The following is a 72,089-nucleotide window of genomic DNA, read 5'->3' as shown; positions in this document are numbered from 1 at the left end:
GCAAACCTCAGCCTGAAATATTTATCTATGGTACCTATTTTCCTGCATTTCATTGGTTTGTTGAAAAGAAATATATCCTCCTATATTTAAATGTTTAAATGTGGTTCTCAACATAAGTGGTTGAAACTGAAAGGTGTTTGTGAAAGGAAGCAACTTTTCAATTTACTTGATAAAGAAGAGCAGATCTGAATGTGCATATCCTGGCCATTTTAGCGGAGAGATAAATATTATAAGCTGGAGAAAGGATGATACTACCAGACATAGATGGGTGCTTGAAGCTGGATACAAAAGTATAGTCAGAGTGCTTGATGTGACAATACTGAAAGGAGCTAAAGTGGGAACCCATGGTGGCAAGTATGGTGACCTTAAGGCAGGGAGACATAGAGTCTCAGTGTGATTTCCGTGGGGCAAGATAGGGTGTTATTATACCAGTAATAGGGGGCTGTGGGTGTCTCTACTCAGAGGGCTCTGATCTGACTGTCGCTGTTAGGTTAAGAAAGGTTGAGGACCACTGTTGTAAGTGCTGCTCTTTAGATGGTCGAATTACTAAATTTGGAAAAGCTGCCTCTCATTGGAGCAAGAAAGAGCTTGCAGTTTGAACCGGCAATGCGAAATATGGAAACGGAGAAAGAACGGGCATGTTATTAATATATATTGTCAGAACTGAACTGACTGTTCATTTGCTACCAAATATATTCTAACCCCGATAGGAGGTATTCTCATGAGATAGTTAATGTTATTCACTTCACTTCTCAGCAGTGTTAATGTCATGGCTGACCATGGCTAATAATATAATAATAATAATAATAATAATAATAATAATAATAAAAATAATAATTTTATTTCTATAACGCCAACATATTCAGCAGTACTTTACATTTTAGAGAGAACTTGTACAGACAATAAAAGACATTACAGAATAACAATAATTACATAAAATCAATGGATACCAAGAGGAGTGAGGGCAAGCTTACAATCTAGGAGGAAATAGGGGAGACTTGTGGTGGACGGCTGTCCTTATTTCTCTACAGCTTTTGTGGATTGTGTGTCGTCCATCAACTTGATCAGCCTCAGCTTGGTTTCCCAATGCAAGATAGGGACAGTTAGACTCCAATCCCCTATGAAAGTGGTGGCCATTGACTCCTCTCCCTCACTAAAGGCGGGATTTGTTAAGTCTCAAAGGTCTTCTCCTTCAAAGTGGGCTCTGATCATACAGAGAGGATAAGTTGTTTTGTCTTGGAGAATTTTTCTGCCAGGTTGGTGTTGGGAATGCCCTGGTTACATTGCCACAACCCAATCATCAATTAGGTAACGGGGGAGATTGTTCAATGGGGACCTAAATGTGTCAACCATGGTTGAAAAGTTGAATTAACATCTGAACCTGTCAAATCTGTTTCTGCGTCGTCTGTCGGTCTAGAGGGTATTCTGGAGTGCCTAAAGGACTTCAAAGACGTGTTCTCTGAAAGCGAGGCTGAGTTCTTACCGCCACATAGACCCTTTAACTGTGCAATTGATGTGCTTCCAGGGGCTAAGTTATCGAAAGCCCATCTGTTTAATTTGCTCCCGAATGCTTAGCCATGAAGGAGTATATTGCTGAAAGTCTCCATAAGGGGCATATATGACCTTACATCTCTTCTGTGGGGGCAGGATTCTTTTTTGTTAAGAAAAAAGATGGTGGTTTACGTCCTTACCGCGAATATCGGGGACTAAACAAAATCACGAGGAGAAACACCTATCCTCTTCCCCTCATCCGAGATTTATGCAACCAATTGTCCGGGGCCAAATGGTTCTCCAAGTTAGACTTCCATGGAGCTTATAACCTGATAAGGGTCCAGGAGGGAGATGAGTGGAAAACAGCATTCCTCACATCAGAGGGACTCTTTAAAAACCTGGTCATGCCGTTTGGACTTACAAATGCTTCTTCTATTTTGCAAAATTTCATCAATGTGGTATTTGCTGACATCTAATAAGACGTTTTGTCATTGTGAATTTGGATAATATTTTGGTGTTCTCCCCGGACAGGCAGACTCTTCTGCTGTATTTACGGACTGTTCTCCAAAGACTCCGAGATAATCAGTTATTTGCCAAGTTGGAGAAGTGTTCGTTTTTCATGCAGGAGCTGTGCTTTTTGGGTCTGATTGTGTCCTGTGAGGGCTTCCGCATGGATACCAGGAAGGTGCAAGTGATCGCTGATTGGGTACAACCCCAATATCTTAAGGGGCTTCAGCGTTTCCTGGGATTTGCCAATTATTATCGCAAATTTATTAAAGGTTTTTCTCAAGTAGTAAAATCCCTTACTGATCTCACTTGCAAGGGAGCGGATGTGAAGGAGTGGTCAGAGACCACCAAGGAGTCCTTTTTGGTGTTAAATAAATGTTTTATGTCCGCTCCAGTTTTGGTTCAGCCAGATTCATCCAAACCCTTTATTGTGGAGGTGGATGCTTCTGAGGTGGGGGTGGGAGCAGTTTGTCTCAGGGACCTGTCACATTGACCAATCTCAAGCCCTGTGCTTTCTTCTCCAAGGAGTTCTCTCCCACCAAGCGAAATTATGATGCATTACCATTGGCTGAATTCGCCTTCAATGAAGTATGTCAGTCCACTAGCATGTCCCCATTCCTGGTCAATTATGGCTTTAGACCTCATTTTGGGGAATTCTCATAGTTGGATTCCAGTTTCCTGGGGACGGAGGGGTAGGATCTGTGGGCTGAGGTGCGGCATAATATTTCCAGGGCCCAGGGGAGGTATAAGAAAGAAAGGGAGCAGTGGGTCACATGTTTCAGGTTGGGGAGAAGGTATGGCTCTCTACTCGGAATATCAGTCTGAAGGTCCCTTCAGCCAAATTGGTCCTAAATTCATCGGGCTGCATGAGATTACTGAGATAATCAATCCGGTAGCCTATAGGTTGCATCTTCCAGCCTCATTCAAATTGTCCATTGTGTTTCATAGATCCCTGTTAAATCCATTGGGTTCTGTCAAAGAGAGTTCAGGGTCAGTGCCTCCTCCGGTGTTTTTGGAGGGTCATATTGAGTATAAGTTTGAACACATCATCGATTCTCAGCTGGTGTGCCTTTGTTTACAGTACCTGGTGCTGGAAGGGGTTTTGGAGGATCGCTTGTGGATTCCTGCTTGCTTGTTGCAGGCTGACCGTCTTTTCATGCCAGGCATCCGGGGAAACCTGTGGGTCCGGTGGCCCCCCGTTGAGAGGGGGATACTGTCATGATCCTGTGGTGAAGTTTGACCTGGAGCCTCGGGGGGTTAACTCTGTGTCCTCGTTTTGAGTATGGGGAGGGTTTTTATAGCCACTATGGACCTCCATCTTCGTCAGTTATACTTTAGCCCTCGGCTTAGTTAAGTGACCCCTGTGCATTTGTGCTAGTGCCGTGTGATTGCTTCTGTGTTTGATCTCTGGCTTTTGACGTGGTCCGTCCCCGTTGTATGTTTGCTTGCTGATTTGGTTATATTTGTATGACTCTCTGGTGCCTGACCTTCGCTTGTTCCCCGACTACTCTACTGTCTATCTCTCTGGTGTTTGCATTGATATCCTAGCTTCTGGACCCTAGTGTCACGTGGACCCATCCTGTGTGACACGACCCGCAGGCCGGTAACTAAGACAACAAGACACGGCACGTGTAACTGTCCTGTGTGACACGACCCGCAGGCCGGTAACTGAAACAGCAAGACACGGGAAAAGGGGCAACAGTTACAACGATGGGCCCTGCGATAGGGAACGGGGACATGGAGACCTCCTGCACTCCCCTGAGTCAGTGTCCCTCCACTCCTAACGATCCCTAGGCCGGTTCCGCACCGGGCGCCAATCAGGATAACTGTCACCCTAGCACACCCTACACCTATCCCTTGCTAGGGAGCTGGGTGGTGCAGGTACTGGCCCCACCGCTGTACTAATACACACCAGGGAAAAATACAAAACGGGGAAACACCACTTAGCTTTGCTCTGTTTCTCTTGCTCCCAGCAACAGAGTCCACCACTAGAATGCAGCTTTCCTCCTGACTAGCTGTCAACAAGCTCTGTCAGAGCTGCAAGGAAATCCTCTCTGACTCCTTCCACACCAGAACTCTGACTGAGCTGCCAGGAGCTCTCTCTCTAGCTCCTTCCTCCACCAAGGATGGTTGGAAATGACCACTATCACCAACAGTGATTGCAACACCTGACACTCTTTTATAGCAGAGCCAGAGCAATCACACCTGCTATATAATCACGTGCACTAAACTAAACTAACCAGTGTGCAATGACCCTAACGGCCACCGGGGGCAAAACTAGAACTGAAACCACCACAGTGCAATGACCCTAATGGCCACCGGGGGCAAAACTATCTTTAAGCACACAGCTTAAGGAAAAAAAGGTTACTAGTGCATTTATCTGTCATAATCCAACCTGAATCATGACACCTAGGCTCTGTTTAGGACTCTTCTCATACTCTGCACTCATTGGCACATCTGCCCATTCGGGTCGCCAGTCACTGTCAGCTCCAGCTCGTGTGCGGCCACACTCTCAGCGGCTGTTCCCTCCGAGAGATCCGTGGCTGGCTCCGCCCCCCAAAGTCACGTGCTGCAGATCCTTAATGCTGACTGTCGCGCCGGGATTCGCTTCTCCCCACACTCTGGGTAAGCCCCTGTATCACTCATCGGGACCCAGGCACTGTCTGGTATAACAGTCCTGGGAATCCTGACAGTGCTCATGTAATTCTGCATGAACCGGTCACCGATCAGCATGTATACGGACACAGAGCATACAAGGAGAAGCGGAGGGGAACTAGGACTGATGCTTGAGGAACCCTGGCAATAAGGGGAAAAGGAGAGGAAGAAGAGCAAGTAAAAGATACAGTGAAGGAGTGGTCATAGAAATAGGAGAAGAGCCAGGAGAGAAGAGTGTACTTGAGGCCAATAGAGTGGAGTACAGTGAGGAGTAGCTAGTGATTTGCAGCATCAAATGCTGCAGAGAGATCTAGCAGGATCAGCATGGAGTAATGACTATAAGATTTAGTTGTTAGTAGATCATTAGAGACTTCAGTGAGGTCAGTTTCAGTAGAGAGTAAAGAGTAGAAACTGGATTATGCAGGGTCAAGAAGAGAGTTATCTGAGGGATGGCAGATTATGCAGGAGTGGACCAAGCATTGCAGGAATTTAGTGATTAGGGGAAGATTAGAAACAGGTCTTTAGTAGGCTGCACAGTTTTGGTTGAGGAATAATCGAGAGAGAGGATGAATATTTTTGTTAGATGAGTAGTGACATCTAGATAAATGGGCTGGAGGCAATGTGAGGGAATAGGGTCTCTGGTGCAAGTAGTAGGGTGAGAAGAATAAAGGAGCCTGATCACTTCTTCCGTGACTGGTTCAAAGACAGAGAGTAAGCTAGATGCAGTGGGGGAGGACAGTGCATGGTATTAAGAGATTGGGAGAAAATTTCCTGTCGGATATGGTCAATTTTTTCTATGAAATAATTGGCCAGATCATTAGCACTGAGGTTGGTGGTCAGAGCCTGTACTCTTGGCTTGAGGAGGGAATAAAAAGTGTCAAAGAGACATTTAGGATTGTTGGATAGTGAGGTAATGAAGGTGTTGAAATATGTTTGTTTGGAGAAGTGAAGGGCACAGTTGTTCCAAGTATGTTTTAAGCATAAACTTATAATCAATGAAATCTGTGTCTAGATTGAATTTTCTCCACAAAAGTTCAGCGCACCTGGAGCAACACTGTAGGAAATGTGTTTTTAGCATGCGCCAGCGTTGTGGTCACCTGTGTCAAGTTGTTCTATGTGTAGGAGGAGCAGCTTCATTTAGGGTACATTGCAGTGTTTCACTATAATATTTCAGTGCAGATTCAGGACATGAAAGGGAGAAGATTGGGGCCAATGATGACTGCAAATTTTTCTGAAGTTTCTGGGTGTTAATAGTGCATATACCTCTATAAGTCTCTAAGTGTGGAAAGTGAGGATATCCTTGGGAGGTGACAGTTCTTGACAGAGAATGAAAGAATGAATGAATGAATGAAAGAAGGTTGAGGTGAGAGGGGGAGAGGGGAAAATCATGCACTGAGCAAAGCTGGTGGAAGATCAGGTCCAGTGTATGCGTATACTACTAATCATGTTCTTTGCTATTGCCTTATATTTCAGTCTGATTGATTCTTGGTTCTTTGAGCTATCAGATTCACTTATACCTTAAAAATGCACAAGGCATTACTTAAAGTTCCCTGGCTCCAATTCAAAAACTTAAACATGGTTCCTACTTAATAAATTCTTTGTATGATTTTTGGCTTCTTAACTGGCAGAGTGGTCCCAGAACAAGAACCCAGGAACTGATTGCTATAGGTTTTGGGTAATGTATATGGAAGCTTCCGACAGATGATGTTGGGGGTATAAGGATCCGGCGTGTCTGATTTTGGAATGCTGATCTTTTTGTACTTTAAAAGGTAAGTCACTACCTGACAAGTCTCATAGAGAACACTGGACTGTTTGGCAGAGTGAGTTATCCTGTGTATCAGCGAATTGAGTGGCATAACTTCTGGCTGAAAGGCTAGCCAAACCATTTTTCAGCTTATAGCTATTTTAAGTGTATGGCACGGTATTCGGCTTAACTAGAGATGAGCGACTTTGCCATTTTTCGGGTCGAGTTGGGTTTCATGGAACCCGAGTTTATTAAAAGTCGGGTCGAACGCAATCGGCCGATTATCGTGAAAAGTCGAAGTCCGACTGAAACACGAAACCCAATGCAAGTCAATGGGGAACCAAGGTCAGCAGGGAGTGGAGGACAGGAAACACACCTACAGTGCCCATTTTAATGCCAAAAACATCAATTCTTATTACTTAAGCTTGTCAACCTTAATTTACTTTATAATAATAGTTAAGCATTGAAAACTGGGGGTTATTTGGCTAAAGTTGTGGGGGGGTAGGGCTGGCTCCAGGTTTTCGTGGGTCCTGGGCCAAAGAGTGTCACTGGGCTCCTTTAACACATGCCACAATTCATGATCCTCTGATACGGCAGAGAAATAGCGGTATAGTACAATGAAAAATACTTTACTTCTTACATCTCATGACTGATATCCATTTTAAATTCTCCAATAGCTCCAAAAACGGACAGTATATTACTCCTTACTAGTGTTGAGCGATACCATCCGATACCCTAAAATATCAGATCGGATGGTATCGGCCCGATACGAAAAAAGTATCGGGTATCGCCGATTCCGATACCGGAAGTCCCATTCAAGTCTATGGGACTTCCGGTATCGGAATAAGAAAAACCCTTTTCTGTCCTTGTACAGCCTCTCGGGGGTGTGTACGGCCCTTCTGGGGGTCTGTGCGGACTGCCGGGAGTCTGTACCGGCCTGCCGGGGGTCTGTGCCGACTATCCAGGGGTCTGTGCGGACTGCCGGGGGTATGTGCAGGCTGCGGGGGTCTGTACCTGCCTGCCAGGAGGCTGTGCCGGCCTGCCGGTGGTCTGTGCCGACTGTCCGGGGGTCTGTGCAGGCTGCGGGGGTCTGTACCAGCCTGCCGGGGGGCTGTGCCGGCCTGCCGGTGGTCTGTGCCGACTGTCCGGGGGTCTGTGCAGGCTGCGGGGGTCTGTACCGGCCTGCCGGGGGGCTGTGCCGGCCTCCCGGTGGTCTGTGCTGACCGTCCGGGGGTCTGTGCAGGCTGTGGGTGTCTGTACCGGCCTGCCGGTGGTCTGCGTCGGCCTGCCCGTGGTCTGTGCCGACTGTCCGGGGGTCTGTGCAGGCTGCGGGGGTCTGTACCGGCCTGCCGGGGAGCTGTGCCGGCCTGCTGGTGGTCTGTGCCGACTGTCCGGGGGGTCTGTGCAGGCTGCGGGGGTCTGTGCAGGCATCGTCCGATGGGACTACAAGCCCCATCGGGCGATGCCTGCTACCATGACGGTGATTGACACATTAGCCAATGATGGGACAGTAGTAGTCCCATCATCCGGCTAATGTGTTGAATGTTAAAAAAAAAAAAAAAATACATACATGCTACATACATGCAACATACATACTACATACATGCTACATACATACTACATATATACCACATGCATGCAACATGCATACTACATTTATACCACATATATACTACATGCATGCAACATACAAATATACTACATATATACTACATGCAACATGCATACTACATATATACTACATGCATGCAATATACATACATACAACATATATACCACATGCATACTACATATATACTACATGCATGCAACATGCATACTACATATATACCACATGCATGCAACATGCATACTACATATATACTACATGCATACAACATATATGCAACATGCATGCTACATATATACCACATATATACTACATGCATGCAACATACATACTACATATATACTACATGCATACTACATATATACCACATGCATGCAACATACATATACAACATATATACTACATGCATGCAACATGCATACTACTTATATATCACATATATACTACATGCATGCAACATACATATATACTACATGCAACATACATACTACATATATACTACATGCAAGCAACATGCATACTACATATATACTACATATATACTACATGCATGCAACATACATACTACATATATACCACATATACAACATATACAGTGGGGCAAAAAAGTATTTAGTCAGTCAGCAATAGTGCAAGTTCCACCACTTAAAAAGATGAGAGGCGTCTGTAATTTACATCATAGGTAGACCTCAACTATGGGAGACAAACTGAGAAAAAAAAATCCAGAAAATCACATTGTCTGTTTTTTTTTCATTTTATTTGCATATTATGGTGGAAAATAAGTATTTGGTCAGAAACAAGCAATCAAGATTTCTGGCTCTCACAGACCTGTAACTTCTTCTTTAAGAGTCTCCTCTTTCCTCCACTCATTACCTGTAGTAATGGCACCTGTTTAAACTTGTTATCAGTATAAAAAGACACCTGTGCACACCCTCAAACAGTCTGACTCCAAACTCCACTATGGTGAAGACCAAAGAGCTGTCAAAGGACACCAGAAACAAAATTGTAGCCCTGCACCAGGCTGGGAAGACTGAATCTGCAATAGCCAACCAGCTTGGAGTGAAGAAATCAACTGTGGGAGCAATAATTAGAAAATGGAAGACATACAAGACCACTGATAATCTCCCTCGATCTGGTGCTCCACGCAAAATCCCACCCCGTGGGGTCAGAATGATCACAAGAACGGTGAGCAAAAATCCCAGAACCACGCGGGGGGACCTAGTGAATGAACTGCAGAGAGCTGGGACCAATGTAACAAGGCCTACCATAAGTAACACACTACGCCACCATGGACTCAGATCCTGCAGTGCCAGACGTGTCCCACTGCTTAAGCCTGTACATGTCCGGGCCCGTCTGAAGTTTGCTAGAGAGCATTTGGATGATCCAGAGGAGTTTTGGGAGAATGTCCTATGGTCTGATGAAACCAAACTGGAACTGTTTGGTCGAAACACAACTTGTCGTGTTTGGAGGAAAAAGAATACTGAGTTGCATCCATCAAACACCATACCTACTGTAAAGCATGGTGGTGGAAACATCATGCTTTGGGGCTGTTTCTCTGCAAAGGGGCCAGGACGACTGATCCGGGTACATGAAAGAATGAATGGGGCCATGTATCGTGAGATTTTGAGTGCAAACCTCCTTCCATCAGCAAGGGCATTGAATATGAAACGTGGCTGGGTCTTTCAACATGACAATGATCCAAAACACCGCCAGGGCAACGAAGGAGTGGCTTCGTAAGAAGCATTTCAAGGTCCTGGAGTGGCCTAGCCAGTCTCCAGATCTCAACCCTATAGAAAACCTTTGGAGGGAGTTGAAAGTCCGTGTTGCCAAGCGAAAAGCCAAAAACATCACTGCCCTAGAGGAGATCTGCATGGAGGAATGGGCCAACATACCAACAACAGTGTGTGGCAACCTTGTGAAGACTTACAGAAAACGTTTGACCTCTGTCATTGCCAACAAAGGATATATCACAAAGTATTGAGATGAAATTTTGTTTCTGACCAATTACTTATTTTCCACCATAATATGCAAATAAAATGAAAAAAAAACAGACAATGTGATTTTCTGGATTTTTTTTTCTCAGTTTGTCTCCCATAGTTGAGGTCTACCTATGATGTAAATTACAGACGCCTCTCATCTTTTTAAGTGGTGGAATTTGCACTATTGCTGACTGACTAAATACTTTTTTGCCCCACTGTATACTACATGCAAGCAACATGCATACTACATATATACCACATATATACTACATGCATGCAACATACATATATACTACATGCAACATACATACTACATACTACATATATACTACATGCAAGCAACATGCATACTACATATATACTACATATATACTACATGCATGCAACATACATACTACATACATACTACATATATACTACATATATACTACATGCAAGCAACATGCATACTACATATATACAACATATATACCACATGCATGCAACATACATATATACAACATATACTGTATACTACATGAATGCAACATGCATACTACATATATACCAGATATATACTACATGCATGCAACATACATATATACTACATGCAACATACATACTACATACATACTACATATACACCACATGCATACTACATATATACTACATATATACCACATGCATGCAACATGCATACTACATAAATACTACATATATACTACATGCATGCAACATACATACATACTACATATATACTACGTGCATGCAACATACATACTACATATACCACATGCATGCAACATGCATACTACATATATACTACATGCATGCAACATACATACATACTACATATATACCACATGCATGCAACATGCATACTACATATATACTACATGCATGCAACATACATATACTACATACAATACATTCATACAATACATACATATAGACATACAGTACATATAACATAGAGTACATACTCACCATCACTTGTCACTTTGATCCCCGAAGCCAGTGTCATCTGTGGAATAAATATTAAAATAACAAACCACCAATATACTTACCCCTGATCCGCAGAAGTCCACGAGTGTCCCACGACGATCTTGCGTGGAGAACAGCAGCATCAGCTGATGCTACCGTTCTCTACGGGCTCCAGGAATCCAATGACGGGAGGTAGGTATCCTTCCACACTGTATTCCTCCTCCACTGTAAAAAAAAGTCCCTAGTCTCACTTTATAGCATTGCTGTGTGAGAAATGTCCCACGCAGCTTTTGCCATAAAGTGAGACTAGGGACTTTTTTTTTTTACCATGGTGGAGGAATACAGTGCGGAAGGATACCTACCTCCCGTCATTGGATTCCTGGAGCCCGTAGAGAACGGTAGCATCAGCTGATGCTGCTGTTCTCCACGCAAGATCGTCGTGGGACACTCGTGGACTTCTGCGGATCAGGGGTAAGTATATTGGTGGTTTGTTATTTTAATATTTATTCCACAGATGACACTGGCTTCGGGGATCAAAGTGACAAGTGATGGTGAGTATGTACTCTATGTTATATGTACTGTATGTCTATATGTATGTATTGTATGAATGTACTGTATGTAGTATATATTTATTTTGCATGCATGTAGTATATATGTAGTATATATGTAGTATGCATGTTGCATGCATGTGGTATATATGTAGTATGTATGTTGCATGCATGTAGTATATATATATATATATATATATATGTAGTATGCATGTTGCATGCATGTGGTATATATGTAGTATGTATGTTGCATGCATGTAGTATGCATGTTGCATGCATGTAATATATATGTAGTATGTATGTATGTTGCATGCATGTGGTATATATGTAGTATGCATGTTGCATGCAGGTGGTATACACTCACTGGCCACTTTATTAGGTACACCTGTCCAACTGTGTGTTAAGACTTAATTTCTAATCAGCCAATCACATGGCGGCAACTCAGTGCATTTAGGCATGTAGACATGGTCAAGACAATCTCCTGCAGTTCAAGCCGAGCATCAGTATGGGGAAGAAAGGTGATTTGAGTGCCTTTGAACGTGGCAAGATTGTTGGTGCCAGAAGGGCTGGTCTGAGTATTTCAGAAACTGCTGATCTACTGGGATTTTCACGCACAACCATCTCTAGGGTTTACAGAGAATGGTCCGAAAAAGAAAAAAAATCCAGTGAGCGGCAGTTCTGTGGCCGGAAATGCCTTGTTGATGCCAGAGGTCAGAGGAGAATGGGCATACTGGTTCGAGCTGATAGAAAGGCAACAGTGACTCAAATTGCCACCCGTTACAACCAAGGTAGGCAGAAGAGCATCTCTGAACGCACAGTGCGTCGAACTTTGAGGCAGATGGGCTACAGCAGCAGAAGACCACACTGGGTACCACTCCTCTCAGCTAAGAACAGGCATCTGATGGCTACTTTCAGCAGGATAATGCGCCATGTCATAAAGCTCGAATCATCTCAGATTGGTTTCTTGAACATGACAATGAGTTCACTGTACTCAAATGGCCTCCTCAGTCACCAGATCTCAATCCAATAGAGCATCTTTGGGATGTGGTGGAACGGGAGATTCGCATCAGGGATGTGCAGCCGACAAATCTGCGCCAACTGTGTGATGCCATCATGTCAATATGGTCCAAAATCTCTGAGGAATGCTTCCAGCACCTTGTTGAATCTCTGCCACGAAGAATTGAGGCAGTTCTGAAGGCAAAAGGGGGTCCAACCCGTTACTAGCATGGTGTACCTAATAAAGTGGCCAGTGAGTGTATATGTAGTATGTATGTAGCATGCATGTAGTATATATGTAGTATGCATGTTGCATGCATGTGGTATATATGTAGTATGCATGTAATATATATGTGGTATGCATGTTGCATGCATGTAGTATATATGTTGTATGTATGTTGTATGCATGTAGTATACATGTGGTATATATGTAGTATGCATGTTGCATGCATGTAGCATATATGTTGTATATATGTATGTTGCATGCATGTGGTATATATGTAGTATGTATGTAGTATGTATGTTGCATGCATGTAGTATGTATGTAGTATGTATGTTGCATGTAGTATATATGTAGTATATATGTATGTTGCATGCATGTAGTATATATGTTGTATATATGTATGTTGCATGCATGTAGTATATATGTTGTATGTATGTTGCATGCATGTGGTATATATGTAGTATGCATGTAGTATATATGTGATATATATGTAGTATGCATGTTGCATGCATGTGGCATATATGTAGTATGTAAGTATGTTGCATGCATGTAGTATATATGTAGTATGCATGTTGCATGTAGTATATATGTAGTATATATGTAGTATGCATGTTGCATGCAGTATATATGTTGTATGTATGTTGCATGCATGTAGTATATATGTAGTATGCATGTTGCATGCATGTGGTATATATGAAGTATGTATGTATATTGCATGCATGTAGTATATATGTAGTATGCATGTTGCATGTAGTATATATGTAATATATATGTATGTTGCATGCATGTAGTATATATGTGGTATATATGTAGTATGTATGTATGTTGCATGCATGTGGTAAATATGTAGCATGTATGTTGCATGCATGTAGTATGTATGTTGCATGTATGTTGCATGTATGTTGCATGTATGTAGTATGTATGTGTTATGTTTTTTTTTACATTCAACACATTAGCCGGATGATGGGACTACTACTGTCCCATCATTGGCTAATGTGTCAATCACCGTCATGGTAGCAGTCATCGCCCGATGGGACTTGTAGTCCCATCGGACGATGCCTGCACAAACCCCCGCAGCCTGCACAGACCCCCCGGACAGTCGGCACAGACCACCAGCAGGCCGGCACAGCTCCCCGGCAGGCCGGTACAGACCCCCGCAGCCTGCACAGACCCCCGGACAGTCGGCACAGACCACCGGCAGGCCGACGCAGACCACCGGCAGGCCGGTACAGACCCCCACAGCCTGCACAGACCCCCGGACGGTCAGCACAGACCACCGGGAGGCCGGCACAGCCCCCCGGCAGGCCGGTACAGACCCCCGCAGCCTGCACAGACCCCCGGACAGTCGGCACAGACCACCAGCAGGCCGGCACAGCTCCCCGGCAGGCCGGTACAGACCCCCGGACAGTCGGCACAGACCACCGGCAGGCCGACGCAGACCACTGGCAGGCCGGCACAGACCCCCGGACGGTCAGCACACACCACCGGGAGGCCGGCACAGCCCCCCGGCAGGCCGGTACAGACCCCCGCAGCCTGCACAGACCCCCGGACAGTCGGCACAGACCACAGGCAGGCCGGCACAGACCCCCGGCCGGTACAGACCCCCTGTAGCCTGCACATATCCCCGGACAGTCGGCACAGACCACCGGCAGGCCGGCACAACCCCCCGGCAGGCCGGTATAGACCCCGGGCAGTCAGCACAACCCCCCGGCAGGCCGGTATAGACCCCGGGCAGTCGGCACAGACCCCCCGGAAGGCCCGAACTGACGGCGCATCATGATGCGCACAGACCGTGCATCATGATGACGTCATTTCGGCAGCCAATCAGAGCCACAACAGTGGCTCATTGCATTATGGGGACTTCCGATTCCGATATTGAAAAAATATCGGTACTCGGTATCGAAATTCCGATACAGCGAATATCGGCCGATACCCGATATTTACAGTATCGGAATGCTCAACACTACTCCTTACAATATTATGGCCACCGCAGAGTGCGCTATACAGAGTAACGAGGCCCATATATTTCTCCATACAGAATCATTGGTCCCATATAATGTTTGAAACAGTATATGATGAGCTCAACATAATGCTACAGGTTATGTTGGTCCCCATGGATGAAGCTCCACTGTCTTATGGGCCCAAATAATGCTCCATATATAATGGGCCCCATTTCTAATGCTCCAGGTTATATTGGGCCCTGTAAATGCTGCTCTATTGTCTCATGTCCACCTTTGGAATGCTAAAGTGTATGGTGGGCCTCATATATCATTCTCCACAGTATAGTGCTCCCCAAAAATTGCTGTCCCAACAGGGCCCCTCATAGTACGGCGGTGTGTCTGATGGCGGGCCCTCCCACCTGCAGAGACACTTTTGCGCACTATGAAGGGCCCTGTGCCAGTGCCGTTGCCCATGAGTATGCCCCCCCACCTGCTCAAGGAACCTGCACTTTCATCTGCACCTTCCTCTTTGTCACCATGTAAGGTGGTATATTGTGCAGGAAGGGGAACCTGAGTTTCATCAGGGTCAGATTCTGGCTGTGTAGAGTGTGAGAGGAATGTAGTGGTCTGGGTCAATGTACCAGCAGAATCATCTAGCAGTGGCTGGGCATCAGTGCACTTGTGGCGCCCCCAGGAGTACGGTCGCCACAGTGGCATTACCTTCCTCCTAGGGAGTGTGATGTCATGCTTGGGAGCAACGAAGGATCTCTCTAGCAGTTAAACCAACACACAACACATTTCCCACTCCACGCCAGCAGGGAGAGCTCTGACCCTGACTGCTGAGGAGCTGCTCTCTGTGGTCGGGAGGAGGTAAGTTAGGGCAGTCTGTGAAGGGAAGGGGAAGTGTGTGGATGAGAGAAGAGGAGCTGGAAGATGAGCAGAGTTAAGGCTCACTCCTAGCTGGAGTGCATGGTCCGGATTCCGGTCTCCGAATTTGTAGGGACACTGACCTTCCTGCAGCAGAAACCGGAGGAAGTAGCAGCTGTAAATGCTCTGTTCCCAACTAAGGCTCAGAGGCCCCAGCAGCGACGTGTGTGAGCCAGAAGGAAAAGGCTATGGCTGCCTGCCATACGAGAAAGTTCCAAAAGAGAGTCAACAGGGAGAACTTCAGTGAGCTCAGTACTGCAAGTACCTCAGATAAGCGTTAGAACAGAGGCCACACTATCTGTCTGCAGAGAGAGAATTCCAAATTTGCTTCCAGGCTGACCAACTCCTTCTCCATCTGTACTCTGGGTCCTGGACGGCACTTACCAAGTACAGGTAAAGGAACTGCACGACTGCGTCTGTCATCTTTCTCCTGCGCCTGGCGCACAGCTCTGCTACATCCTGCACTGCACACCATCTACCAACCCTTTCATCTGCCCTGCGACTACGGACCTACCTGTGCAGGGCTTCCACATCTTAGCTCCACCACAACATCTGTCCTAAAGAAGCGACACTGCTGCGCATGTCAATCTGATCAGAAACCACAGGTGGCGTCACGTATCATTCACCTATAAACGTTATTCAACCCTTTGCATGGATGCCCAGGACCACGGAACGGGTCATCACCACCAACGTGACACATCCCTCTGAGACACCAGCCTGGTACCGATTAACCTCACTGCCCTGGCTGGCCACCCACACTCCATGTCAGATTCATCTTGAACTGGAGAATTCACAATTTGACTTGATAACCCAGGCATGGTATGATAGAAAGAGCTACATGGACTAATGTGAAGTGTGGCCTGCTGCATCATTCACTTTTGGTGGGGGTGAAGGACACAAGGAAAGGGGTTCTTCCTGACAAGGAGCCAGCACTTGATGACTCAGTGCTTGCATTTTTTGAAATTTCAGAAGAGGAGGGCATATTTGCTGGAGTCTGTTTCGGCAATGTAAACCAAAACCAGTTCCTGATGCTCCGGCTTCAGAAGCGGTTAACTTACTCCCAGAAAAAGTTGCCTTCCAGGCGTTGCGGAGCCAGATGATGACGCAGGCTCAACACCTCCTGCCTTAGCTGCTATTGTGCTTTTGCCACTACCAGAAGATGCACCACCACCATCAGCACCAGCTGGCCCCCCAACGCCCACATCCGCGGCCTCTTCCACCAAACTTCAAAATTTTGCAGAAAATGAACCCAAAATAACAGCAGATATATGGTACTGTATCAGAAGCGTACAGCTCTATACAGTCAAATGATAATTGTCAATCTCCCTATATATTCCATCAGTCACACAGAGACGCTCACAAGCTCAGTATGGATTAGACAAGAATATAAAAAGATAAAAAGTAGAAAAAGTGTACAGTTTCATCAGATAGCAGGTATATATAGTATAGTTTAAACATTCTAAATCTCCGTAGATATTTCAGGAGGCAGACACAGACGCTCTCAGGCTCAGTATGGATTACAACACAATATAAAAAGCCGTAAAACGGTAATGGATCTGAAGAGTACAGCTGTACACAGTGTAGGGGTCATTGTTGTCAATCTCAGTATTTATTTCCACAGTCAGAAAATAACTCTCACTTGGTCAGTTTGGATTAGACCAGAATATAAAAAGCAGGAAATTTGTAATGTATCACAAGCGTACAGCTGTATACACTAGTGTTGTGGTAATTTTTAAATGTACATCTAATTTGCAGGAGTAACCCACAGACTGTCACACGCTCAGGATGGCTCACACCACAATATAGCAAGAAGATCCGTAAGAAATAATCACACATGTGGGCCAATGTTCCAGGTGTCAATGATACACTTAGAGTGGTGGGTGGAGGGGGACTTCCTGACAGAAAGGGTACAGTATCACCAGATACCAGGTATATATAGCATAGTTTAAACATTAAAAATGTACGTCTATATATCAGGAGTAGTGTTGCGTCACCCCGCTAGTGTTCGAGTTCGTTTTGGTTAGTTGAACAGGAGGCAAGTTCATTGAATGCTCGTCGAACGCCATTGAAAACAATGGCAGGCAAACACAAACACATATTAACACATAGAAAACAATTACAAAACAATTTAAATGGTGTACCAAAGCAGACAAAATGCTCAGAATACAAAAATAACGTATAGAAAGGGGCAACTACATATAGAAAAGAGGTGGAGGAGTAAAAGGAGGAGGAGGAGACACAGATATAGGCATGTCATGCCCTTATGAAGTCAAGAAAGGCTGGAATAAAAATGTAAAATACAAAAAAAAATAAAAATCTGAAATCAAAGACGATCATATACCGTCGGACTTCCCACCATAAATTATACCAAATGCCGATTGGGCGGCGTTATTCCCACGAACCTCCGAACAGCGTCCATGAAGGCAAAGTGTTTGGTTTCCGGGGGCAGTATGGTTGCAAAGTTGAACCTTAAAGGAATATCCAGAAGGGCACCACCAGGAGTGGAGCCTGCGGCTTAATTCGACTCCACCCGGGAAACCTCAACCATGCCAGCTACAGAAAAGATGGACAGATTGCAAGCTTTGTCGATTCAGTGGGTGGTGGTGGATGTCCGTTTTTAGTTCTGCTAGCGATTTGTCAGCTTAATTCCGTTACTGAATGAGACTCCGGCATGCCCCCGCTGTACGCGTCCAGCTTACTAGAGGGACACGCGAGGCTCTGGCACGTGAGAACGAGCAATAACAGGTCTGTCATGCCCTTACATGTCCGGGGCTGCATGCGCTCTACACTGAAAGGACCAGCGTGTGTCGCTTACAGGTGCAGATAACCCGCTGAACCCCGTTAGTGATGGGGATCTGGGATTCCAATTCTTCCCCGCAAACGAGGAATTCACAGTAAGTGCAGGTCAACTGGAATTCCGGAATTAGGCCTAACCGGCATTCCAGAAAAAATGAAAAAATTAAGTGTCCAAACCACAGGTGCTGTAGCTTGCTTAACAGCTGGGCTCCTATGCTGAGTAGCATGCAGTTCTTACATAAACAGGCGGCATAGCTTGGTTCACGGGTGGGCAACTCTGCTGAGTAGCAGACAGTGCTTACATAAACAGGCGGCACAGCTAGGTTCACAGGTGGGCTCCTCTGCTGAGCAGTAGACACCGGTACTAGTCCCAAAGTATTCACTGGGCTAAATTAAGTTAAAAAATGGTTCTTACATAAACAGGCGGCACAGCTTGGTTCACGGGTGGGCTCCTCTGCTGAGTAGCAGACACAGTTACTAGGTCCAAAGTATTAACTGTGCTAAATGCAGTCAAAAACTGATTCTTTCAGAAACAGGCGGCATAGCTAGGTTCACTGGTGGGCTCCTCTGCTGAGTAGCAGACAGTGCTACAAGGCCCTAAAGGATTTTCTGGACAAGATGCGGTAAAAAATTATTAGAAACATACATGGTGTAGCTCCTTGACAGGTGTACTACACCGCTTGCTACCACACACAGCTACTATGCCGTGAAACAGTCTATTAACATTGAAAACCATTATTAATGTGAAAATAAAGTTTCGCTTTTGGTGAACGAACCGTTCTCGAATGGAACCTCGAACAGCCGAATTTTAAAGCAAAATGTTCGAGTTCGACGAACTGCTCGAACAGCTGGAATTTTAACTTGGCGAACAGGTCGACTCGAACACCGCTCATCTCTAATCAGGAGGCAGACTCAGACGTTCTCAGGCGCAGTATGGATTCTACAAGATTATAGAAAGTTGAGAAAGGGTACAGTATCACCGGATAACAGGTAAATATGTAGCATAGTGTACACCTGAAAAACCTATGTCTATATATCAGGAGGCAGACTCAAAGGGTCTCAGGCCCAGTATGGATTTGATGTGATTGCACAAAGTTGAGAAAGGGTACAGTATCACCGGGTAACAGGTATATATAGCATAGTTTAAACATTAAAAACCTCTGTCTATATTTCAGGAGGCAGACTCAGAGGGTCTCTGGCCCAGTATGGATTTGACGTGATTGTATAAAGTTGAGAAAGGGTACAGTATTACCGGATAACAGGTATATATAGCATAGTTTACACATTAAAAACCTATGTCTGTATATCAGGAGGCAGACTCAGACGGTCTCAGGCCCAGTATGGATTCGACGTGATTGTAGAAAGTTGAGAAAGCATCACTGGATAGCAGGTATACATAGCATAGTTTAAACATTAAAAATCTGCGAGTATATTTCCGGAGTCCGAGAAAGACACTCACAGCCTCAGTATGGATTAGACAAGAATCTAAAAAGTAGAAAAAGGGTTATGTATTCGAAGCGTACACCAGTATACACTGTTGGGGTATTTTTCAATCTTCATATATATTTCAGTCTCAGTAAGACAGTCCAGACTCTCCGCAAGAGGAAGCGAGATGGATACAAGTACAAATGGCAAGTCAAGTGATTGAAGAAATTTTGGAATTACTAATCATGGGAAAAACTCCCGGGAGAATTCTCAGAGGCGATGCTGACCCTCAATTACTTTGACTGTGGAGACAGCGAATACAGTTCTTGTGAAGAAAGGTTTGCTGTATCGCAGTACCGTGGAACCCATCACCGTTACTCATCTCCATCAAATTGTGATCACAGGGAGAGATGTAGACATTTTCCTCACTGCCTATCATGATCTGTCAGGTAACTTTGGAGTGCAAAAGACACAAGCCACAGGCTATAGGCGATTCTATTGGATTGGCATGAGAGGACACATTTAAAAATGTGGGCAGGAATGTCACACGTCTGTGAGTTGGAAAACCGTGAAAGTTGATGATAAACCACCACTGCATCTCATTGTGAGTCGACGTCCAAAACAAATGGAAGCCATTGATCATCTGAAGATAGAGCCCAGCAGGACAGGGCATAGCTGCGTCTTAACCATCATCTATCATTTCACCAAATTTGTATTGGCAGTCCCAGTGAAGTATTTAACAGGCCAGACTACACAGTGGTGGAGCAGGGAGAGGTAAGTATTGCAAGTGCTGGTGCCCTGAACAAGCAGGGGGGGCCCACTCGTGGCCGGCGGTACTGGCACAGGACCCCTCATAGTACGCCGGTGTGTCTGACGGCGGGTGTGCACCCCCACCATCAGAGACACTTGATTGTACTATGAGGGACCCTGTGCCAGTGCCGTTGCCCAAGAGTGGGCCCACCCACCTGTCCAGGGCTACGGCACTCACACGGGTGCATGCACCAGGTGGTGACCCCGGCCCTGTGGGGAGAGGCAGCCCAGTTAGGGAGGTGGAAAAAATGGCATATGTTGATGTTGGACATTCAGCAGCTGCAAATGGAGTAATTGGAGAAGTCCGCGGAAGGGGAGGACAAAAGCGAGCCATTTTTCTGGTAACCTACATGTCAGCAGGGGAGGGTTGGACAAAATCCTTTGAAACCCATGCATGGTTCATTTTAATGAAGGTTAGATCATCAACATTTTGGGTCGAAAAAACGGGTCCTTTTTTTTGTCAGGATTAATCCAGCAGCACTGAAGACTCTTTCAGATAACACACTAGCAGCAGGGCAAGCGAGCTCCTGTAAGGCATATTGTGCCAATTCAGGCCAGGTGTCAAGTTTACTGGCCCAATAGTCAAAGGGGAATGACCGGTGAGGGAGAACATCAATATGGGAGGAGAAGTAGTTTGTTACCATAGTTGACAGCTGCTGTCTCCTGTCACTTTCAATTGATGCAGTATTACCAGTTGTGTGAGCGGTACTTTAAAAATCAGTTCACAACATGGTTATGAAACCCCTGTGTCCAACGCCACTTCTGCTGTTTGCACCACGAACACCTCTTCCATGTTGCCCCCTACGGCTCGTGGGAGAAACATCACCGCCGCTGTGTGCTGGGAATGCCTCAAACAAGCCGTTTACCAGAGTTGCTTGTTTGTTAGCCAAAATTAGCTCTAGGTTCTCCTGTGGCATGATGTTTTGGAATTTGCCTTTATAGCGTGGATCCAGGATGCTGGCCAACCAGTAGTCGTCATCGTTCATCATTTTGGCAATGCGGGGGTCCCTTTTTTGGATCTGCAATTCCTAATCACACATGTGGGCCAATGTTCCAGGTGTCAATGATGCAATGCGAGTGCTGGGTGGAGGAGCACTTTCTGGCAAATCAACATCCCTCCAGTCACGCACAAACCCTGTACCTGACCTTGCCACGCCAACATTTCGTCTTGCCCCCTGAGAAGCATCCTCCTCCCCAAAATAATCATCCCCATCATCCTCCTCTTCCTCTTCTTCCTCCACCTCGTCCACGAGACTTCCCTGAACAGACAATGGCTGACTGTCATCAAGGCTTCCCTCCTCCTCTTCCTCCTCGGCTGCAGACGCCTGCTCCTTAATGTGCGTCAAAGTTTGCATGAGCAGACGCATAAGTGGGATGCTCATGCTTATGATGGCGTCGTCTGCTCTTACCGGCTGTGTGCATTCCTCAAAACACTGAAGGACTTTACAGACGTCTTTCAGCTTCGACCACTGCACACCAGACAACTGCCTGACAGTCTATCCTCCCACAAATGAATTACAGCCGGCTTCTGTTCGCACAGCCTCTGAACCATGTGCAGGGTGGAGTTCCACCTTGTTGCAACGTCGATAATTAGGTGGTGCTTGGGAAGGTGGAGCAATCGCTGCAGCTTCTGCATACGACTGGAGTGTACGGGCGACCGGCCGATGTGCGAGCACAGTCTTCGCACCTTATGGGGCAGGGGTGTTAACTCTGGATAATTTTTGAGGAACCACTGCACCACCAGGTTCAAGGTGTGAGCCAGCCAAGGTATGTGTCTGAGTTTTGAAAGGGCTATGGCTGCCACAAAATTCCGGCCATTATCACTAACTACCTTGCCTGCCTCAAGATGTAGACTGCCCAGCCATGACTCAGTTTGTCGCTGCAAGTAGTCGGCCAGTACCTTCGCGGTGTGTCTGTTGTCGCCCAAACACATCATCTTCAACACAGCTTGCTGACGCTTACCACTAGCTGTTCGATAGTGGGACATCTCGTGTGCAACACTGGCAGCTGTGGATGGAGTGCTCGTGCGACTGCACTCTGTGGACAAGCTTTCGCTTCTGGAAGAGGAGGAGGGGGGTCGAACGCCTACAGCCAACTGTTTCCTATACCGTGGGCTAGGCAGCACTGTCCCACTGCCGCTGTCCCCTGTGGACCCTGCATCCATCACATTAACCCAATGCACAGTGATGGACACCTAACGTCCTGGCCATGCCTACTGGACCATGCATCTGTTGTGAGGTGCACCTTTCCACTCACTGATTGCTTGAGTGCATGGACAATGCGGTCTTTCACGTGCACGTGGAGGGCTGGGATGGCTTTTCGCGAAAGAAGTGCCGACTGGGTAGGTCATAGCGTGGTACTGCGTAGGCCATGAGCTCGCGGAAAGCTTTGCTTTCATCCAACCGGGAGGGCATCATCTCTAACAAGATTAGTTTGGCAATGTGGGCGTTCAAAGCCAGTGTACGCTGATGAGAGGATGAGTACTTTCTTGTCCTACTCAGAGTCTCTTGTAGGGTGAGCTGGACTTGAGAGCTGCATATGGTGCAACTAGCGGTGGACATGGCGGACTAAGTGAGGGTTGATGATGGTGATGGTGTTGGTGGTGTTGCTGATGGCCTAGATTCAGTCTTACATAGCAATAACATTGTGATTCCATGACTGCTTTACAGTGGGGGAAGCGATGTAGCGTTGCTGACTACCTTCATTCGGAGCAGGTGCACATGTGGTACGTGAGGTACGCTTGCAAGTGCATGGTGGTTAATTGTCTAAGCATGCAACTGGTATTCAAATTTCTCAGATTTTTCCCTCGGCTAAAGGTCTTTGCGCACTTCTTACAGATAACTTTTGCCTGTTCAATAGGATTTTGTTCAAAAAAGTGCCACACTGCACTCTTCCTACTATGGAAGACATTTTGAGACCTTGCACTCTGTGCTAATTTGACCGTCTGGCCAAGCTGTCCTGCAACTCTTTTCGTTTTTGTAACCCGTTTTTGGACTGCTACGGCCCTGCCAGATAACAGCTGTTGCGATGTCGCTGCCTGCTGCGGATCCTCCTCCTCCTCTTCTGAGCTATTGGCAGCGGCACCCTCTTCCCCCAATAGATGCCAATCTGGGTCAACAACTGGGTCATCCATCACCTCCTCTTCAATTTCATGTGCACCTTCCTCTGTGTCACCGTGTAAGAAGGGGCACCTGAGTTTCATCAGGGTCTGATTCTACCTCAGTACACTGTGAGGACAATGTAGTGCTCTGAGTGAATGTACCAGCAGAAAAATCTAGCAGTGGCTGTGCATCAGTGCACTCCATGTCAGATCTTGGACTTCACGATTTGACTTGATAACCCAGGCATGGTGTGTGAAAAGAGCTCCATGGAGTAATCTGTAGTGTGGCCTGCCGCATCCTTCACTTTTGGTCGGGGTGAAGGACACAAGGAAAGGTGTTGTTCCTGACCAGGAGCCTCCAATGACGACTCAGTGCTTTTATTTTTTGAAACTTCAGAAGAGGAGGCGAGAGAGCTGGAGGCTGTGTCAGCAATGTAAGCCAAAACTTGTTCCTGAAGCTCCGGCTTTAAAAGCGGTTTACCTACTCCCAGAAAAGGGAGCCTTTGAGGCCTTGTGTAGCCAGACGATGACGCAGGCTCAACACCTCCTGCCTTAGGTGCTATTGTGCTTTTTCCACTACCAACAGATGCACCACCAACACCACCATCAGGACCAGCTGGCAACCCCCGCCCACTTCCACGGCCTCTTCCACCATACTTCCTCATTTTTGTGAAAATGTACCCAAAATACCACCAGCTATATGGTACTGTAAAACAAGGTAGAAAGTGTATATAGTATTGGTGAGAATTTGAATCTCACTAGAGATTTGAGGACTCTGAACTAGTATCTCAGGCCCAGTAGGGATTACACCTCAATGTAACAGGCTGAAATTGGATGGTGTATGACAAGGTGGAGGGTGTATATAGTGTTGGTGAGAATTTGAATCTCACTAGAGATTTGAGGACGCTGAACTAGTATCTCAGGGCCAGTAGAGATTACACCTCAATGTAACAGGCTGAAATTGGATGGTGTATGACAAGGTGGAGGGTGTATATAGTATTGGTTAGAATTTTGATCTCACTAGAGATTTTAGGAGGCTGACAATGATGCTCTCAGTCCAAGTATGGACGCAGGCAGCCTAATAAGCAGGACTGCTGCACACAAAAGGGTGGAAAAATGAACGCTTGGTAACTGTGCAGAAAAGAGGAAGAAAAGTATTTTTGCTTTTAAAAAAGCAGTTTGCACATCAGTGTGCAAACAGCAATGCAGCTATCAGGGAGCCTTATAAGGCAGCCTAATAACCAACAGAGCTGATGCACAAATTTATAGCCTGCCCTGTCACTGCAAACAAACTGTTGTGTTGCAAGTGGAAATTGCTAACAGCAGAAGCAGTTTTTTGGTTCTTCTTCCCTGCCTAACGCTCTCCCTTATTCTGAATCAGCAGGAGCAACCTCTCCCTATTGCTATGATTGGCAGAAGTAAGCTGGCAGTCAGCGTGCATGCCCTTTTATAGCCCCTGTGACGCCACACAAAGCCAGCCAATCACTTGCATGCCCTTCTCAATGATGGTGGTGACCGATGCCTATGTCATGGTGTTGCCCACAGTGTGCGTCCTCCATCATTGGCTGAAAAAGGGCGCTGGATGCATCATTTGAAACGCGACTTTGGCGCTCTGGTCACCGACCTCATGGCCGACCTCACGCTATGGTCAGGTTTCGTTTCATGAAACCCGACTTCAGCGAAAGTCGCCAACTTTTGAATTTGACCGACCCGTTTCGCTCAACTCTAGGCTTAATTCCTTCAACCTCTCTTTTGCTTATATGTTGATGGTTTTTTTCTTGTGAGATGTGTGTCGACTCAACAAGGTGGTATAAATGTCTAGACCTGTGTCTGCATCAGTATAATACTGTACTTGTTGTAAATAGGTTTGATCATCTGTAGTAATGTTGTTGTTCGGTCACAAGATGTCAGATGAATGTCAGAGATGCTACAATTTGAATTGATGTGAAACACAGGAAGAGGAAGTGCATCCATCTTAAGATCAGTCTGCTGTTATTGAGCACAGGGAGAGGAAGTGCTTGTGGCGAATACAATGACTTCCTCTCGTGGAAGCATCCCACCGAGACCAAAACAGTGGCAGATTGGAACTGATCATGTCAGTGACCAGAACTTGTCCAAGTTTAATGTAGGTGTTCAGATGCAACGAGCAAAGATCACGAGGTGGAAACAGCCAGCGGTCGGTTTGATGCCGCGGCGAGGGCCTGCAACAAAATGTTGCGTTCAACGCAGGTTTCTGCAGCGTCAAAATGACACATGCGGACGCATACACATACATCTGCATGGACTGTGTACCCAATGTTAAAGAGGTGTGGCAGTGGGTGGAGCTTCAGAGGAACTCTGCAGCTCTGACATCCGCAAATCTGAAACCAGCCTAATGCAGTGAGCCAAGATAAAAGTCTTTTTTTTGACAATTTACAACATAAAGGCAAATGTTATCCTCATCATTGAAGCTGGCTCGTTCATAACAGTCCGTAACACTCTGTTGCCATGGGCCATCCCACTTTCAATCCTACAGATCTCTTTGAAAATAAAAACCTAAGTCAGGTTTTCTTAACCCCTTAATGACCGCCAATATTTTTTTTACTGACCTGAGATATGAGACTAGCATCCCCATACCAGTGAGAATCCAGCAGCTGTAAGCTGTACACTATAGCTGACAACTTGCTGTATTAGCCACGATCAGTGTTTGCACCGTCCAAATCTGTTTAACCCCTTAGATGCTGCTGTCAAATAGTGAGTACATCATATAAATGGTTAACAGAGTGTGGGGGCTTCCTCTTTATCCCCATTGGTGCCCTCAGATCATGATTGTGTGGTCCTGATGTTTAACATGGCAATTCATGACCAAATAGCGGCCTTAGAGTCTGACGGCTGTAGCAATCTGTTCAGAAGTTATCGACATTCAGATGGTAAACATACACTTTTTCATTCCTGTCATGGCATATTGCATTAATTCCTGAAAATCACCTGAAGGGTTAATAAACTACCTGACTGCAGTTTTCAATATGTCAGGGGGTGCTGTTTTTGAAATGGTATAACTTTTGGGGGTTTTCCAATATATGGGACCCCCAAAGTCACTTCAAACCTGGATAGGTCCCTAAAGAAATACATTTTGTAAATTTCCTTGAAAAAATGAAAAATTACTGCTACATTTTAAACATCCTAAAATGCTAACAAAATAAAAGAACATTTTACAAATGGTGCTGATATAAAGCAGACATGTGGGAAATGTTATTTTTTAATGTTTTGCTGTGGTAGGACAATCTGGAGTAAAGGGATAATCAGTCAAATTTTGAAAATTGCAAATTTTTTAACATTTTGCTCAAATTTCTAATATTTTTTTTAAATAAACACAAAACATATCAAACTGACTTTACCATTATCATAAAGTATAATGTGTAATAAAAAACAGTCTCAAAATCACTGGGATTTGATGAAGCGTTCCAGAGTTATTACCACATAAAGTGACACTGGTCAGATTTAAAAAATTTGGCTCCGTCACTAACGGGTTAAATCTGACTTGGTAAAATGTTTGACCAAATTCACTCTCTCTTTAATTTTGCATTGTAATCACAGTTGTGGCTGTAATTACAACGCTCTCCAGCAGATTCAGTATGCCTCTATGCACATCCTGGGGGACACATAACGACCATCGCATATTATTTCCCTCACTGCCTCACACTAAGTAAAATTATTATGGTGAGTGAACTGTGTAGGAGTCTGTTTTCTCGCCCATGACTTCGCAGTATCCTGGGGAACACACCCTGGTAAATGACTTAAATTCTGGTTGTAGTTGGGTGTCTAATGGCATAGATTTTCTAAAACAACGACCACCAATTTAGCCTATACTGTTTGTCATTTCCCATTACAAACCAGCTCCTATTTTACAGCAAGAAAGTTTTTCAATCCTTTCACTCAAAATTAAAAATGAGATTAAACCAGATTGCGAGGATGTGTCTCCACCCAGAAACGCCAATAAATCAATGATTGTAGGACTACCAGTCAAATCTATCAGTATAATTCATAAATCCCATTATATGCTTAAATATTTTAGAGCCTCGCTTTCCAATATAATTCATAACTTGTTAACAGATTCCACCCCCATCCCATACAATTCATAAATCCTAATGTGTCTGTCTGGTAGCCACGCTCCCTCACAGCTCACAAGGAGAATGTGATAAAAACAAGGCCGTATAATGGTTATGAAATTAATTCTGTAAAGTCCCCCGTCCCTCCACTCTCCTAATTTCAGTTTGATGAAGTAGAATGCAGAGCTGTCCCTTTTCTTGAAGTTAATGCATTCATTACTTATAATTACTTTCCTTGCTCGCTCTCCATTCCCCGTTCTCTGCTTCTATAATGATTGTGATTGGCCATAGAACAGTTTTATCTAAGTTAATTTGCTATTCTGAGTCAGATGATAGAGTATTCATTGTGTTACCTAGATTAGAGCTGCAAATGGCTCTATATATCATTGGGGGGTGATCCAGCTATGTACAATGACATTAAAATGATTTCCACTTAACTGGAAGCTATAACATAATAATGGTTGGACTAGGGATGATAGCATGCAACAGATATGATACCTATGCTACGTATTGTCCTTGGAATGTACAGTATGCCAGTACCTTATTATAGGAGTGTCAAGGGGGTAAAGAGATGTACATGTCCATGTAACTACAGTGCTACTCCATTTATTGCTGAGCTCAACTGTCAGCTGATATTAGAGGATTCCACAAATCAGTGGTCAAGTGGTCATGCTGGGTGTTGTATTCGTGCAACCGCTGAAGGTGCACTGGTTGGATACCATTGATCTAGAGAACACAAGTTATTTCACGACTGATTTAGATTACTTGAGTTATTTCAGTGCATCTTCAGTCCTAGTGCCAAGCCTAAGGACTCGAATGTAGGGAATTGAAGTAGAGTATCCCTTTAATGTCACCTCCCCTTTAAGGAGTTCTAATATTAATATATATTGTAAATGCTGTACAGATATTATTATGCTTAGGTACTGCTACACTACTGTGTATTACCGCCATTTTCATTGGTACTGCCACATTATATGTTACCATGTTGTATTGTATTGTATGCCGTATATTAATGCTTAGATTAGGGTAAGCCAGTGCATCCTTCGGGTTCAATAGTCGAGGGCACTGTTGGTATATAGTTCCATTTACATGGGTAAACGTTAGAGTTGAGCGAAACGGGTCGAAAAATTTCAAAAGTCGCCGACTTTTGGCAAAGTCGGGTTTCATGAAACGAAACCCGACCCTAGGATGAGGTCGGCCACGAGGTCGGCGACTTACGCACCAAAGTCGCATTTCAAAAGTTTGTTTTGCGCTCTTTTTCAGCCAATCAGGATCCACGGACACTGTGGGCAACGTGATGACATAGGCAGGGGTCACCACCATGTTTCAGAAGGGCATGCAAGTGATTGGCTTGCTTTGGTGGGCGTCACAGGGGGTATAAAAGGGTGTGCACGCCGACCGCCATCTTACTTCTGCCGATCTCAGTATAGGGAGAGGTTGCTGCTGATTCTGTAGGGAGAGCGTTAGGCAGGGAAGAAGACAAAAAAACTGCTTCTGCTGCTAGCGATTTGGCCTGCACAACACACCAGTCACTGTGTGTGCAGTGCAAGGGGAGGCTATATAGTGGTGTATCAGTGGTGTTGGTTGTTGGGCTGCCTTCTAAGGCTTCCTGACATTCCTGCATTGCTGTTTACCCACTGCTCCGCAAACTGCTTTTTTAAAAGCAATCCCAATTTTTTTTTTTGGTCCTGAGGAGAAAAAAAAACTGCTTCTGCTGCTAGCAATTTGGCCTGCACAACACACCAGTCACTGTGTGTGCAGTGCAAGGGGAGGCTATATTGTGGTGTATCAGTGGTGTTGGTTGTTGGGCTGCCTTTTAAGGCTTCCTGACAGGCTGGCATTGCTGTTTACCCACTGCTCCGCAAACTGCTTTTTAAAAGCAATCCAATCTCCCTTATCCTCTAGTCCCTTTTGTCACAGCTGTGCCATCGAGCCTGTGACATAGCGCTCAGATATCAGTGGGCCTCACACAATCCAAAACTGTCCACAAGTGTCTGCAGAAATTCAAAATCTCCCTTATCCTCTCGTCACTTTTGTCACAGCTGTGCCATCGAGCCTGTCACATAGCGCTCAGATATCAGTGGGCCTCACACAATCCAAAACTGTCCACAAGTGTCTGCAGAAATTCAAAATCTCCCTTATCCTCTCGTCACTTTTGTCACAGCTGTGCCATCGAGCCTGTGACATAGCGCTCAGATATTAGTGGGCCTCACACAATCCAAAACTGTCCACAAGTGTCTTCAGAAATTCAAAATCTCCCTTATCCTCTCGTCACTTTTGTCACAGCTGTGCCATCGAGCCTGTGACATAGCGCTCAGATATCAGTGGGCCTCACACAATCCAAAACTGTCCACAAGTGTCTGCAGAAATTCAAAATCTCCCTTACCCTCTCGTCACTTTTGTCACAGCTGTGCCATCGAGCCTGTCACATAGCGCTCAGATATCAGTGGGCCTCACACAATCCAAAACTGTCCACAAGTGTCTGCAGAAATTCAAAATCTCCCTTATCCTCTCGTCACTTTTGTCACAGCTGTGCCATCGAGCCTGTGACATAGCGCTCAGATATCAGTGGGCCTCACACAATCCAAAAGTGTCCAGTGTCTGCAGAAATTCAAAATCTCCATTATCCTCTCGTCAATTTTGTCACACCTGTGCCATCGAGCCTGTCACATAGCGCTCAGATATCAGTGGGCCTCACACAATCCAAAACTGTCCACAAGTGTCTGCAGAAATTCAAAATCTCCCTTATCCTCTTTTCACTTTTGTCACAGCTGTGCCATCGAGCCTGTCACATAGCGCTCAGATATCAGTGGGCCTCACACAATCCAAAACTGTCCACAAGTGTCTGCAGAAATTCAAAATCTCCCTTATCCTCTCGTCACTTTTGTCACAGCTGTGCCATCGAGCCTGTGACATAGCGCTCAGATATCAGTGGGCCTCACACAATCCAAAAGTGTCCAGTGTCTGCAGAAATTCAAAATCTCCCTTATCCTCTCGTCACTTTTGTCACAGCTGTGCCATCGAGCCTGTGACATAGCGCTCAGATATTAGTGGGCCTCACACAATCCAAAACTGTCCACAAGTGTCTGCAGAAATTCAAAATCTCCCTTATCCTCTTTTCACTTTTGTCACAGCTGTGCCATCGAGCCTGTGACATAGCGCTCAGATATCAGTGGGCCTCACACAATCCAAAACTGTCCACAAGTGTCTGCAGAAATTCAAAATCTCCCTTACCCTCTCGTCACTTTTGTCACAGCTGTGCCATCGAGCCTGTCACATAGCGCTCAGATATCAGTGGGCCTCACACAATCCAAAACTGTCCACAAGTGTCTGCAGAAATTCAAAATCTCCCTTATCCTCTCGTCACTTTTGTCACAGCTGTGCCATCGAGCCTGTGACATAGCGCTCAGATATCAGTGGGCCTCACACAATCCAAAAGTGTCCAGTGTCTGCAGAAATTCAAAATCTCCATTATCCTCTCGTCAATTTTGTCACACCTGTGCCATCGAGCCTGTCACATAGCGCTCAGATATCAGTGGGCCTCACACAATCCAAAACTGTCCACAAGTGTCTGCAGAAATTCAAAATCTCCCTTATCCTCTCGTCACTTTTGTCACAGCTGTGCCATCGAGCCTGTGACATAGCGCTCAGATATCAGTGGGCCTCACACAATCCAAAACTGTCCACAAGTGTCTGCAGAAATTCAAAATCTCCCTTATCCTCTCGTCACTTTTGTCACAGCTGTGCCATCGAGCCTGTCACATAGCGCTCAGATATCAGTGGGCCTCACACAATACAAAACTGTCCACAAGTGTCTGCAGAAATTCAAAATCTCCCTTATCCTCTCGTCACTTTTGTCACAGCTGTGCCATCGAGCATTTCACATAGCGCTCAGATATCAGTGGGCCTCACACAATCCAAAACTGTCCACAAGTGTCTGCAGAAATTCAAAATCTCCCTTATCCTCTCGTCACTTTTGTCACAGCTGTGCCATCGAGCCTGTCACATAGCGCTCAGATATCAGTGGGCCTCAAACAATCCAAAACTGTCCACAAGTGTCTGCAGAAATTCAAAATCTCCCTTATCCTCTCGTCACTTTTGTCACAGCTGTGCCATCGAGCCTGTGACATAGCGCTCAGATATCAGTGGGCCTCACACAATCCAAAACTGTCCACAAGTGTCTGCAGAAATTCAAAATCTCCCTTATCCTCTTGTCACTTTTGTCACAGCTGTGCCATCGAGCCTGTGAAATAGCGCTCAGATATCAGTGGGCCTCACACAATACAAAACTGTCCACAAGTGTCTGCAGAAATTCAAAATCTCCCTTATCCTCTCGTCACTTTTGTCACAGCTGTGCCATCGAGCCTGTCACATAGCGCTCAGATATCAGTGGGCCTCACACAATCCAAAACTGTCCACAAGTGTCTGCAGAAATTCAAAATCTCCCTTGTCCTCTCGTCACTTTTGTCACAGCTGTGCCATTGAGCCTGTGACATAGCGCTCAGATATCAGTGGGCCTCACACAATCCAAAACTGTCCACAAGTGTCTGCAGAAATTCAAAATCTCCCTTATCCTCTCGTCACTTTTGTCACAGCTGTGCCATCGAGCCTGTCACATAGCGCTCAGATATCAGTGGGCCTCACACAATCCAAAACTGTCCACAAGTGTCTGCAGAAATTCAAAATCTCCCTTATCCTCTCGTCACTTTTGTCACAGCTGTGCCATCGAGCCTGTGACATAGCGCTCAGATATCAGTGGGCCTCACACAATCCAAAACTGTCCACAAGTGTCTGCAGAAATTCAAAATCTCCCTTATCCTCTCGTCACTTTTGTCACAGCTGTGCCATCGAGCCTGTGACTTAGCGCTCAGATATCATTGGGCCTCACACAATCCAAAACTGTCCACAAGTGTCTGCAGAAATTCAAAATCTCCCTTATCCTCTCGTCACTTTTGTCACAGCTGTGCCATCGAGCCTGTGACATAGCGCTCAGATATCAGTGGGCCTCACACAATTCAAAAGTGTCCAGTGTCTGCAGAAATTCAAAATCTCCATTATCCTCTCGTCACTTTTGTCACAGCTGTGCCATCGAGCCTGTGACATAGCGCTCAGATATCAGTGGGCCTCACACAATCCAAAACTGTCCACAAGTGTCTGCAGAAATTCAAAATCTCCCTTATCCTCTCGTCACTTTTGTCACAGCTGTGCCATCGAGCCTGTGACATAGCGCTCAGATATCAGTGGGCCTCACACAATACAAAACTGTCCACAAGTGTCTGCAGAAATTCAAAATCTCCCTTATCCTCTCGTCACTTTTGTCACAGCTGTGCCATCGAGCCTGTGACATAGCGCTCAGATATCAGTGGGCCTCACACAATCCAAAACTGTCCACAAGTGTCTGCAGAAATTCAAAATCTCCCTTATCCTCTCGTCACTTTTGTCACAGCTGTGCCATTGAGCCTGTGACATAGCGCTCAGATATCAGTGGGCCTCACACAATCCAAAACTGTCCACAAGTGTCTGCAGAAATTCAAAATCTCCCTTATCCTCTAGTCACTTTTGTCACAGCTGTGCCATCGAGCCTGTCACATAGAGCTCAGATATCAGTGGGCCTCACACAATACAAAACTGTCCACAAGTGTCTGCAGAAATTCAAAATCTCCCTTATCCTCTCGTCACTTTTGTCACAGCTGTGCCATCGAGCCTGTCACATAGCGCTCAGATATCAGTGGGCCTCACACAATCCAAAACTGTCCACAAGTGTCTGCAGAAATTCAAAATCTCCCTTATCCTCTCGTCACTTTTGTCACAGCTGTGCCATCGAGCCTGTCACATAGCGCTCAGATATCATTGGGCCTCACACAATCCAAAACTGTCCACAAGTGTCTGCAGAAATTCAAAATCTCCCTTATCCTCTCGTCACTTTTGTCATAGCTGTGCCATCGAGCCTGTGACATAGCGCTCAGATATCAGTGGGCCTCACACAATCCAAAACTGTCCACAAGTGTCTGCAGAAATTCAAAATCTCCCTTATCCTCTCGTCACTTTTGTCACAGCTGTGCCATCGAGCCTGTGACATAGCGCTCAGATATCAGTGGGCCTTACACAATACAAAACTGTCCACAAGTGTCTGCAGAAATTCAAAATCTCCCTTATCCTCTCGTCACTTTTGTCACAGCTGTGCCATTGAGCCTGTGACAAAGCGCTCAGATATCAGTGGGCCTTACACAATCCAAAAGTGTCCACAAGTGTCTGCAGAAATTCAAAATCTCCCTTATCCTCTAGTCACTTTTGTCACAGCTGTGCCATAGAGCCTGTCACATAGCGCTCAGATATCAGTGGGCCTCACACAATCCAAAACTGTCCACAAGTGTCTGCAGAAATTCAAAATCTCCCTTATCCTCTCGTCACTTTTGTCACAGCTGTGCCATCGAGCCTGTGACATAGAGCTCAGATATCAGTGGGCCTCACACAATACAAAACTGTCCAAGTGTCTGCAGAAATTCAAAATCTCCCTTATCCTCTTGTCACTTTTGTCACAGCTGTGCCATCGAGCCTGTGACATAGCGCTCAGATATCAGTGGGCCTCACACAATACAAAACTGTCCACAAGTGTCTGCAGAAATTCAAAATCTCCCTTATCCTCTCGTCACTTTTGTCACAGCTGTGCCATTGAGCCTGTGACATAGCGCTCAGATATCAGTGGGCCTCACACAATCCAAAACTGTCCACAAGTGTCTGCAGAAATTCAAAATCTCCCTTATCCTCTCGTCACTTTTGTCACAGCTGTGCCATCGAGCCTGTCACATAGCGCTCAGATATCAGTGGGCCTCACACAATCCAAAACTGTCCACAAGTGTCTGCAGAAATTCAAAATCTCCCTTATCCTCTCGTCACTTTTGTCACAGCTGTGCCATCGAGCCTGTGACATAGCGCTCAGATATTAGTGGGCCTCACACAATCCAAAACTGTCCACAAGTGTCTACAGAAATTCAAAATCTCCCTTATCCTCTCTTCACTTTTGTCACAGCTGTGCCATCGAGCCTGTGACATAGCGCTCAGATATCAGTGGGCCTCACACAATCCAAAACTGTCCACAAGTGTCTGCAGAAATTCAAAATCTACCTTATCCTCTCGTCACTTTTGTCACAGCTGTGCCATCGAGCCTGTCACATAGCGCTCAGATATCAGTGGGCCTCACACAATCCAAAACTGTCCACAAGTGTCTGCAGAAATTCAAAATCTCCCTTATCCTATCGTCACTTTTGTCACAGCTGTGCCATTGAGCCTGTGACATAGCGCTCAGATATCAGTGGGCCTCACACAATCCAAAAGTGTCCAGTGTCTGCAGAAATTCAAAATCTCCCTTATCCTCTCGTCACTTTTGTCACAGCTGTGCCATCGAGCCTGTCACATAGCGCTCAGATATCAGTGGGCCTCACACAATCCAAAACTGTCCACAAGTGTCTGCAGAAATTCAAAATCTCCCTTATCCTCTCGTCACTTTTGTCACAGCTGTGCCATCGAGCCTGTGACATAGAGCTCAGATATCAGTGGGCCTCACACAATACAAAACTGTCCAAGTGTCTGCAGAAATTCAAAATCTCCCTTATCCTCTTGTCACTTTTGTCACAGCTGTGCCATCGAGCCTGTGACATAGCGCTCAGATATCAGTGGGCCTCACACAATACAAAACTGTCCACAAGTGTCTGCAGAAATTCAAAATCTCCCTTATCCTCTCGTCACTTTTGTCACAGCTGTGCCATTGAGCCTGTGACATAGCGCTCAGATATCAGTGGGCCTCACACAATCCAAAACTGTCCACAAGTGTCTGCAGAAATTCAAAATCTCCCTTATCCTCTCGTCACTTTTGTCACAGCTGTGCCATCGAGCCTGTCACATAGCGCTCAGATATCAGTGGGCCTCACACAATCCAAAACTGTCCACAAGTGTCTGCAGAAATTCAAAATCTCCCTTATCCTCTCGTCACTTTTGTCACAGCTGTGCCATCGAGCCTGTGACATAGCGCTCAGATATTAGTGGGCCTCACACAATCCAAAACTGTCCACAAGTGTCTACAGAAATTCAAAATCTCCCTTATCCTCTCTTCACTTTTGTCACAGCTGTGCCATCGAGCCTGTGACATAGCGCTCAGATATCAGTGGGCCTCACACAATCCAAAACTGTCCACAAGTGTCTGCAGAAATTCAAAATCTCCCTTATCCTCTCGTCACTTTTGTCACAGCTGTGCCATCGAGCCTGTCACATAGCGCTCAGATATCAGTGGGCCTCACACAATCCAAAACTGTCCACAAGTGTCTGCAGAAATTCAAAATCTCCCTTATCCTATCGTCACTTTTGTCACAGCTGTGCCATTGAGCCTGTGACATAGCGCTCAGATATCAGTGGGCCTCACACAATCCAAAAGTGTCCAGTGTCTGCAGAAATTCAAAATCTCCCTTATCCTCTCGTCACTTTTGTCACAGCTGTGCCATCGAGCCTGTCACATAGCGCTCAGATATCAGTGGGCCTCACACAATCCAAAACTGTCCACAAGTGTCTGCAGAAATTCAAAATCTCCCTTATCCTCTCGTCACTTTTGTCACAGCTGTGCCATCGAGCCTGTGACATAGCGCTCAGATATCAGTGGGCCTCACACAATACAAAACTGTCCACAAGTGTCTGCAGAAATTCAAAATCTCCCTTATCCTCTCGTCACTTTTGTCACAGCTGTGCCATCGAGCCTGTGACATAGCGCTCAGATATCAGTGGGCCTCACACAATCCAAAACTGTCCACAAGTGTCTGCAGAAATTCAAAATCTCCCTTATCCTCTCGTCACTTTTGTCACAGCTGTGCCATCGAGCCTGTCACATAGCGCTCAGATATCAGTGGGCCTCACACAATCCAAAACTGTCCACAAGTGTCTGCAGAAATTCAAAATCTCCCTTATCCTCTCGTCACTTTTGTCACAGCTGTGCCATCGAGCCTGTGACATAGCGCTCAGATATCAGTGGGCCTCACACAATACAAAACTGTCCACAAGTGTCTGCAGAAATTCAAAATCTCCCTTATCCTCTCGTCACTTTTGTCACAGCTGTGCCATCGAGCCTGTGACATAGCGCTCAGATATCAGTGGGCCTCACACAATCCAAAACTGTCCACAAGTGTCTGCAGAAATTCAAAATCTCCCTTATCCTCTCGTCACTTTTGTCACAGCTGTGCCATCGAGCCTGTCACATAGCGCTCAGATATCAGTGGGCCTCACACAATCCAAAACTGTCCACAAGTGTCTGCAGAAATTCAAAATCTCCCTTATCCTCTCGTCACTTTTGTCACAGCTGTGCCATCGAGCCTGTCACATAGCGCTCAGATATCAGTGGGCCTCACACAATACAAAACTGTCCACAAGTGTCTGCAGAAATTCAAAATCTCCCTTATCCTCTCGTCACTTTTGTCACAGCTGTGCCATCGAGCCTGTCACATAGCGCTCAGATATCAGTGGGCCTCACACAATCCAAAACTGTCCACAAGTGTCTGCAGAAATTCAAAATCTCCCTTATCCTCTCGTCACTTTTGTCACAGCTGTGCCATCGAGCCTGTGACATAGCGCTCAGATATCAGTGGGCCTCACACAATACAAAACTGTCCACAAGTGTCTGCAGAAATTCATAACCTCCCTTATCCTCTCGTCACTTTTGTCACAGCTGTGCCATCGAGCCTGTCACATAGCGCTCAGATATCAGTGGGCCTCACACAATCCAAAACTGTCCACAAGTGTCTGCAGAAATTCAAAATCTCCCTTATCCTCTCGTCACTTTTGTCACAGCTGTGCCATCGAGCCTGTGACATAGCGCTCAGATATCAGTGGGCCTCACACAATACAAAACTGTCCACAAGTGTCTGCAGAAATACAAAATCTCCCTTATCCTCTCGTCACTTTTGTCACAGCTGTGCCATCGAGCCTGTGACATAGCGCTCAGATATCAGTGTGCCTCACACAATCCAAAACTGTCCACAAATGTCTGCAGAAATTCAAAATCTCCCTTATCCTCTCGTCACTTTTGTCACAGCTGTGCCATCGAGCCTGTGACATAGCGCTCAGATATCAGTGGGCCTCACACAATACAAAACTGTCCACAAGTGTCTGCAGAAATTCAAAATCTCCCTTATCCTCTCGACACTTTTGTCACAGCTGTGCCATCGAGCCTGTGACATAGCGCTCAGATATCAGTGGGCCTCACACAATCCAACACTGTCCACAAGTGTCTGCAGAAATTCAAAATCTCCCTTATCCTCTCGTCACTTTTGTCACAGCTGTGCCATTGAGCCTGTGACATAGCGCTCAGATATCAGTGGGCCTCACACAATCCAAAACTGTCCACAAGTGTCTGCAGAAATTCAAAATCTCCCTTATCCTCTCGTCACTTTTGTCACAGCTGTGCCATCGAGCCTGTCACGTAGCGCTCAGATATCAGTGGGCCTCACACAATCCAAAACTGTCCACAAGTGTCTGCAGAAATTCAAAATCTCCCTTATCCTCTCCTCACTTTTGTCACAGCTGTGCCATCGAGCCTTTCACATAGCGCTCAGATATCAGTGGGCCTCACACAATCCAAAACTGTCCACAAGTGTGCAGAAATTCAAAATTTCCCTTATCCTCTCGTCACTTTTGTCACAGCTGTGCCATCGAGCCTGTGACATAGCGCTCAGATATCAGTGGGCCTCACACAATACAAAACTGTCCACAAGTGTCTGCAGAAATTCAAATTCTCCCTTATCCTCTCGTCACTTTTGTCACAGCTGTGCCATCGAGCCTGTGACATAGCGCTCAGATATCAGTGGGCCTCACACAATACAAAACTGTCCACAAGTGTCTGCAGAAATTCAAAATCTCCCTTATCCTCTCGTCACTTTTGTCACAGCTGTGCCATCGAGCCTGTCACATAGCGCTCAGATATCAGTGGGCCTCACACAATCCAAAACTGTCCACAAGTGTCTGCAGAAATTCAAAATCTCCCTTGTCCTCTCGTCACTTTTGTCACAGCTGTGCCATTGAGCCTGTGACATAGCGCTCAGATATCAGTGGGCCTCACACAATACAAAACTGTCCACAAGTGTCTGCAGAAATACAAAATCTCCCTTATCCTCTCGTCACTTTTGTCACAGCTGTGCCATCGAGCCTGTGACATAGCGCTCAGATATCAGTGTGCCTCACACAATCCAAAACTGTCCACAAATGTCTGCAGAAATTCAAAATCTCCCTTATCCTCTCGTCACTTTTGTCACAGCTGTGCCATCGAGCCTGTGACATAGCGCTCAGATATCAGTGGGCCTCACACAATACAAAACTGTCCACAAGTGTCTGCAGAAATTCAAAATCTCCCTTATCCTCTCGACACTTTTGTCACAGCTGTGCCATCGAGCCTGTGACATAGCGCTCAGATATCAGTGGGCCTCACACAATCCAACACTGTCCACAAGTGTCTGCAGAAATTCAAAATCTCCCTTATCCTCTCGTCACTTTTGTCACAGCTGTGCCATTGAGCCTGTGACATAGCGCTCAGATATCAGTGGGCCTCACACAATCCAAAACTGTCCACAAGTGTCTGCAGAAATTCAAAATCTCCCTTATCCTCTCGTCACTTTTGTCACAGCTGTGCCATCGAGCCTGTCACGTAGCGCTCAGATATCAGTGGGCCTCACACAATCCAAAACTGTCCACAAGTGTCTGCAGAAATTCAAAATCTCCCTTATCCTCTCCTCACTTTTGTCACAGCTGTGCCATCGAGCCTTTCACATAGCGCTCAGATATCAGTGGGCCTCACACAATCCAAAACTGTCCACAAGTGTCTGCAGAAATTCAAAATTTCCCTTATCCTCTCGTCACTTTTGTCACAGCTGTGCCATCGAGCCTGTGACATAGCGCTCAGATATCAGTGGGCCTCACACAATACAAAACTGTCCACAAGTGTCTGCAGAAATTCAAAATCTCCCTTATCCTCTCGTCACTTTTGTCACAGCTGTGCCATCGAGCCTGTGACATAGCGCTCAGATATCAGTGGGCCTCACACAATCCAAAACTGTCCACAAGTGTCTGCAGAAATTCAAAATCTCCCTTATCCTCTCGTCACTTTTGTCACAGCTGTGCCATCGAGCCTGTCACATAGCGCTCAGATATCAGTGGGCCTCACACAATCCAAAACTGTCCACAAGTGTCTGCAGAAATTCAAAATCTCCCTTATCCTCTCGTCACTTTTGTCACAGCTGTGCCATCGAGCCTGTGACATAGCGCTCAGATATCAGTGGGCCTCACACAATCCAAAAGTGTCCAGTGTCTGCAGAAATTCAAAATCTCCCTTATCCTCTCGTCACTTTTGTCACAGCTGTGCCATCGAGCCTGTCACATAGCGCTCAGATATCAGTGGGCCTCACACAATCCAAAACTGTCCACAAGTGTCTGCAGAAATTCAAAATCTCCCTTATCCTCTCATCACTTTTGTCACAGCTGTGCCATCGAGCCTGTGACATAGCGCTCAGATATCAGTGGGCCTCACACAATACAAAACTGTCCACAAGTGTCTGCAGAAATTCAAAATCTCCCTTATCCTCTCGTCACTTTTGTCACAGCTGTGCCATCGAGCCTGTGACATAGCGCTCAGATATCAGTGGGCCTCACACAATCCAAAACTGTCCACAAGTGTCTGCATAAATTCAAAATCTCCCCTGTCCTATAGACACCTTGTACCTTGTTTTACATTACTATATAGTTTGTTGGATTTTGTCTACATTTCTACCAAAAATGAGGAAGGCTGGTGGAAGAGGCCGTGGAATTGGGCGGGGGTTGGCAGCTGGTAATGATGGTGTTGGTGGTGGATCTGATGGTAGTGGCAAGAGCAAAATAGGACCGAATGCAGGAGGTGTTGAGCCTGCGTCATCGTCTGGCTACATAATGCCTCGAACGCTTAGTTTTCTTGGAGTTGGCAAACCGCTTTTAAAGCCAGAGCATCAGGAAAAAGTTTTGTCTTACATTGCTGACTCAGCCTCCAGCTCTATCGCCTCCTCTTCTTCAGTTGTAAAAAGTAAAAGCACTGAGTCGTCATTGGAGGCTCATGTTCATGAACCACACCTTTCCTTGTGTCCTTCACCCCAACCAAGATTGAAGGATGACACAGGCCATACTACTGATTACTCCATCGAGCTGTTTTCACATACCATGCCTGGATTATCAAGTGAAATGGTGAATTACCCAGGCCAAGATGAATCTGACATGGAGTGCACTGATGCACAGCCGCTGATGGATGATTCTGCTGGTACATTCACTCAGAGCACTACATTGTCCTCGCAGTGTACAGAGCCAGATTCTGACCCTGATGAGACTCAGGTGCCCCTTCCCGCACACCATACCACCATACACGGTGACACAGAGGAAGGTGCACATGACATAGAAGAGGAGGTGATGGATGACCCATTTGTTGACCCAGATTGGCATCCATTGGGGGAAGAGGGTGCTGCTTCCAATAGCTCAGATGAGGAGCATCCACAGCAGACATCGACATCGCAACAGCTGTTATCTGGCAGGCCCGGAGCACTCCAAAGACAGGTTCCAAACATGAAAAGAGTTGCTGGACAGCTTGTCCAGAGGGTCAAAAGATCACAGCGTGCTAGGCCGCAAAATGTCTGCCAAAGTAGGAAGAGTGCAGTGTGGCACTTTTTTGACCAAAATCCTCATGATCAGGCCAAGGTTATCTGTAAGACGTGCGCAAAGACCTTTAGCCGAGGGAAAAATCTGAAAAATTTGAATACCAGTTGCATGCTTAGACATTTAACCAGCATGCACTTGCAAGCGTGGACACAACACCAAACCTCAAGTGCCACATGTGCAACTGATCACAACGAAGGTAGTCAGCAACGCTACATTGTTTCCCCCACTGTAAGCCCACCGGTTAGCACAGCAGCAAATGTTGAGGTGTCGTTGCAAGGCCACAGCAGTCAGGGAATCCCACTGTTATATCAACGAAAGACTGATTCTAGGCCATCAGAAAGAACACCAACTCCATCACCATCATCAACCCTCTCTCAGTCCGCCCTGTCCACCGCTACTTCCACCATATGCAGCTCTCAAGTCCAGCTCACCCTCCCAGACACTATGAGTAGGTCAAGAAAGTACTCAGTCTCTCATCCGCGTACACTGGGTTTGAACGCCCACATTGCCAAACTAATCTCGTTTGAGATGATGCCCTTTCGGTTGGTGGAAAGCACAGCTTTCCGCGAACTCATGGCCTATGCAGTACCACGCTATGACCCACCCAGTCGCCACTTCTTCTCTCGCAAAGCCATCCCAGCCCTCCACCATCATGTGAAAGACCGCATTGTCCATACACTCAAGCAGTCAGTGAGCGGAAAGGTGCACCTCACAACTGATGCATGGCCAGGGCCGTTACGTGTCCATCACTGCGCACTGGGTTAATGTGGTGGATGCAGGGTCCACAGGGGACAGCGGTGGTGGGACAGTGCTGCCTAGCCCACGGTATAGGAAACAGTTGGCTGTAGGCGTTCGACCCTCCTCCTCCTCCTCCAGAAGCGAAAGCTCGTCCACAGAGCGCAGTCGTACGAGCACTCCATCTGCAGCTGCCACTGTTGCACATGATGTGTCCCCCTATCGAGCAGCTAGTGGAAAGCGTCAGCAGGCTGTGTTGCAGATGATGTGTTTGGGCAACAGACACACCACCGAGGTGCTGGCCGAGTACTTGAAGCGACAAACTGAGTCATGGCTGGGCAGTGTACATCTTGAGGCAGGCAAGGTAGTTAGTGATAACGGCCGTAATTTTGTGGCAGCCATAGCCCTTTCAAAACTCAGCCACATACCTTGCTTGGCTCACACCTTGAACCTGGTGGTGCAGTGCTTCCTCAAAAATTATCCGGAGTTAACAGCCCTGCTCCAGAAGGTGCGAAGTCTGTGCGCGCACATCCGCCGGTCGCCTGTACACTCCGTTCATATGCAGAAGCTGCAGCGATTGCTCCACCTTCCAAACCACCGCCTCATTATCGACATTGCAACAAGGTGGAACTCCACCCTGCACATGGTGGCGCGGCTGTGCGAGCAGAGGCAGGCCATAATGCATTTGTGGGAAGATACAAGGCCAGGCACTTTGAGAGCAGACATGGAGTTGACAGGTGTGCAGTGGTCGAAGCTGAAAGACCTCTGTAAAGTCCTTCAGTGTTTTGAGGAATGCACACGGCTGGTAAGCGCAGACGATGCCATCCTAAGCATGAGCATCCCACTTATGCGTCTGCTCATGCAAACTTTGACGCACCTTAAGGAGCAGGCGTCTGCAGCCAATGTTGATGAGGAGGAAGAGGAGGAGGGAATCCTTGATGACATTCAGCCATTGTCTGCTCAGGGACCTCTCCTGGATGAGGTGGAGGAAGAAGAGGAGGAGGAGGATGATGATGGGGATGATTACTTAGGGGAGGAGGATGCATCTCGTGGAGCAAGTGAAAATGTTGGCGTGGCAAGGTCTGGTACAGGGTTTGTGCGTGACTGGAGGGATGTGGATTTGCCAGAAAGTGCTCCTCCACCCAGCACTCGCAGTGCATCATTGACACCGGGAACATTGGCCCACATGTCAGATTATGCCTTGCGGATCCTAAAAAGGGACCCCCGCATTGCCAAAATGATGAACGATGACGACTACTGGTTGGCCAGCATCCTGGATCCACGCTATAAAGGCAAATTACAAAACATCATGCCACAGGAGAACCTTGACCTAATATTAGCTAATAAACAAGCAACTCTGGTAAATCGGTTGCTTGAGGCATTCCCAGCACACAGCAGCGGTGATGGTTCTCACACGAGCCGTACGGGCCGGGGGCAGCTTGGCAGAGGTGTTCGTGGTGCACACAGCAGAAGTGGCGTTGGAGACAGGGGTTTCATGACAATGTTGTGGACTGATTTTTCAAATACCGCTCACACAACTGGTAATACTGCATCGATGGAAAGTGACAGGAGACAGCAGTTGTCAACTATGGTTACAAACTACTTTTCCTCCCATATCGATGTTCTCCCACACAGGTCATTCCCCTTTGACTATTGGGCCGCTAAACTGGACACCTGGCCTGAATTGGCCCAATATGCCTTACAGGAGCTCGCTTGCCCAGCTGCAAGTGTGCTATCGGAAAGAGTCTTCAGTGCAGCTGGATCAATCCTGACAGAAAAAAGGACCCGTCACTCAACCCAAAATGTGGATGATCTAACCTTCATTAAAATGAACCACGCATGGGTTTCCAAGGATTTTGTCCCACCTTCCCCTGATGACACATAGGGTGACAGAAAAATGGTTTGCTTTGGTCCACCTCTTCCTGGGACTTCACCTATTTCGCCTTTTGCATCAGCTGAATGTCATACATCAACATATGCCACTTTCTAAAACTCCCTAACTGTGCTGCCTCCCCCCCCATGGCCGGGGTCACCACCTAGAGCACGACACCGTGAGAGTGCCGTTGCCCTGGACAGGTGGGTAGGCCGACTCTTGGGCATGGGCACTGGCACAGGGTCCCTCATAGTGCAATCAAGTGTCTTTGACGGTGGTGGTGCACACCCGCCGTCAGACACACCGCTGTACTATGAGGGGCCCAGTGCCAGTACCGACGCCCACGAGTGGGCCCCCCTTGCTTGGGCAGGGCCCCCGCATTTGCAATCTTTACCTCTCCCTGCTCCTCCGCTGTGTAATCTGGGCCGTCAAATCCATACTGTGCCTGACACCGTCTGAGCCTGCCTCCTGAGACATATATTTTGAATGTGTACGCTATCCATACATGTTATCTGGGGAAACGGTACCCTTTCTAACCTTTGTGCAATCACGTGCAAACCATACTGGGCCTAACACCGTCTGAGCCTGCCTCCTGAGACATATATTTTGAATGTGTACGCTATCCATACATGTTATCTGGGGATACGGTACCCTTTCTAACCTTTGTGCAATCACGTGCAATCCATACTGGGCCTAACACCGTCTGAGCCTGCCTCCTGAGACATATATTTTGCATGTGTACGCTATCCATACATGTTATCCGGGGAAACGGTACCCTTTCTAACCTTTGTGCAATCCATACTGGGCCTAACACCATCTGAGCCTGCCTCCTGAGACATATATTTTGAATGTGTACGCTATCCATACATGTTATCCGGGGATACGGTACCCTTTCTAACCTTTGTGCAATCACGTGCAATCCATACTGGGCCTAACACCGTCTGAGCCTGCCTCCTGAGACATATTTTGAATGTGTACGCTATCCATACATGTTATCTGGGGATACGGTACCCTTTCTATCCTTTGTGCAATCACGTGCAATCCATACTGGGTCTAACACCGTCTGAGCCTGCCTCCTGAGACATATATTTTGAATTTGTACGCTATCCATACATGTTATCTGGGGATACGGTACCCTTTCTAACCTTTGTGCAATCACGTGCAATCCATACTGGGCCTAACACGTCTGAGAATGATAGATGGGGCCCACCATACACTGGAACATTCCAAAGGTGGACATCAGACACTGGAGCAGCATTTACAGGGCCCATTATACACTAGAGCATTAGAAATGGGGCCCATTATGTTTGGAGCATTTTTTGGGCCCATAAGACAGTAGAGCTTCATCCATGGGGACCAACATATACTGTAGCATTATGTGGAGCTCATCATATACTGTTTCAAACATTATATGGGACCAATGATTCTGTATGGAGAAATAGATGGGCCTCGTCATGAGATGTAAAAAGTGAGGTATTTGTCATTGTACTATACCGCTATTTCTCTGCCGTATCGGAGCATGATGAGTTGTGGTATGTGTTAAAGGGGCGCTCTTTCGCCCAGGGCACATGAAAACCTGGAGCCAGCCCTCCCCCCCACAGTCTGTAGCCAAATAACCCCCATTTTTCAGTGCGTAACTTGTATTATGAAGTTAATTAAGGTTGACAAGCTTAAGTAAGAAGAATTGATGCTTTTGGCATTCAAATGGGCACTGTTGGTGTGTTTCCTGTCCTCCTCTCACTGCCGATTTTTATTCCCCATTGACTTACATTGGGTTTCGTGTTTCGGGACGACCCCGACTTTTCCCTATAATCGGACGATCTTGCTCGACCCGACTTTTGGAAAAGTCGGGTTTCACGAAACGAAACGCGACCCTAAAAAACCAAAAGTCGCTCAACTCTAGTAAGCGTAGTTCTGTTGTGGGCCACTAGATGGGGTAAACTAGTGGGCCTTGTTAGGTATAGCTGAAAAGTAGTTCACATAAGGGTTAACGGTAGGAGGAGCTGCTATGGGTTAAGTAAGTGTAGGCTACAAAATTTAGGCAGAAGGGCGAGCACGCCTGACAAGTCCACAAGGGCTCTAAGCCCAGGATGCTAAAGCAGCTACGCAACATTGTAGAAAAGAAGCAGAGCACGAGCACAGTCAGACGGGTGCTGGATTAGACCAGAGCTCCCGGGGAAATTGCAGTTTATGACAGCAGCAGAAATAGAAAGGAAGAAGTGGTCGAAAAGTCATGCAGGGTGCAGAGTATTCAGCGTGTGGCAGATCTTCAATAGGGCTGAAGCCTGCAAGTCCGAGGCGAAGCGGATGAACGGGTTCCCCTATGTTCTGAGGTCATACAGGAGTGATGCTGCAGTACCGCCAAGGGCACTACTACCCCGTAGTGCACGTGAGGATACAGAAAGTAAGAAAGGGAAAGTGCAGGAGGAATGCTGTGCAGACTGTAATGTAACTGATGTGTCCGGGACCGTTGAAGAAAGTAAAGTCGTTGATTTGGCATCAGAACTGGTATCTGTGTCCATTATTTCAACCCTGAGCACTGGAACTAAGTGTGCAGGAGCTGGGTCGCACTGCAGTGGAATCCCTGTCCATGGACCAGCACCCCAAACAGGTACACCAGTAGAAGCTGATGGTTTTTCTGTGGGAGGAGGTCAGGACAACAGAGCCCCGGTGTCCTCAGCTGCGACTACCATCCTGGCCCCCTCTTACACGCTCAAATCAGTGTATAACATGGTGGGGTGCTATGTTTTAGCAGACAGAACCTGGACCAATGTTATACTATGAGGCAGTGCAGATCTGTGAAATTACAGCATGCTGCAAGTGACTACGGAATTTGGATCACATGCACCCATACATCCGAGTGCAGTCCGACATCCTCGGACTCAGACAATGGAGAAGATGGAGACATTAAATTCTCTATCTTCTCCACACGTGTTCTCCGATTCTTGCAAATGAGAGAATAAGAGCACAATGAGATGATACTCGGCTCAAACTGTAACAGAGTGTTGTTAGTATAATCAACCCGATTCTCTCACATGGAAGAATCATCGCTCTTGTGACCCCGGCCTAGATATGGCTCTCAACTACTGACACTGTAAAAATATTGGACCACTGGATATGTGTATATATATATATATATATATTCGTATTTTCTAATCCATCAGGATATCAAGATAGTTTTCCCGAATTACAGATTAGCAGAAAAAGGGTTGCATTTCAGATGCTGCCATCCAACTAAAGGACCATGAGTTTCCATCAGTTTAGAGATTGATCAATTTCATGCAGCATATTGTAGTCACCAATCCTAATCTCATGTTAGGTCTGATCGCATGAAATAAAAACATAATTTTTTTCCTGGGCTCATACGTCCCTCAGTTCCACATGGAGAATAAGCTAGTTTAGGGCCCTTCTATATATTTTACATTAGGACCAAGTAATGGCAAGTTTCCAAAGGTAACAGTGACTTTTGTAGCAGAGGACAGCATGGACCTTGCCTCTGTCATAATAATGCTCCCCAAAGGTTCCTCTGAAGACAAACCCTTTGTACAGTAGGTGACTTTGTCATTTGTCACCATAGTCTATTTCTCATAGGCTAATTAAAATGAACCTATTGGATCTTTTTGATGATTTGTCCTGCATGTACAATGATAGCAGCACATAATACACTTAAAATAGAAGAGAGAAGGTGGGTCTCTGGGTTCGTTCCTCTAATGATTCTGATGTACTGCAATCCAAACTTAGCTTACCACTTGGGATGTAATATGTGCAGTGATAAATAAACAAGGGCCCCCCTTGCCAACGGAATTACCCTCATTTTTAAACTTTTAATCCCTTTTCTAGCTTATCTGCCTTTCACTTTATTCTTAAACATGTAGAAATAATAATTCATCTTCAAACAACAGTTCATCCTTGGGGACACATACGCAATTCTACCATAATTGAAACAGTCAAAATAGACTAATTGTCATAACATAATCCTCATTACAAATTTGGATTTAAGGTTTTTCTGTGTCTATGGCAATCTCAGGGGAAAATGAGGAATATCTGTAAATCCAGCAATCACCAAAGCCCTCTTCAGGATTAGGTCATGAGTAGTGTTGAGCATTCCGATACTGCCAATATCGGGTATTGGCCGATATTCACTGTATCGGAATTCTGATACTGAGTACCGATATTTTTACAATATCGGATACCGGAATCGGAAGTTCCCATAATGCAACGAGCCAGTGTTGAGGCTGTGATTGGCTGCTGAAATGATGTCATCATGATGCGCGGTTTGTGCGGGCCTGCTGGGTGTCTGTGCGAGCCTGCTGGGGGTCTGTGCAGGCCTGCCGGGGGTCTGTGCGGGCCTGCCAGGGCCTGTACGGGCCTCTTGGGGGTCTATGCGGGCCTCTCGGGGGTCTGTGCGGGCCTGCCGGGGCCTGTACGGGCCTCTCGGGGGTCTATGCGGGCCTGCCGGGGGTTGTGCGTATGTGCAGGCATCGTCCGATGGGACTACAAGTCCCATCGGGCAATGTCTGCTACAATGACAGTGATTGACACATTAGCCAATGATGGGACAGAAGTAGTCCCATCATCCGGCTAATGTGTTGAATGTAAAAAAACAAACAAAAAAAACATACTACATACTACATAGATACTACATACAACATACATACTACATTCATACAACATAAATACATACTATATACATACTTCATATATACTACATTCATACAACATACATACATGCTACATACATACTTCATATATACTACATTCATACAACATACATACATACTACATACATACAACATATATACTACATTAATACAACATACATACTATATACATACTTCATATATACTACATTCATACAACATAGATACATACATACTACATACTTACTACATTCATACAACATGCATACATACTACATATAAACTACATTCATACAACATACATACATACTACATAGATACTACATATATACTACATTCATACAAAATACATACATACTACATACATACTACATATATACTACATTCATACTACATACATACATACTACATACATACTACATATATACTACATTCATACTACATACATACATACTACATACATACTGCATATGTACTATATTCATACAACATACATACAACATGCTACATACATACAACATACATACTACATACATACTACATGCAATACATTCATACATTCATACAATACATACATATAGACATACAGTACATATAACATAGAGTACATACTCACCATCACTTGTCACTTTGATCCACGAAGCCAGTGTCATCTTTAAAAAAATATTAAAATAACAAACAACCGATATACTCCCTGATCCGCAGAAACCCACGAGTGTCCCACGACGATCTCCCGTGGAGTACAGCAGCATCAGCTGATGCCACCGCTCTCTAGGGTCCCCAGGAATACAATGGTGGGAGGTATCCTTCTGCACTGTATTCCTCCTCCACTGTAAAAAAAAAATAGTCCCTAGTCTCACTTTATAGCAAAAGCTGCATGGGAACTTTCTCATACAGCAATGCCAAAAGTGAGACTAGGGACTTTTTTTACAGTGGCGGAGGAATACAGTGCAGAAGGATACCTCCCATCATTGTATTCCTGGGGCCCCTAGAGAGCGGTGGCATCAGCTGATGCTGCTGTTCTCCACGGGAGATCGTCGTGGGACACTCATGGATTTCTGCGGATCAGGGAGTATATTGCTTGTTTGTTATTTTAAAATTTTTTAAAGATGACACTGGCTTCGGGGAGCAAAGTGACAAGTGATAGTGAGTATGTACTCTATGTTATATGTACTGTATGTATTGTATGAATGCATGAATGTATTGTATGTAGTATGTATGTAGTATGTATGTTGTATGTATGTAGCATGTTGTATGTATGTTGTATGAATGTAGTATATATGTAGTATGTATGTTGTATGAATGTAGTATGTATGTATGCATGTTGTATGAATGTAGTATATATGTAGTATGTATGTATGTTGTATGAATGTAGTATGTATGTATGTATGTATGTTGTATGAATGTAGTATATATGTAGTATGTATGTAGTATGTATGTATGTTGTATGAATGTAGTATGTATGTAGTATGTATGTATGTATGTAGTATATATGTAGTTAGTATGTAGTATGTATGTTGTATGAATGTAGTATATATGTAGTATGTATGTATGTTGTATGAATGTAGTATATATGTAGTATGTATGTAGTATGTATGTATGAATGTAGTATATATGTAGTATGTATGCAGAATGTAGTATGTATGTATGTTGTATATATGTAGTATATATGTAGTATGTATATAGTATGTATGTTGTTTTGATGTAGTATATATGTAGTATGTATGTATGTTGTATGAATGTAGTATATATGTAGTATGTATGTAGTATGTATGTATGTTGCATGAATGTAGTATATATGTAATATGTATGTTGTATGAATGTAGTATATATGTGGTATGTATGTAGTATGTAGTATGTATGTATGTTGTATGAAAGTAGTATGTATGTAGTATGTATGGTTTTTGTTTTTTTTTTACATTCAACACATTAGCCGGATGATGGGACTACAACTGTCCCATCATTGGCTAATGTGTCAATCACTGTCATTGTAGCAGGCATCGCCCGATGGGACTTGTAGTCCCATCGGACGATGCCTGTACACACACACAACCCCCGGCAGGCCCGCACAGACCCCCGGCAGGCCTGCACAGACCCCCGAGAGGCCCGTACAGGCCCTGGCAGGCCCGCATAGACCCCCGAGAGGCCCGTACAGGCCCCGGCAGGCCCGCACAGACCCCCGAGAGGCCCGTACAGACCCCGCCCGCACACACAGACACGCACAGTGTCCGCCCATGTACCGCCCACACTCTTTCCTCCTCCCGAACTGGATGTGCAAGGAAAGAAAGGGTTTTTTTAAATTCCGATATTTCTGTCCCATAGACTTGCATGGGACTTCCGGTATCGGAATCGGCGATACCCGATACTTTTTGGGTATCGGTCCGATCCAATCCGATCCGATATTTCTCAATATCGGATGGTATCGCTTAACACTAGTCATGAGGGTTAGAAATAGTTGATTCTGTCCCAAGATTTGCAAATCTAAAACACTATAGTTTTAGACTGGAGTATGTTCCCATGTTTTGCTTTTTATTGCAGTTTTTGCAAATCTAAAACACTTTAGTTGTAAATAGGGGTATGTGTCAATGTTCTGGTTTTTTATGTAGTTTTAGAAACCAAAGTCAGGAATGGTTCATATGTGTAAGATCCCTGTAAAAAAAGAGAACAGAAACTGCTTCTCTTCTTAATCCACTCGTGGATTTGGCTTCATAAACTGCATATTTTTATTCCCGCAAATGCATGCATATTTGATTTTCAATTATTGTTGTAATTCAGTTTCATGAAAAAATTTCACTGTTTGTCTTTTATGCACTGTGCATCGCTGCTACAGAATCGGTTAACCGAGAATCCATGAATCCGTCAATGAGCTCATTCCGATGATCAAATGGGAAAGTTTCTAACTCCTTTATGTGTTTTTGTGAGCTCCTCTCAGCTGATTTATGACCACAGACCTCATCAAAGTTTAAAGCTTAGGGAAACACAGAGCCTATAAAAGCAAAATGGTGCAAAATTTTTAAAAAAACCAAATTGCAAAATTGATTTTTTTAGTCACATACAGTGTCTTGCGAAAGTATTCGGCCCCCTGGAACTTTTCAAACTTTTCCCACATATCATGCTTCAAACATAAAGATACCAAATGTAAATTTTTGGTGAAGAATCAACGACAAGTGGGACACAATTGTGAAGTTGATTGAAATTTATTGGTTATTTTACATTTTTGTGGAAATTCAAAAACTGAAAAGTGGGACGTGCAATATTATTCGGCCCATTTACTCTCAGTGCAGCAAACTCACTCCAGAAGTTCATTGTGGATCTCTAAATGATCCAATGTTGTCCTAAATGACTAATGATGATAAATATAATCCACCTGTGTGTAATCAAGTCTCTGTATAAATGCACCTGCTCTGTGATAGTCTCAGGGTTCTGTTTGAAGCACAGAGAGCATCATGAAGACCAAGGAATACAACAGGCAGGTCCGTGATACTGTTGTGGAGAAGTTTAAAGCTGGATTTGGATACAAAATGATTTCCAAAACTTTAAACATCCCAAGGAGCACTGTGCAAGCGATCATATTGAAATGGAAGAAGTATCATACCACTGCAAATCTACCAAGACCCGGCCGTCCCTCTAAACTTTCATCTCAAACAAGGAGAAGACTTATCTGAGATGTAGCCAAGAGGCCCATGATCACTCTGGATGAACTGCAGAGATCTACAGCTGAGGTGGGACAGTCTGTCCATAGAAAAATAATCAGTCGTACACTGCACAAATTTGGCCTTTATGGAAGAGTGGCAAGAAGAAAGCCTTTTCTCAAAGATATACATAAAAAGTGTTGTTTAAAGTTTGCAACAAGCCACCTGGGAGACACACCAAACATGTGGAAGAAGGTGCTCTGGTCAGAAGAAACGAAAATCGAACTTTTTGGAAACAATGCCAAACGATATGTTTGGCGTAAAGGCAACACAGCTCATCACCCTGGACACACCATCCCCACTGTCAAACATGGTGGTGGCAGCATCATGGTTTGGGCCTGCTTTTCTTCAGCAGGGACAGGAAAGATGGTTAAAATTGATGGGAAGATGGATGGAGCCAAATACAGGACCATTCTTGAAGAAAACCTGTTGGAGTCTGCAAAAGACCTGAGCCTGGGACGGAGATTTATCTTCCAACAAGACAATAATCCCAAACATAAAGCAAAATCTACAATGGAATGGTTCACAAATAAACATATTCAGGTGTTAGAATGGCCAAGTCAAAGTCCAGTCCTGAATCCAATCGAGAATCTGTGGAAAGAGCTGAAAACTGCTGTTCACAAACGATCTCCATCCAACCTCAATGAGCTCGAGCTGTTTGCCAAGGAAGAATGGGCAAGAATTTCAGTCTCTTGATGTACAAAACTGCTCCAAAAGGTAGCGCAACAAAGTATTAAGATAAAGGAGCCGAATAATATTGCACGCCCCACTTTTCAGTTTTTGAATTTCCACAAAAATTTAAAATAACCAATAAATTTCGTTCAACTTCACAATTGTGTCCCACTTGTTGTTGATTCTTCACCAAAAATTTACATTTGGTTTCTTTGTTAGAAGCATGATATGTGGGAAAAGGTTGATAAGTTCCAGGGGGCCGAACACTTTCACAAGGCACTGTATACATGCAGTTAAGACACAAAAATTGTCCCCAAAGGTGGACAACCCCTCTGAGCACAGACACAGGAGGAAACATCTCACTCCAAATCCACAGCCAATCTAAAGCAAAATCTGCTTGTTTTACAAACCATTTTTGACATTCATTGCACCACAGATTTCACCCTGAAATCAACAGTGACAATGTATACCATTTTTAGAGCAAAATAACCATACTGTGTGTTACATTTTCTTTGCTGAAATGTATACTGGAGAACCACAATAAGGATGGCGCAAATAGTGGCAGACCACGCAGGGACTTGTTGCGAGGCCCCACATCTACAATGCCAGGGCCAGAGGAGCACAAATCAGCACCAGGGCAAAGGAGCGCTAATTCAACTGTATTCAGATCTTCAAGATGCAAATACAATTAAATCCATCCTGTGTTTTACCAGTTTGCCAAGCCAGCTGTCATTTTAACATCCAGTTTGGGTAAAACACTGAGATCCCTGGGCATGATGGGATCATTCGATAATGAGAAACCAGCGTTCATTTGCATCTCTAATTTTATTCTATTTCTGTATAATATTTAAAGGTTATTCTAAAGATATAACTTGAAGTTCCCTTCCCCTCATGCCAACCTGTAATCAGTCCTGCCCCCCAACTACCATGTGCCATTTATCATATTAGTGTCTTCTTATGTAGCCTTTAAGGCTAGTTCAGACTAGGGCATTATACATATATGTGCCATGGATCGCAGACAGAGAGCACATGCACCATTATAGGCATTGTGCCAGTGTACATGGCCAATTTTCCATAAGGACCAATGGATTGCACATAAAAAATTGCAGCATGCACTACTTTGATCCAATTTATGGACCAGATTAGTGCCTGGAAATAGTCGGCAGATCGCAGGAAGATATCCCGCAATCACAATAGAAAGGACTATAAAAACATTATTTAATAGTAACTATTAAAATATCAAACGGGACCAAATAAAAATAAACACACTAAGTCTACTTGTTTTGAGCACTAAGGCTTTTAATCATCCAAGGGCTGTGGAGATGTACTATTATACCTTGCCCAAAAAGTTACTCAAAGTGAACACAATAGAAAAATTTGAAATCTAGATAAAAATTTCCCAATGTCTCAAGAGTTGTAGAGTAGTGCATTCATTCATTGAAGAGGATGGTTGGACTACAATCCATAAAAGTTTAATAACCACAAGTGGTATTAAAAAAGTGGAATTTATTGATTTGTGAATCACCATTGTGATTATTAAACTTCTATGGATTGAAGTCCAACCATCCTCTTCAACGAATGAATGCACTGCTATACAACTCTTGAGACAGTAGCAATTTTTTATCAAACGGAAACACCTCCGGATGTCTAATTTGTATAGTGCCTTCTACCTGATCATTTTCACCAAGGAGCCAGCCCGTGCTGTCCGTCCGTGTACTGTACCCTTATTAGAATGAGCAATACTCGGACAGGGTGAGTTGATATGACACATTTTTTCTTTGCCTAGCTCCTGTACTCGTGGATGAGTCGTCCATGAAGCTGCACAAGGAACAAGTCACAATCGCAATTTGTGAATGTGACTGGTCCAAATTTCAGTATGGCCATGTGAACCTTATGATTAAATTTCTGTAGCTGAAATTCTAATTCAAACTGTTATATTCCGGCACAATTTATCCTTTCCAGTCCTTGCTATCACTTCAGCAGCATTAGAACTGATTACTACAATTCTTTACTTTCCCCAGGACTGCGAATTTGTTGTCAACCTTGAAAATCTGTACATTCTTGCAGTTTGCAAACCGGCCGCCTTGGCAACTATTAAATAGAGAGCGAGAATCCTAATTGACCTCTTAAGCTGTCACATTAAGCAGCATTACATTACAATACTCTATCAAAGAGGGACAACATACATAATGCTATTAAGTAACACAGTATGTGAAATATCAAGAAAATTAGAGAACAGAAAATCACTGAAATGAATAAGATTTATTACAATGTGCCGCTATATTCTCTATTTTTTTTTTCAATAGCTGCATCTAATTGTACATCACGTCATATACAAGTGTTATAATATATTCTTTCCCCACATGCCAAGCTGTCTATAAATACAGAGACAGGCTATATACATTTAATTCATGTGTTATGCTTAATGCACTGCATACCCCTAGGTGCTTTCCCACAATGCACCAGCACATTGGGTTATTAAGGGGGTGGGGGTTGGTAGTGGTTTAGTCAAGTCCAATTGAAAACTTGGCTGACAATTCAGGTGGAAACATTTCTTGGTCAACAGATAAAACACAAGTAATAAATTGAGTTGTAACTCCAACCAGATGGGGATCTGTCTATTTTGCTTTTAGCAGTCATCTATGTACGTGGCATGGAAATACTCTTTAATTTACAGTAAATGGCATTGATTGTAAGCTTTTGGTAATCATCAAGACATACAGACGTGTTAAATTAAATGTTAGGTTCCATGCTTTGGGTTGGAGTGGCTGTTACGTTAGGAGGAAGTTCCCATTTCTGTCCATGTTGGTCAAAACACTTCCAATTAAAAAATTGAGAATTTTTTTGTTATATCCACCGTGACATTAAATGTATACTCACCATATTTAATATCCTCCATTCTGTCAGATTGGATTCTGTTTTCTTCTTTCCGAAAAGAGGGATAGGGAGCACTACAGAAAGTCTAAACCATGCCTCCCATACATTTCCATTGGTTCTGATGGTCCAGCTTCAATGATGACAGTACTGTGTCCTTCCCAATGCAGAGAAAGGCAGGGGAGTAGTAGTTCAGACTTTCTACACTGCTCCTCATGTGTCTGCAGCTAGTAGCGGAACCTGAATGAAGAAATTAGTCCTGGTTGACTATACAGTATATAACAAATGTACAGTCATATTTAATGTTTCGGGTAGAGTGTTGCATTAACTTTCTATTGTCAACTTTTAGAAGAGAATTCCAAGAGAATACACAGAGTACAGAAGGCTATGTACCAAAACCAGTATGAAAATTCCACTTCTGATGCCTGTTCAGGGTCCCTCATTTGCCAGTGTCAGGAGAAGGACCTAACACCCAGACACTTGCCCTTGTTATTAACTGAAAGGATGTTCTTTGGGCTGCTTATCCTTACCTTTGTTATATAACATGCCAATACTTTTTGAGAAATTATTCTCTCCCCAAGTTCTCACCACCATAACAGATGCAAGAGTCTCCTCTGTGGTATTTCTACCCTCACGGTGCCTCCATACATGCCATGCGGGCTAGGTACACTGAATAATAGGTTCATATTGTGGCTGTCTACATTGTGCCAAAAGGTAACCAATTATTAATCACCGTTCAGCATTTTCCAAGATATGCAGAAGTTTCTACTACAGTCATGTACAATATCCCATTTGTAAGCCCAGCGTCAGCAAGGGTATTATTTAGGACATGTATAATGATTACATACAGAATGTGTTGTTGGAGTAACTGCCTGGCATCATTGTTAATGAACATAACAAGGGCTTTTTCAGACGTCTGCGATTGTTGGTCCCATCTATTGCAATGCATAGACTGGCCAAGTGTGTATATACTTCTATGAGGCTGTCACGCTTGTGGTCGGAAGACGTGCAACCAGACCGTGCATTGCGATCTGAGATTGGACTGATGAACGCAGAAATCTTAAAGAGCCCTTAGGGACACAGCTAGAGGAGGCAAGAGGGTTTTTCTTTCCACTACCCACCATTAGTCACACAGCAGGTGTGTAGGTATACTTCGGAAGTAGCAGTTTCAATAAGTTTTTTGTTTCTTTTGGAGGTCCACACGACTTTCTGTAGCATAATAAACACCAGTATTATTGCAGAAGCACTCCCATCAAAATGTTTATCCTCTAAGCCTATTGCAACCATCATAGTTTATAGCAATATGTACTTACAATTGCTCATTTTCCCTCCTGCCCAGTTAATTCTTCTCTTTTCCATTAGGTCTATGACATCACGTGATTAAAAACTGACTTGCTGAATCCTTCTATGCTGTATGTAAAAACATGAGGTCAATTTTTCCTTAAGGAGTCATACGTCACTGCAAAAGTCAATGGCAAGTGGAGGAGGAAATAGCTGGTCAGGATTTGAAGATGGGAATGATAAATGCAGGGAAAAGAGACTTCTTGTTTGTACATATAACAGAGAAAAGGGAAGAATTAGCTGGGTAGAAGGGAAAAATGAGCAATTGTAAGTACACAGTGCTATAGAATGATGATTGCACTATATTAACAGGATAAAAATGTTAATGGAAGGAGGAGGGCTTCTTAAATGGCACATTGCATTGGGTCAGGGCATTTAAACAGAGGACTGCGTCAGGAAGACGAACTTGAGCTGTGACTCTATAGATAAATGGTTATTAAATTAGCTCCATATTTTGCATTTATCCAGAGGAAAACCTGAGATCATTTTTGACTAGAGCAGGCCGCATGTTTCAGTCTAAAGACATAACAATATTTAGTTCCTGTGTTTTGAGTGAGAAGATTTATAACAGCGATTATCACCTCTGGAAAGATCATATAGCTCCAGTTACAGACTTCACCATCTGTGGTTATTGCTTAATTACTGGCAAGAAAATTCTAACTCCAGATCGGTGCCGTTTCCTGCAACATCCCAACTTGCAATGTGTGTACTTCATTTGCCTGAATGCTACAAGTATCAGGAACACAACGGGACCATTTCAGGAACATTTCCTACCATTATTATTCAAATGTTTTTATTAGAAAGCTGTAATGGTCTACAACACAAAGTCACAAAATATTGACATCAGCAGCTCTGGAAAACTCACTTTTTAAGTTGCTTTGATCGTACTTAAAGTAAAGGGACAGTTTTATGGTGATGGATTATTTAAATACCTGTCAAATGGATATATTCTTGATTTCAATACCTAAAGGGTTGATCCCATAAGAAGCCTTCTACTTTTAAAGAAAATCTGTCAGCAGTTTTTTTTGCTATGTAATATGAGAGCAGCATTATATAGTGACAGAAATCCTGATTCCAGCACTGTGTCACATACTAGGCTGCTTGGTGCAGCTTTGATAGAATCCATGTTTTCTTTGTTGTAGATGTAACAGTGGTCAAAATGTTGAGCTGTATATAACCCCACCCACACTCCTGATTGGCTGCTTCCTGTGTACACGATGAATTATCAGCAAGCTTGCAATCAGTGGTGGGGGCGGGGTTACCCAGACTAGCTGGACTGGCCAGCAAGGATAATCGGCTGATAAAACATTGATTGAATTGACACTACAGCACTCAGCCTAATAAGTGACACATCCCTGCAATCAGTCTCTCTTGCCTCATATTATGGTGCTCTCAGATTAAGGCCGGGGTCACACTTGCAAGAAACTCGCATGAGTCTCGCTCACGTCTCTATACTCAGCACTGCTGTCGGCACTCAGACCAGAGCGCTCAGCTGCACAAAAATGCATGCAGCCGCACACTCCGTAACCGAGTGCTGGCTACAGTGCTGGGTATTGAGACGTGAGACTCATGCGAGTTTCTTGCAAGTGTGACCCCGGCCTTAGTAGCAAAAACAGGGTGACAGATTCCCATTAAGACTAGAAAATTAATTGGTTCATTAAAGTTAATGGTCTCACCTCTGTGTATCCCACAACTGCCTGAGGTCTAAATCTCTGTTTTTGGCTAGACAACAGGTTGAGTTTATACCATCACAACTAAATGGAAGCTTAGGATGTGAAGCTGAATATGAACCAAGCACATTCACCATAATTACAAAGCATCTTGCCGATTCCTTTTGTAGATTCTCTAATGCCCAATTATTTAGTTTTAGATCATTCTTAATTTCTTGCAAATGTATTCAGAAAATACCTAAAAAATGTAATCCTTAAAGTTTGGTAGACCATCCATATAATATATTGAGATTTTCTAAAATGACAATATATATATATAAAAAAAAATTCATGACACATTTCATTTTTGGAAATCTGAAGATGATATGTACAAAATTGAGCAGGTTTTTCTGACAATAATTTGACAAAATGACATTTAAAGAGAAATGAGTCTCAATGTCAATCATAGAAGAACTTCTTCTCTATTTAACTGTAGCATAAAAAGAGAAAGTTTATTCTACAACACCAGATGAGATGAGATGGAACCACAGTTCTTCTTCACATAAAGTGGTCCCAGCGGACCACCCCACTCTTAGGTCACCCTCTGACAATAACATTTCTTGTAAGCCAATGTACACACCTGCCTTTAAACTTACACTGTGGGAAACTAATGGCTCACATCTTTTTTGGCTCACTGTGACTTTAGATCCATCTTTATACTGCTCAATATAACACAGAGTAATATGCTTTATTATTATTATATACTAGTAGACTTTCCCAGCTTTGTATTATTGGTCGTTTTAATTTAACTGTTTGTTGTACGTGTGTGGTTAAAACTTAAGTTTGTTACTGATACGAAGCCATGATATCTGAGTCAATATGCGCAGAAATTTTACCTCTTTCCAGAGGTGTACTGAACATATTTCAATTAATGGTTGTTTTTTTTTGCAAATATTTCATGAACATTAAGTTCCCGAGAACTGAAACCAATGCAAAACTTTGATTTACTGATTTACCTATGTGCCAAATCTAAGACAGATTGGTTAAGTAATTTTGCTGTAAATTAATAATTTCTTTTATGTTCTGTTTTTTGGCAAATATCTTGAAAACAGTATTTCTTAGTGATTCGCACGCCGTGTTTAAAACCTTATGAAGTGCCAAATTTACCTATGTGCCAAATTTGGGACAGATTGGTGCAATCAATTGGCTTTGCATAAGTAATAGAGAACAGAAATCAGACAACAGAAATCCATTTATACCAAAAAGTAACAACGTAGCGGGCATCACCTATATATTAATGGAGTGTTAACCAAATACTTTAAAAACATTCCATTAAAAAAATACTAATTCACTTATATATAGAGAAAGAGATTATGCAGGAAGTCCTACCATGGACATGGAGCTGTGCACCTGCACTAAAATATCTTCAGTATCCAGAATCCCAGGACCAAGAAATAATATTTTTGATGATAACATTTTGCTATTCCATAAACACTTGTTGATCAATTCTTCTAATTGGTGGGAGTCCTAATGGGGTATTTGAAATCTAATCTCAAGTGTATTTTGTTTGAAGCAGGTGACTAAGCATGACTGGTCCTCTCCTGTTAAAATAAATCTGAGACCAGATTACTGCCTGACAAACTTATTAAAGGAAAGTGATTTCCATAATTTGGCCAAATCTCTTCCAAATGAGGATAGCAGAACACCAACACCAACAGAGACCAACACATGAAGGCAAGTTGGCAACCTCAGGTCTACCATGATATTTGCAGTTTTTGAATGATCACCCAAGTTATTTTTTTTATTACTTTCCGCCTGATGTTTGACAAGTGGGTATGTCAAGCATTTACAGATATCCAAAATTCTTTACACTGAATTTCCCATAGCTATCAAAGCCCAAAGTATTACGTTTATGCTGTGAAAGTAGTACAATGTCTGTGAATAGATATATAAGATATACCGTATAAGATTTTCTAAAGCAGCAGATCAAGAGAACACTGCTGTGGTGTGGATCATTATTGGTTTTCTTCAGCAAGTTAGGGCATTAAAATTGTGAATGATTAATGTTCTTCATGGGGAGTAAAGCTAGTATCTTAAACTTTTTGAATCCTTAGCTCAACACAAGGGGCTCAACACCTAAAGAGTGCATGAATTAGATAAGGTGTGGTGTCATACCCCACCTCACCCCCGTCCTACCCCAGCTCCACCCATTTTTGCACAGCTGTGAGAAACTGTCTCAAACGCCAAAAGTCGCATAATTTTGGTACATTTCCAAGCACTTTTCAAAGCAATTTTTGCCATAATTCTGAAATGATTAATTGGAACCTATAGTGTCCTCCTCTTTTTTTAGGTGATCAGTGCCTTTGCAAACTTTTTTTTGCAGAATGATTGTGCATTCAGAGTGAGATGAGAATGATGGATAACTATTATGAACTCATAGAAACCTCTATAACATCAAACTGTCTATAAATGTAGCATTTTGACAGATGAAGCAGCCACTCATCATACAAGGAAAATAGTATAAACTTGCTACAATAATGGCATAGCAAGGCCGCTCTCTCAAGATAAAAAATGCTACATCCTTACATATGACATTACATAATAGAGAAGAGAGAAGGCAGGATGGCACTCACCGTTCATAAAAATCAAATCACTTTATTTCACATACACAGGGCATCGGCATGGGCACGGGAGCAATGTGCTGGAAGACGGACAACAGCCGTTTCGCGCTCAATGCGCTTCAACAGGTCCTATGCTCAGACTACAGGTAATGCGAATTTAAACACATGTGTGGATAATAACTCCTCCCCTTCACCTGAGCGTGTCTCCCAATAAAGACGCTTTTATGAAAAACAAAAAACACAAGAAGATAAAAAACATTTGCTTATACAGCAAAACATTGCGATTGAGAAATACGTAATATTAAATATTCAAAGAAATACGGCCATATCTACCTTTTCGTTTAACCCTAATGGACCAGTGGCTTTGGTGCGGAGAATCCATCTAGCCTCAATTTGCAAAAGACGCCTACCATGATTCCCTCCATATTGCGGTACAGGGACTCTTTCAATGCCAGCAAACTGCAGCACCTCCGCATTTCCACCATGGAATTTCCTCATGTGTTCTATAAGCCTGGGGACTCCTTTTCCTGTACTGATCGAATTAAAGTGTTCTCTAAACCTAATGTAGAGAGGCCGGATTGTTTTGCCAATGTAGAAAAAAACACATGGGCAAAATAGGACATAAACCACAAAGGCAGTTTTACACGAGATAAATTCTTTCACCTCATGATACACAGATCCCATTTTAACAGTTTTTCCACTCAGCTTGAAGGGGCACCAAAAACAATTCTTGCACTTATAGTTCCCTTTTTGCTGGTAAAAAATAGATATCAAAATAAACGGAATAATTGGCTGGAATCCAGTAGTCCAGTAGTCCTATTTTGCCCATGTGGTTTTTTCTACATTGGCAAAACAATCCGGCCTGTCAATCAGTTTTCCAAGCGATGCTACAGGTCGCTTGAAAAACGCTAGCATTTTACTCCTAGTGTTGGACAAGTGTGACCAACTTTTTACTATGATGCTGCCTATGCAGCATCAGTAGTAAAAAGACATAATGTTAAAAATAATTAAAAAAAATAAAAAATTGTGATATTCTCACCTTCCGGCGTCCCCCGCAGCGTTCCCAGGCCTCAGCGATGCTCCCGGCAAGTTCCGTTCCCTGCGATGCCTTGTGACAATGACCCCAGATGATGTAGCATCTCACGAGACCGCTACATCATCACAGGTCATTGTTGCAAGGCATCACTTAGGAACAGGAGTTGGCGGGAGCATCGCTGAGGCCTGGGAATGCTGCCGGGGATGCCGGAAGGTGAGAATATCACAATTTTTTATTTTAATTCTTTTTTTAACAGGGATATGGTACCCAGAGCATGGAGGACAGTATCCTCTCCTCCAGACCGTGGGTACCATCTGCACATTTTTCGTTTACTTTGCGCATGGAGGGCATAGCCACATGCAGAAAGTTAGCGGAACAATGCATTCCTATGTGTGCGGAATCCCCGTGATTCCGCAAAAAGAATGAGCATGCTGCTTATTTTTCTGTGATGTGATTCTGCCGTGGAAAAATACGCAGCATTAGCACAGCATGTGTGGAATGCCATTGAATACAATAGATTGCTTATTGTATGCGTTTTCGCGGCAAAAAAACGCATAAAATCCGCAATGTGTGCACATAGCCTGAAAGGCTCACTCATCTCTACTCACAATTGATCCCTGAAGTTCTTCCATGACGGATGGAAAAATATTATTTCATTAGCCTTCCCCACCATATCTTTCATTACAGTACAGCTTTTTAAAAAAAATCCATATGTGTTACTCTCTTGGGCCACAAGTGTTCAGTTCCCCGATAGCTCCAACACTGGGAGGAATAAGTATGACTTTAAACAGCTTCCATAAACATTCCTGCAATACACATATAAACTCTTCTGTTATACTGTTCTCACATTATTCAGTAATTTAGATCCAGACATGCAAACTAGATTTTTTTTTTTTTACAGAGTTCAAATTGAAGAAGACCATGTAGGCGGACTAAATTAATCGTAAATGAATTTCTCACAATATTAGTGTAGCAAGTATTTTCTAATCTCGTGAGTCACACCAGGAGGGAATATATGCCTTGAAATAAACATATAAAGTTAATGCAGTGACATTAACTATGTAACCTGTTTTTTTTTTTTGCGTAAATTAGTAATTTGTGTAAATAGATGAAGCTCAGTAATATATATCTTAAGGGCTGTGGCATCGTCTTCACCTGCCAACAGCCTGTAGAACCTATTTTCCTGCATGTGCAAAGTAGTGAAAAGATGTCTGACACCCTCCCTGTTATGTGTTTTTATAAAGCGTATTACTGTTGTGCACTGTTTTATGCTGAATTTAATGTAATGTCTCCCATTAGAACAGTAGTATTTAAGGCAGCCGGTAAAGGAAGAATTAACAGTCAAGCAGTCCTGCAGATGGGAGGAGTATATAGAAGTGAGAGGAGAGTTACGTGCTAGGTAGAGGAGTCAGCATTTAGTAGTGAAGTGTAGCCAGTCAAAGGCAGGGTGACAGACTAAGTCACATAATGAGAAGTGTTTAAAAGGAAGAAGCGGAAAAGGTATGGCAAGATTCAGAAACTGGATTCAATAGCATAGCTGTGGGTTAGTGTGTAACCCTGAGACAGCTCAAGCGAAGTAGGGCAGAAGAGTAGGCAAATTGTACACTAGAAACCAAAAGCAATAAACTCGAATTAAGTTGCTGTGCATGCAGGGTATAGGCATGTATTCACACTGGCTACTAAACACTAGTCAAAACCTCTGTCCTCAGATTTTATTCACACTTACATCATTAGACACATGGTAAAGTTTTAATACTTGAGGTTAGGAGCATCCCGAATAGGGTCACCATGACATGGTGGGATGGCTTTTACGTTTTTTTGATCAAAATTATGTTAAGCCAATACTTTATATTATTTTCATGCATTATTGGTAATTATTTACTTACTGCATGGTATTTTCTCATTTTGTTTTTGTCTTGCATTTTTTTAAATTGTAAACCAGTCCTGGGAGTCATAGAGTAAATACTGGACTTGCAACGTTGGGGCAAGGCAATCACTGGAGAGACAATGAAGTCAGATTGAAGGACTGGAGTTTTCAGGACAGTCATTCTGTATTGTTGAAATGTCATTTAGATGTGTAGCTCCACCATGTGTAACCAAAATGGCTGTACCTATGTCTAGGACAGATGAAGGTGTGAACACTAAGGACCTGTGCACACAATGGGTGCTCCTTCCATACATTCCAAGTCAGTCCTCTGAGGTGGGGGATGCAGTGCGTGCTGCTCACCGATCTGCACGCTGCTCTCTGCGCTGTTTCCCGCCGACGCCAGACTGCAGTCCTTCGCGCGCTTTTTCATTTTATCCCCATGCTGCTGCACGCCCTTTTCAGGTTCTCCCCGCCCCCTCCTGTCAGCAGGAAGCTATGTCTCCCTAGGGCTTCCCCCAGGCTTCAGGGGAAGGTCCGCCCCCCCTCAGGCTTCCCTGTCAGAACAGATGATACAGCCCTTTCAGTTCTGGACCCGGCACGCAGGTACCCGCGATCCGTTCTATCTCCTTCCAATAATCTTATAAATGTGCCCATGCCGTGTCCTGTGTAATGGCTGTGCCTGACCGTGCAGGAACATGGTCTGATCGTACCACAGCTTCTGGGAAGGTGAGGACGCAAAAGAGCATACAGGCAGGACAGCATGGGATCCTAGATGCTGGTTTCTGTGAGGTAAAACATTGCTTAAAAACAGTCAGTGAAATATTTTCCCTCACAAAAAGAATCAGCTTTGATTCCATGCTGTAATGTCTTTATACTTTTTTACTTCCTCAGGAGCTGTGGTATGATCAGACCATGTTCCTGCATGGTGAGACACCAATGATTATCTGCTTTCTGTCAATGCACAGCGGACACACAAAACTGCCAATCAGTGCTATGGGCGTGGTTATACGAAGCTCAGCATTTGAGCACTGTGAGATGTGCTGCAGAAAAAACAGGGATTGCATCAAAATGAAAGTAAGCAGTCCAGCAAGTTACACATCACTAGAAGCAGGGTCTTGCACCATACATTATGCTTCTCTCATATTATATAGTAAAAACCTAGTGACAGATTTCATTTAAGGGAAAACTCAAAAGCTGTCCATAAACTCGAGATTTAAATAAGTGGTGCCATTCAATAACCTGATGTCTGCCGGACTGTGAGTGGGTTTCTAACATTTCCCATTGGAGGAACAAAGATCCAAAGGGCTACTTTTATCCATTATTAACAGTAGTATTTGTAGCTGCTTAAAAGTGATGTCCGTTTTTTAAAATCTATTTTTGTAATCTGTAACCCAGATTGTCCAATTCCCTTGCAGTACCACCACAAGAGAGAACAAGCAAAATGCAGCTACCGCCTTGGGCGGCAAAGAGCTTTGGGTTTACAGAGAAATTGCAAAGCTGAAAAGAATAATAATCAAGTAAAGACAAAGCCATGTTTTGCTGATTCCCTCTTCTTAGCCTCACTAATTAAATGAATTGAGACCGGCTGACTTATTCCTGCTTATCCCAGCTAGTGGTACGAGTGACCCCCACTTCATTACAAGCACAGCGTTACGCCTGCACAGTGTTAAAGTTAACCTCTGTACCCCCCCTTCCCCATTCTTAATTATGCATTAAGGCTGGCAGTATTATCTCATGTCAAGGAGCCTTTATTACCTTTAATTCCTATTTTATAACTTTTTGTTTGATCTTTCCCAGGATTTAATCTGATAGAATTCAGCAGAATAAATTATCATTCCTCCCTATCATTTGACTGCGGCTTTTAATATATAATTTATCTACTGCTGTATATAATTTATGAGAGATTGATTACTCTTTCATCTCTATATCCTTTTTCTGTGTCAGGGGAGTCTCAATTTTAACACTTTCCATTTTGGATATTAGAGCTGATGTGTGTGGCGAGATCGGCATATTAATAGGTGACTGATGAAAACCTCTTTATGTTACACTAAGCTGACAGGTTTTCCAGCAAATGCCCAGTTTAAATGACAGAGTGAAAAAGTGCAGTAGACGAATGGAAAATCAACGTCATCTACTTATGACTGCCTGTGTACAGCAACCTCTTCCTCCACGTTACACTTGGTGTGCATTAATATCCTAGCTATCCTCTAAATAACATCAAGTTATGTCATCACCAGACATGACCACTCACATTTCACTCAGTTTATGGTAGAGCTGAGTGAATGGATTCACAAAACATAAACTTTCTTACCCAAACCCTAAGTTTTCCAAAAATGAATATGCAACAGAACCTGATTTTTTGGGGATATTCGATTCACATGAATCCAGCAAAATGCACCAAATTTGTTGGAATCTTTGATGTGCCATGATGAGGTTAAAAAACCTTAAAGTATTTTACTGTCCCATTCTAGCTTCAGACATTACCTATCCCGTTACTGTAGCTCCTGACCGTTTCTCCAATCACGTCGGATTGGTCTTCCTTCTTTGAAACTGTCTTTGATCCAAATCTTAAAGCCATTGACTAGGCCTCGTACAGTTATGTTGGATGTGACGACTTTCATTGACATCAATGGCATGTTGCACCCCACATGACTACATGGGATGAAGTACATAATTGAAATGTATAATACTACAAAAGGCCAACTAAGACCTAGTCAGCATGGAAGGATCTTGTCCTTACACTAACCCTAAGACCCATCTGAAGTGAGCAAAGGACTGGGCATGTGAGCAGAAAGCTGAAGAGAGGAATTTATAATATTTTTTTATTTTGTAGCCATTTCCCGACCTTCCATATTTTGTTCTTTGAGGTCTGGAGAGGCATCAGATCATTATAAAAGTGTCTTCAGTGCAGATTCATTTCCAAATTTGATTCCAACCGAATTGAGTCCGCCAGCCAATTCAAGCAAATCTGACCAAAGTTTATTCAAGGGTTTCATTCATCGCTAATCAGTGTTTCTACATGGTGTAATACATGGATGTCTCGAGTCTGATGTATAGGGAGCTACATACACTGCTCAAAAAAATAAAGTAAACAATAAAATACCACATCCTAGATATCACTGAATGAAATATTCCAATTGCAAATCTTTATTGATTACATAGTGGAATGCGTTGAAAACTTTAAAACATAAAAATGATCAATGTAAATCCTAATTAATATGCCATGGAGTTCTTGATTTGAAATGATACTCAAAATCAAAGTGGAAAATCAAATTACAGGCTGATCCAACTTCAGTGGAAATGCCTTAAGACTAGGAAATGCTGCTCAGTAGTGTAAATGGGCTCCATGTGCCTATGTGACCTCTCTACAATGCCTAGGCATGCTCCTGATGAGGCGATGGATGTTCTGCTGAGTGATCTCCTCCCAGACCTGGTTTAAAGCATCAGTCAACTCCTGGACTGTCTATGGTGCAACGTGGCATTGTTGGATGGAACGAGACATAATGTCCCAGATGTGGTCGATTGGATTCAGGTCTGGGGAACGCGCAGACCTGTCCATAGCATCAATGCCTTCATTATGCAGAAATTGCTGACACACTTAAGTCACATGAGGCCTAGACTAGTCATGCATCACAAGGAACCCACTGCCCAGTGCACCTGCATGGGGACTCACAATGGTTCTGAATATCTCATCCTGGTACCTAATGGCGGTCAGGGTACCTCTGGCTAGCACATGGAAAGCTGTGCGGCCATCCAAAGAAATGATGACAAAATGCAAAATTGGCCAAAACAACAGCCAAAATGGATGAGAATAGAGAAATGGTCTGTGGTCTCCCCTGCAGAACTACTCCTTTATAGGAGTTGTCTTGCTAATTCCCTATCATGTCTACCTGTTGTCAGTACCAATTGCACAACAGCAGGAGAAATTGATTCACAATCAGTGTTGCTTCATAATTGGGCAGGTTGATTTAACAGAAGTGTGACTGACTTAGAATTACATTGCATTAACTGTTCCCTTTACTTTTTTGTGTTGTGTAGTTCTTAGTAATAGAGGAGGGGTCACAATCAGAACACTGACAACCACTGTATAACAAGCATTTTTCTTAAGCTGGGGCTATATGACTGTATTTTATCTCATCCAAGAAAATCGTATTATGTTAATAGCACTCTTATCAGAGTGTGTTCAGATTGTGATCCGAAATTCTCATATATAGAGAAGATGGGAAAAAAATATTTCTCCATTTTGTCTATTGTGTCACTCTGTGAAAATCGTGAAGCCCAGTCTTTCTTGCATCATGTCAGGTTTTCTTTGATGCCATTCTCCAAAACGAAGTGGCTTCTTTGCTTTCCTTGTTGACACCAGGCCAACCTCCATAAGTGTTTGCCTTACTGCACATGTAGATGCTCTGACATCTGCCTGCTGCCACTCTTGAGCAAGCTTTGCACTGCTGTTAATGCAATCCCACAGCTGAATCCTCTTTAAGAGATGGTCCTGGTACTTGCTGAATTTTAGTGGGTGCTTTTAAACCTTGTTAACGGCAATTATAACTCGTTGAAGTACTTGATGATACAATTGTCCTTACACTAACACGGGGATGAACAAACCAGGGGAGATGTTAAACCTGTACACCACAGGATAAAATACAGACTAGGCAAATCCCTAATGTGTTCCTGATTTCTCCATGCCTGACTGCAGAGGTTGGCACCATAAAATTACGCAATGGCGCCCCCAACTTAACGTCAACTGACCATGACTGCTGATAATTGCATCCTCAACTACTCAACTATACTCAGAGTGTAACCCAAAAATCAACAGAACATAGTTCACACACAGGGTGAGACACAGGGCTAAAGACAAGTTTACACAGTCATGCATGAAACACGGAAGAAAAAGAATGGAACCCAAAAAGGCCTTCAGTATATGTGAAAATTCCCAAACCCTGAATGTAACAGAATGGAAAATGTGCTGAGAAGGAGAATATGCAAATAAACCGCAGGAAAGCAATAGAGAAAATTTTAGCAAGATAATCCTTCACTGGGGAGCTGCGACGCCAAACATCTATCTAACTTGGAATATAGGCAGCAAAGACTGCATGTGCCAGGAGAGTATCAATAGCCCCTCCTAAGATGTGATAGGAACACCAAAACGAGGAAGTGAAACACCTGCATAGAAGCAACACTCAAAGCAAAGACAACCCCTTATTGACCGCCAATAAGTCTTTTTACTGACCTGAGATATAAGAGAATAGCATCCCCATACAAGTGACAATCCAGCAGCTGTTAGCTGTACACTATAGCTGACATCCTGTTGTATCACAAACGATCAGTGTTGGCATCGTCCATATCTGTTTAACACCTTAGATGCTGCTGTCAATAGTGACTACATCATATAAATGGTTAATAGAGTGTGGGAGCTTCCGCTTTATCCCCATCAGGCTATGCGCACACGATGCAGATCTGCTGCGGATCCGCAGTGGATTTTTCCGCACAGAAGCGCTGCAGATCCACACTGTGATTTACAGTACAATGTAAATCAATGGAAAAAAAAAACTGTGCAGATGGTGCAGAAAAATCAGTGCGGAATTGCTGCGGATTGAAAAGAAGTGCATGTCACTTCTTTTGTGTGGATCTGCAGCGTTTCTGGACCCCTCCATGATAGAAATCCGAAGTGGCAAAAACTGCAGAAAATCCGCATCAATTCCGCGGAAAATCCGCATAAAAACAGCGGCAAATCCGCGGCTGCAGATTCTGCCAGGATGCGGATGCGGATTTTGTGCAGAAAATTCTGCACCACTTTTCCTACATGTGCACATATCCTCAGTGCCCTCAGATCATGATTGTGTGGTCCTGATGTTTGCCAAGGCAATTCAAAGCCAAATAGAGTCTACCGGCTACACTGACCTGTTCAAAAGTCAGCGACATTTAGGTGGTAAAAATACACATTTTTATTCCTGTTACTTTGCATTAATTCCTGAAAAATACCTGAAGGGTTAATAAACTATGTGACAGCAGTTCTCTATATGTGAGGGGGTGCTGTTTTTAAAATGGTATCACTTTTGGGGGATCCCAATATATGGGACCCCGAAATTCACTTCAAACGTGGATAGGTCTCGAAAAAAAATAGATTTTGTAAGTTTCCTAGAAAAAATGAAAAATTACTGCTACATTTTTAAATCTCCTAAAATGCTAACAAAATAAAATAGCATTTTACAAATGGCACTGATGTAAAGCCGACATGTGGGAAATGTTATTTATTTATGTTTTGCTATGGTATGACTATCTCAATTAAAGGGATAATCATTCAGAGTTTGAAAATTGCACATTTTTTAACATTTTTTCTCAAATTTCTGAAATTTTCTATAAATAAGCATAAAACATATCAACCTAAACTCACCATTATCATAAATTATAATATGCCACGAAAAAACAGGATCAAAATCACTGGGATTTGTTGAAGTCTTCCAGAGTTATTACCCTATAAAGTGAAACTGGTCAGATTTCAGAAATTTAACCCTGTCACTAAGGGGTTAAGACAAGAGCATTGCAAGCAGTTGGACAGAGATGACACAGACTGTGGTCCAACAGAGAGGGAAACTGACCCAGAGGTCACCAGGTCAATCCCTGGAGCCAAGCCATGACAATGATGGTTGCTTTAGAGACAATATTACAAGGTCCTAGTCTGTAAAGCTCTTTTGATGTACAGCAGTGATGACTGTATGTGTATCCTTGGAGCTGACCATGATTGGCAGGAGAAAACAATGATTTCAATCACCAGCCATCTTTTAAAGCAACTTGTCTGTTCTTATAATTCAGTGAGAACGACAGATATCAGCTGCCTTGTCCTCATTAAGGCTGGTTTCACATTAGCGTTTTTTAGCGCAGCGCATCGTGCGCGTCCATGCGCCATGCGCTCCTATGTTTAACATGGGGGGGCACGGTCGAGCATTTGCATGCGTTCGTATGCGTTTTTGTGCTCATGCTTTTTTTGTAGAGTGCGCCTAGGCGCGCCGGACGCAACCTGTTGCATTTTTGGTCCGTCCAACCTGTGTCAAAAAAACACATGCTCATGCTTGCGCACGGAATGCGCCAAAAAATCACATTACAGTCTATGGGAACGCAGGCGTGCGCATGGACATGTGCACGCCTGCGTTTAAAATTGTATGCGTTTTAAGAGTTAACGTGGCTAGAAACTGGTTAAATGCATGCGACTAAAAAAGCAAACGCATTCAAAACGCATGATGCGTTTTTTGCATGCATTTCTATTGCGCACGAAGTGCAGCGCTAAAAAACGCTAATGTGAAAGTAGCCTAAGGCTATGTGCCCATGTAGCGTTTTAAACCGGACACTCAAAACCGGACTCCTTCCCAGAAAATGTGCGTTTTTTTCCATTCGATTTTACCGCGATTATGTTTGCGTTATTGCCGCGATTTTCACGTGTGAAATTCAAGAACTTTCCAAGCGATTTGAAGCATCGCTTGGAAAGTGATTGACAGGCTGGTCCCACTTGTCAAACATAGTGTTTGACAAGTGTGACCAGGTTTTTACTATTGAGGCCGCCTATGCGGCCTCAATAGTAAAAGAAAG

The sequence above is a fragment of the Dendrobates tinctorius genome, unplaced genomic scaffold, assembly GCF_039654945.1.
Source record: "Dendrobates tinctorius isolate UK_male_01 unplaced genomic scaffold, ASM3965494v1 ptg000071l, whole genome shotgun sequence".
Taxonomy (NCBI): domain Eukaryota; kingdom Metazoa; phylum Chordata; class Amphibia; order Anura; family Dendrobatidae; genus Dendrobates; species Dendrobates tinctorius.
Note: the sequence above shows the minus strand (reverse complement) of the source record.